Here is a 72,089-nt window from a genome sequence, read left to right as displayed (position 1 = left end):
CAAAGAAGGAAAGTCAAGGTGCTTTTTCAACTGCTCTTGGGGTGGGAGTGGGGTGGGGGGTAGCATGTCCTCCTACTGAAAACAAAACTTCACACCTGAGGGTCTTTTCTCTCACTTACCTCTTAATCCTGTACAAGTTTTGGAATGTTCTGGGTTGAATTCCTGGGTGTCTCTGGGAAGTTCGTCTTAGTTGTTATTGACTTTGCCCCAGTTGAGGAGTTGCCAGAAGTCCTCTCAGTACAGGGAACAACAGTCCGAAGGGGAGCTTAGAACTATTTGTCTGTAGAGAAAAGAGCCATAACACCAGAGCCCTGAAGAGGACGCTGAATGACATTTAAGAAACCTGCTTTACTGCAAAGGACACTGACCCAGGGCTACATACAGGCATGGGCCTCTGTAAATATATTTATATATGACGGGGAAATAGAGCGATGTACATCTATCTAAACGTTAAGTATTAAGGTAGCAGAAGAACACTGGGCCTCTACTCAAGTACTCCTTCAAAGCAAGAACACTTACTTTTTTCTATAACCTGGCATTCTGTGATGCTCACCTTCCCAACACAATTGCTGAAGACAAAGCGGATGCATAAGCAAATATGGTGAAGAAAGCTGATGGTGCCCAGCTAGCAAAAGAGATAGGGTATGGGGCCTTAAAGGCTTGAAGATAAATAAGCGGCCATCTAGCAGGGAAGCAAGAAAGCCCACATGGAAGAAGCACATCAGTCTGTGTGACTTTAAAGTGTTAAATTTTAGTCCAACTGCAGACAGATTTTGAGGCTTGGTGGACATCTTGCCTGCAAAGACACTCCACCTTGGGTGTTCTTAGTGCCGAGCTTGGGCCTGCCTGGGCACAGGGACCCCTCGAGGCCCAGATCCCAGAAAACTTCTCCTGGCTGGGAAAAGTGTCTGTGTTCACAGCAGCAGGAGGAGCTATTACAAATTCTCTATTGCCTCAGGAGATCCCTAAGCACCCCTCTAGGCCCCCCGGACCCCAACTTGCTTAGGTGATTTCCTGTGGTCTTCTCCCCAGGAGCGCTGTGCCGGTGACCAAGACTTAAAACAGGTTCAGGGCTGGAGGTCTTTGGGATCACCCGCTCTCACTTGCAGTCCCGTCCAGTAGCAGTGTGGATTTGTCTGTCCTTGGGCCTGGGAACATCCAAAGGGCATTCTGTAGGGCAATCCTAGTAGTCCCTCTTGCTTGACTGTGAATTCTCCTGCAGCTGTCTGTCTGCCCTGAGAGCCTGTCAGAAGGTGCGTCTGACTGTCACTGATACCAGCCCGGCATCTGGCACATAATACCCTTAATGAATACACATCTAGGGGCTGGGAGGTGGGTGGGGAGGGGGTCTCTGTTGGTGGCCAATAATGGGCAGTCCCTGTGCCCCTCTGAGTTAACACTGCATCCACATCCAGAACTTGTCTCCCGTATACAGGGGTACTACTCTGAGTCAGAATCCTCTTAACGGTAATGTTTGGTTAGGCTTTGGTTTCCACCACCTCCTCGCTTACCAACATCATTAGATTCCAAAGACCAGGTTGTTAGGCGAAAATGGAGGATGACCACATCATGACATGACTGCCAGATTGTATCATTCTATCACTGCCAGACCACTGAGCATCATGGCCTGGTCAGACTGACACATGGCCACCACGGTCAGCAGTACTCTGGCTTGCCCCTTGGCATTAGTTACTGCCAGATAGCAGGACGTTGTTAAGGGGCAAGCTAGTCTGGTAGTAGATTTTGTACTATTGTTATCAGCACAGATTTTTACTATTGTCATGAAATGTCGGATAATGAGCTAATGGATAAGTGAGGGTAGATGTAGGCCCTAAATTGTTTGGCCTTGGGCAACTCCCTTAACCTCTCTTAGCTTTGCTTTTCCGTCTGCCTGTGAACAGCACGTACTGTAAATTTACTTTTTCATCTGCATGGTCCCACCCAAGAACAAGCCATGGCCCCGAGGGGAGGGACGGAGGGACGCCTGAAGCAATGATCCTTACCACAACACTTTGGGTGCTAATGTTGTTGGTGCTGCCCTGTGACTGGTGTAATGTACACCTTCCTGCTGGTCCCCCAGCCCTGCCCTCCACCTGGTAGGACTCCTGATGGGCATCCACAGGGCCTGTCTGGCACACCTCACACATCGAACCTGGGAGCTCCTGAAGGGCAGGGCCCAAGGTGGGTGCCAAACTCTGGGACCAGCTTTGAAGGTGGCGGCTCACGCAGTGGTCCCTTGCGAAGCCCAGTCCTGGGCCCCTTAACTAGGAAGGGTAAGGAGCCAAGCCTCCACGCAAGATGCTGCGGCCCTGGCACCTCCGGGCCAGAGAGCAACGTATGTTTGACCCTCCTTCTGAAAGGCCTCGTGGGGATTCTTTCAGCCCCGCAGGTTTCTGTCAACTGAGTTAGCACAGAGGGAACTGGAAGGCCATGGACAGCTTCAGCGTGGAGCCTCAGTTTTGCCAAGCAGTGAAATGGGGAGGTGGTGGCCGCCCTTCTCCTCCTTCCTGGGGGTCCTTTGATAGTGGACGCTTTTCAAAGCACTTTAGAAGGCTGAGATGAAAGGCGAGGTGGGATGAAAGGGTCTCTGTCAGCATTTCGTTTCTGGAGCCGCCAGGAGCGGTGGAGGAAGTAGTCCGCTGGCAGGTACTTGTGAAGCCGCCCCAGAGCAGCCGGGGAGGAATTAGCATTCCAATCAGCCACACCTAGGGCGCGAGGGGGGCGGAGGGGGGACCCTTATCGGGAGGGAAATTTGTCGTTTCCCCACGGAGGGGGGCTTTCGGTAATGTGCTGACGCCTCCCTTTTCCGTGGTCTTCAGCTTCCTGGTGTGTGCAGAGGAGAGGAAATCGAGGAGTGGTTTGCACACTTAGTTATGTAGCAGAATTTCTGGAGAGAATTTTTAAGATCCGGATACCAGGCTGCGTTCACATGGCTTAATTATGATGTGAGGCTTGGGCTGCAGTAATTTTTTTTTTTTTGCTTAAGCATTTTCTTAATTAAAAGATCATTTTACTGGGGGGCTCTTACAGCTCTTATACCAATCCATACAGCAATTGTATCAAGCACATTTGTACATATGTTGCCATCATCATTTCCAAAGCATTTTCTTTCTTCTTTCATCCTTGGCATCAGCTACTCTTTCTGCCCCTCCCTCCTCCCCTCCCACCATCGTGAACCCTTGATAATTTACAAATTATTTTCATTTTCATATTTTACACCACCCACTGTCTCCCTTCACCCACTTGTCTATTGTTATTCCCCCCTCGGGTGTGGGGTGGCGGGGGCTGCTCGTCAATCATTGCGATTGGATCCCCTTTCTCCTTGAAACCCTTCATATGTGCTATTCAACAATGAGGAAAAGTGAGTTTCCAAGATCTCTTACAAAATAGACAAATCTGAACGACATTATACTGGCCAAAAGAAGTCAATCATAAAGGGAAAAAACCCAAAACATGGCATGTTCTCATTTTAATGAGAAACGGCACAAATAGGTAAATATATAGAAACTAATCTTCATTCGCGATGACAGGGGAGAGGGAAAGGTAATCCCTTTTATAGAAATGGGGAACAGCACTGACTGGGTGGGGTCTGTGTAGCATGACGTAGCGCTGACTCTGGGTGGAGTATGTCTAACGTGCCTGATGGAACCGATGTCAATAAGCTAGGGGAAAGGGATGAATGAGCAAGTGCTAGGTTGAGTGTTTTAGCAAAAATAACAAGCCACAGACGTTAGTACTAAGTAGACACAGCCAGTCACTTCTTGGGATGAGCTCTCTTGGTTTCAAGCCTTAGGGCGGTGATCTCATGCGACGGACCAGTCAATTGGCATATATGGGTCTTAGCGTTTATGGTGTACTGCTCATTATGGCAACTAGTGTCTGGGGCTTAGATGCTTAAAACGCCCATCTGAGATCAACTGTGAGTTTTTATTTGGAACTAAAGACAAAGAAGGAAACCCAGGAATCAGAGTAGAAACTGGTCCACAAGATTAAATGTTTTGTGTAATTACATAAACCCTTGTCTCCTCCACTTGAGACCAGAAAAGCCAGCTACCACCACTGAACACTCTGATGAAGAACGCAGTCGATGAATCCAGATAAAAAGGGAGAAAAACGTGGACTAGACCGAAATTCTTAAAGAATCCACTGACTGTACCTAATGAAGCTGGACGAGTCCCGGAGATTATCAACTACGCTCTCTTCAGACATTGAATTGAAATCATCCCTTGAAGTTGCCCATAAACCAAGTAATAGTTTAGCCCTGCAAGGTAAGATCATCACCTTTGAGTATTTATTGCCTTGTTTCATATCTATCTAACTAGCTAGCCAGCTATCATTTACCCCTCCAAGGTTTCACCATTATGCTAAAGCGTTGATATTAGAAGGTTTGGAGGCAAGAGAATGAAAACTTGGAAGTGAAACCCCTAAGACAGAAATAAAGAGCATGTTATCAAAACGTGAAGAATGAAGGGGGTGAAGGGAGATGCCAGATAGGGAAAGATATGACAAAATAATAATTTATAAATTATCAAGGGCTCATGAGGGAGAGGGGAGGGGGAGGGAGAGGAAAAAAGAGGACTTGATGCAAAGGACTTAAGTGGAGAGCAAATGCTTTGAAAATGATTAGGGCAAAGAATGTACAGATGTGCTTTATACAACTGATGTATGTATATGTATGGATTGTGATAAAAGTTGTATGAGTCCCTAATAAAATATTAAACAAAAAAACCCCAAAAGAAAAACGTGAAGAATGTCACCGATCATTTATGTCTAAAATCTGTAGAATAAATGTAGGCTTTACTTTGTATATTTTCACCCAAAATAAAACAACACTAATAAACATAATCTGTAGTCCTAAACCATAGATTCCCAAACTTATTTGGTCTACCGTTCCCTTGACAGGGAGAAAAAGTTACTCAGAGCTCCTGGCAAGTACACCTTTGGCACTCCACATACCCAGGGATCCAGGGTGAAGCAGGGGATCTGCTTTTGCAGCCCCCCTCGGCCATTTCAACAGTCCCTCCCCCTCACAGGGAGGGGCATCCCCCCCTACTTTGGAAACGCTGTCCTAAACAAACTGTGGTGGAAAGACGTCTCCCAAGATATTGTGAAATGGAAAATGCAGATTGCCAGACAGGCTGTAGATAGTAAGAAGACAGGTAGGGTCTTGTTTGTTTAAAGCAGAGGTGTCAAACTGGTGGCCCTTGATGCTCTGAAATAAAATGAAAATAGAAAAAAATGTTATGAAGAAAATAGTAATTAGGGGAGATCGAGGCAATACCGTACCCACAATTCCCTTGTTAACCCTTTAACCACTGAAGACAAGTATCCACATGACCCAGTGCCTTTCCTGGGGACTGTGGATGTGTAGAAACTCAGTTCCTCCTGCGACGTGTGGAAGCGATGTGTCTGCCACTCTCAGTGTCACGTAATGTAAACGGATCCCAATAGCGAAAAAGTTAAAAAGAGCACACTAGGTTGTGCTGTTATGAATTATCCCTTGCGGCAGCACTAGTTACCATTTTTAGCGGGAAGCCATTATGATTGTGCATCACGTTTGTCAGCTGTCCAACATTTTGTGTTTCTTATTAGTTACTTTGTTGCATTTTCCGGTCACAACATAAGAGGTAAGTGAAAATTAGTAGGAGGAAAGTGCTGGTAAGTTTTGGGTAAAAAAGAGTACTTTTAGTTTTATAAATACATGAAATAAAATAAATGTTTAAATAAAAGCAATTATACAGTGTATTCATTATCCTATTGATATTCCTGAATCCTCACTTCAAAATATAAATTTAACAAAATTTATAACTGTGATATGGCCGCCTGAATCTTGCCCGTTACACCAAATGGTCCGCATTTTAACTGAGTTTGACACCCCTGGTTTACAGCATCTAGACCACATCTAGGAGCCTCTGCGTAGTAATAGGCTACGAGTGGAAAGATGGGCAACAATTCCACCGTACCCAAACGTGCCCCAGAATGAAAGGCTGGTAATTGGCTTTCATGAACACAGACGTGGAAAACTGGATGGGGCAAAGTTCAACTCTAACCCATCTGAGGCGATCACAGGTGAGAAGGGACTCCGTAGCACCCCGTTTGGTTTGTTCCTGGGGGTGCACACACTTCAATGCTCCTCGGCTAGTCAAAAGGTGGATGGAAGAGTTTTGGGAAAAGAATGGTTGCACAATATTGTGGATGTAATTAATATCACTGAATAGTGCACTGACATTTTCTTTTCAATGGAACATTTATATAATATAATATTAATTATATTATATAATATATTGCTGTGATGAAATATATTTTTCTACATTAATGAGAAAAATAAAATTTTTAAATAGTAAGAAGACAAAATTGTCGAGTATCACCATCTGCATTTTGCCTCTCGCCCCACGCCATTTCCTGAGACCATAGCTACCAGCACCCTGCTGCCCACATAGCTTTAAAATGTTTGTTTGTTTGTTTGTTTGTTTGTTTTTTTAAGTAAATCCATGTAGCCTGGCACCCAGCATTGTGCCTTGGGAGAAGGGTTTGGCTTGGGCCTTGGCTTTAATACTCATTGTAAGGTTCTTTATAAAGGTTTTTATTTGATTATCACCTTGTATTCGACTCAGCCAGAATCCTGCTGTCTGGCACCTGGCAGGCCTACCCCAGGCTGGTCTGGGCTGACACACTACATTTGCTCTGGTGCCAGGGCTTCCTGCTGTTTGGAGATATGCAGTGTGAGTCTCCATGGTCCTGCTTTTCCATGGGATGGCCTCTCCAACCTCATGCGGTCCCCTTGGACCAGGGTTTTCAAGAAGTGCAGTCTGATTTGCTCAGGTGGGAAGGACATGCCTGGAGCTTGGAGGGCGCGTCCAGAAAACGGATGTCCTGCCCGCGGGGTAAGTGCCCCACCATGTCCTGTGTGCGTCTCCCCGAAGGGCGAGGAAGACAGAAAGCTGCTTTGCAACGATCTGAGCATGCTGTCTGTGGCTGGCGGCTGGCGTTTCATCGTGATGGTCTCGTGTGCCAGCCAACGTTCAAGGCTGTGGCCTGCCAGAAGCAAATTGCCAGTCCCACCGTTCAAGGCACTGCTGGGTGGGTTTAGAATGCCAACATTTTGGGTAGAAATCAGGCGTTTCAGTTTGTGCCACCTAGAGCTCCTTCTCTGAGCACAGAGGCTTCATTTTTCTTTTTACAAATAAACACTGAAGTTTTGCACAGCGCACCAAATACGCAGTCCCCACTCACCCCTCAGTTGGTAGCGTTTGCACGTAGAGATGATGCTGAGTTGACTTCAACAGGGCATCCAGATAAAGTCAGACTAGGACTGACTTCAGACTAGGCCTGCTGATCTGCCTCCAAAATCAGCCAGCAAACTCAGCCCTGTGGGTCACATGAATAAGGTCGCAGGGCCAGGCGCCTTTTCCTTCTATTGTGCATGGGGTCACGGGAGTCAGGGCCGAGTTGCTGGCAGCTAACAACAAGAACAACATTTCTAGAGAAGTTCCTACTGTATATGCTTTTTTCCCCCTTTCCTTCTACGTTGCCCATGACTTTAGAAATCCTGTCACCAAAAGTCACAATGCACTCAGTCTGCATGACAGCAGATACTTTCTAGGCAGGTCCATTGCAGGACTACTTCCTGGTCATCCCAGCAGTCCTGCTTAAGTAGTCACAATTTTATTATCAATTGTTTCCTCCTTTGTACTGGAATTAAGACATTTAGAAAAACCAAATGTGTAGATCTGTTGTTTCTTCTATGATTTTCTCTATAATGAATACTTTGTACTCAAACATACCTGTTAGATGGGAAGGCCTTGAGTCGGAGACGGCTGAGATTCGTGGCACTTGGACCTCAAGGTGTATTACAGCAGGGAGCATGTCTGTTTTGTACACTCATTATTTGCCATTTCTAGAATATATAGTAGATGCTCAAGTAACATTTATCAAGTAATTAACTTCACAAGGAAAATATTTGGGGGAAATTATTCCCAGCCCCTTGTACTGTACTATGCATACAGTAATAATCAGTCAATATTTCTTAAATTTAATATGAAAAAAGGTTAATTCAGGGTAGGAAGGAGCCTTGTCATTTAACCTATTTTCCAGGGATCTTGGGAGGGCTGAGGGACTGAGGTCCAGTAAAGCAGTGAATTTAATTCGGGAAATATTCTCGGAAGGGAAGTAAAAACAAGAAAGAAATAATTTATTCACTCATTGAACAAATATTTATTCTGAATCTACTATACGCCAGTTACTAGGAGAAGTAGCTACAGTAGCAAAAGCAGTCAAGATCTCAAACATTTGAAAAAAGATTAAAGGTATATATATATATATATACATATATATGTATATATATATATACATATACACACACACATATGATAGAGTTTTCTAAAACTCTATGGCTCATAATTTACTCTTCTAGATTATCCCCAGTAACCTTTTTAAAAGAATCCATCTGCAAAATTGGAACATCCAAACTGTACCAAAATTAATCCACTGCCATCGAGTTGCTTCCCATGCATAGCGATCCATGCCTTAGAGTTTTTGAGACTAGAAGTGGGGAAAATGTCCAGCTTGCCAGCTGTATGAGGCCCCGGAAATCATCAAAACCAGCTCACATCACACTCCTCCCCCAAGAGAAGGCGTGCCAGCCATCATGTTAGGGGTGAGTTAACTAAATGTTAACCAATATGGCCCGTGGAGGGAATGAAGTTATAAATATTCAAATGGCCCTTGGCAGAGAAAAATGTTCCCCAGCCCGCTAGACAGCCTCCTCTTGCTCCTCTGGTTAGGCTGAGGAGCTTGAATGACGGGTCTTTCAGTGAGCTGCCCAGTGCCCAACCCACAGGGCTCCTTTCCTGCGGCACGAGTGAAAGGTGAATGCCTCCTTCGTGCTCATATAAAGAATATGTCTGTTTATATTTTATTCATCTAAATATTTTAATCCCAAGGAACCGTAGCACAAACATGGTCCGACACTTTGCTCTTGTGACATGTTGTGCGATGCCGACCCCGATTCATAGTGACTCTATACAAAAGACTAAAAAAAAATGTATAGGGAGCTCTTATAGAGAGTATAACAATCCATAATTCGATAAGATCAAACATCATTGTACAATTGCTGCCACCATCCGTTTCAAAACATTTCTTTCTTCTTGAACTCTTTGATGTTGGCAAAAAAAACCCTTACATACATATAAAATATATATAAAATATAATAAGGGCTCCTGGGGGGCGGGAGTAGGAAGAGAAAATGGAATGTGGGGCTAATTGACTCATGAACAAATGGCCTCTCTGCCATGAGACCAGAAGAGCCAGATGGCATTTAGCTACCATTACTGAACATTTTCAACCAGGCCATAGCGAAACCTTGCTCAAAAGGGGGGGAAATACAGGACAGAATTTCAAATTCTTACCGAATCCTGCCTTTCTAGAGCCATGGAGGCTGGGTGAGTCCCTGAAACTACAGTTCTCAGTTCATCTTAAACAAAAGATATCCCCAGAAGTCTTAGAACCACACCATAGTATAGTTTTACTAGTAAGCAATGTCTGCCTTGGGCATTATCCCCTTTTAAGAATTATCTACAAGGGATAAAATTGGCGACAGCATATTGAAAGACCAGACAGGAAGATCACGGGCCAGTTTATGCTAATAAGGGGGGCAATTTAGAAAAGCAGACTGAGAGTGGGTGCACAACTGGAGCCCGTGTCCCTGAATTGTCCACGTAGAAACTCTTTTTGTCTGTATTTTGCTATACATATTCTCAATAGCAACAGCAAGATAAATAAAATGTAGGAACACAATAGATGCTATTAGTAACAGGCTTACTAGGTGGCAATATTCTGAATGCACTCCCTTTCTTGATACTGTTCTTTGTTGACAAAATTTTCGACAACACACATACTTTAACAGTCAGGGAAGAAAACAACAGCAGCTAGATTTTATTTCAAATCACTTATGGAGCACTCTGGAGGGAGGGAGGCCCGGCCCTTCCCTGCAGGGACTTCCCCTGTAACATAGCAGCTATAAGCTCAGAGACAGTCCCACCCTGGGTTTGGGGCTTTGATGATCCTACCAGTAAGATCTTTCTTACCTACAGTTGTTGACTCAGGACTCTGCGAGGGTTCTGTTATAATAAATAACACTGTAGCTGACATTTATAGACAATGCACTGTTGCCAGGCACCATTCTAAGTGTGTCTACATGCGTTAAAGCACTTAATCTTTACAATGCTCGGAGTAGTCTTGGCTCTTTAAAAGACACCTGGAGGCAGGCAGAAGCGGACAGAATTCCTCCACCCGGTCCTCAGCGTGTGCACTATCCTACCAAGAGTAGGTCAGCTGCTCTCCTCCTGGGAGTGTCTTCATTGACTTCTGTCACACTGGGCATCCGCCCCAGCATTGGGCAGATAGCAGACACACCCTCTGTCCAAGTATACCCTCCTTCTCCCAATCCATTTAGCTGTTCTTATCACCTGATGTTGGCTACTGATGTTAATTAAGGCCCCAAAACACCCCTCCTCCAAGAAGCCTTCCCAGATTGCACCAAGCCATTTGACTCACCCCTTTCTGGTCATTTGACTCACCCCTTTCCGGTCATCGTGGCAGCATTTGGGAACTCATTTCTATGTACGCTATTTGCTGCACTTGCCAATCTCCACATTTTTCTGAGATGCAATCTAGCACCGGAGGCACAGTGTAGTACGAGGAGGTAGAAGAGTGCGCCCTGAACCACAGTAGGCATCCTGTAGGAGCTTCAGCTTGGCCAAGTGCATGTGCAAGTATCAGAAGGCTGATACTTGTACTGTATGAACATCAGGGAGACTTGGAGCTAAAAAGAGCTTGGACTGGCTCCAGATTACAGGGTCAGCAAGTCACTGGGCCATCCAAAAAGTTGGGTCTCCCAGTTTTAGTTCTGTGTTCTTTCAAGAGCTGCCCTCACAGAGACACGAGAAAGGGCACAACTAGACTTTGTGGGGCCTAAAGTTTATTCAGGTATGGTGGGGGAGCACCGGAGTTTTTAGGTAAAATAGCACAAATTTCGGGATAAAAAGTAATATTTAGAATGAGAAACCATAGCAAATTAAAAATGTCAAAAATCTGACAAACACCACACATTCAAATAATAATTATGCTAATTATTATACATTACATAATATTACTAGAATCATTAATATGCTATCCTTATTAATTGACATCTTGACATGACTCGACAGGACTTTTCTGCCCACATTCTGTGGTTGCCTACTTCTCGGTCTCCTCTTCATATCCCTATAACTCCAAGTGCGGCATTTTCATAACATTTAATTAAAATGTATATATTAATATATATTGATAACTATGAAAGTAAAGAATAAAAACAAAATTTCTTTCCTGAAATTAAAAATTCAGGTGTTATAGGGCTAACAATTTTATAATTTAATTTTCTGTAGAATTAAGAGAAAGATAATTCTGTCTTGCCTTTGACATACCTGATTAAACCTTTGTCATGTGTATTGAACATTTGGGGAATATTTGTGCTCTGCCTTGACACATCTAGGGCACATGTACCCAGAATCCAGAGCTCCTGGGTAGGACACAAGGGACCACACATCTCCTCACATTCCTACTCCTTTCTTCTTACTCCAGAGGCAGTCAGGCACCAGAAGAACACCGGATCCACAGCTTCCCAGGCCAAAGAAGAAGCCAGATGCTGGACGACCTGCAGGGCAGGTGGGAACAGTGAGTGCACCGGTTAGTGCGTAATACCTCCTCTGGCCAGCAGAGGGGAGCAGACGCTCAGAAACTTGAGCGTTAGAGGAAAAACAACAATGTCAAGGCCACGAGGATGATCTTTTGAACAGGCCCTTGAAATCAGGGGCAGTGTTTCCTTGACATCCCCCCTTTTCTTACTTACCACAGTTGGAGATTATTCATTATTAATAACGATCAGAATATTAGTAGTTGCATGACGAATGGAAAAATTGTGCTCCACATTGTTAACATGTGTTATCTTTCGGTAATGTGATTAAGGGAGGCTTCAGTTCTTAAAATTGAAAAATTCTATGGACATTTTATTTTTTACAATCATTGTTACTTTTCAATGGGGAAAATATACATGATTTCAGAGTGGACAGCGGACCCAAAGGGCATCATGGATTTGAAGGCAGCTGGAAGAGTCAAATCATCTCAATGTATGCCGCTTATAGGTTCTAAAACACTTTGGGCTGTTGGTTTGTCACCCCTTGGTGTTGCTGCGAGGCTGGAAGCTATGCCATTGAGATTCCAAACACCAGTAGGTTTACCCATGATGGACAGGTTTCAGACTAAGGACAGACTAAGACGAAGGATGAGTGCATGCACTCCTGAGGGCTGAGGCATGGAAATGTTGTGAATGGCAGCAGAACACTGCCTGACGGCGTGCAGGAGGATGAGCGCTGCAAGTGGAAAGGCTTCCGAAACACGGCTGGTAAGGAGCGGAGGCGGCCAGCCTTACCAGCATGGATGGAGCAGAGCTTCAGGGTCTACCTCTGTGGTTTGGGTGTGACTCAAACTGAGAAGAAACAACAGAAGCACCCATCAAGAACTGGGCTGTGGGATATAAGGTGTAGGAATCTAGGAAGGCTGGAAGTTGTGTGGAATAAACCCACGCGTGTATGAACTGGCCAGTGCGCCTCCTTTCCATCGCGCTCGGTGGAGTCAGTGAACAAGAGGGAGACCCTTGACAAGGTAGATGGGCACGGTGGCTGCAACCCTGGGCAGACACCTTATCAGAAATGTTAAGATGTCGTAGAAGCAGGCAATGTTTGCTATGTTGTCCACGGGGTTGCTGTGAGCCAGAATCGACTCAGCAGCACGTAGCAATGACAACAACCCGTGGACCTACACATAGCTCTCGGTGCCATCTAATCTCTTCTGACCCACAGTGACCTTAGAAGACACAGCTGAACCGCCCTCCGTGTTTCTCAGTCTGTAAAGCTTTTTTTAAATAACAGCTTTATTAGCACTTCCTCCACATGTCATTAATTCAATACTTCAATCATATCAAGAATAGGGGTACAATTATCACATTCAATTCTAGAACATAGTCTTCTTCCGTGTACTCATTGTTATTCATGTAATTATTTTTTTTCTAATTGTGGCAAAAAATATACACAACAAAACATCCTCCAACAATTGTGTCATCCTCATACACGCGTGTCAGGCTTTGCTCCCTACGTTACGGCACCCAGACTCAAGCCTCCTTTCCCTTGATGCATACTCAGTGCTGTCAGTTCCTGGTTGCCAGGAAACCATGCCAAGTGCCAAAGCGAGTGAAGAGCCAGCTTTCACTTGTGGATACCCAGTTTCACAAATATCATGTGAGATCTTGAAGCAGGCTTTGTACCACTTGAATACATCGCAGTGACCGTTTTGAAATCAACAGTGGCTTGGAGCACTTCACTCCGAGGACTGCAAACATTGGACATTCCCCAAAACCTTCCCACCTCGGGGAACTGTGTGTGTCAATGACTGACCCTCCTCCTCTGCTTGTGGTTTTATGCCTTCTCAGCTGAGTGTCTTATGCTGTGCTTGGGACCAACCTAGAGACTTGAATGATAGCTGTCTCAGTTGGTTGGTCATCGCTGGCTTTGAATAAAAGCTTCTCATTTGATTGAAAAAACAAACAACCAAAAAGAAAACATCCTCCAATTCCACAACTTCTGCATGCATAACTGAACTTAGGGCCATGGATCAGATGCTTCATGTTGTACAACCATTATTGATATACTTTTTCAAATTTGTAAATCTTGATGGGATAGAAAGCCACATCTTTCTCTCTTGGAGCCGCTGGTGATTTTGAACTGCTGACACAGAACCCACCACACTATTGATATATGTATCGATATTGAACTCTGAGTTCAGAAATGCTACCAGTTCTTTGACAAACGACGGAAAGCTTAAGTGAAAGTCACACGGTGAAGTTGATAGGTCAAAAAGTACTCTCTCCTGTGAATGTTTATGAAAAAGGCATAGTCTTGGAGAACATATTTGAAAGCTTTCAGAAAGTAATTATTGTTGATAATTCTGTGTGACTCCTCACAGACAAGAAGGCTTCAAAAAGTTATTGGAAAATTCCACGATCTTTTTAAAAAATTCCATGACCTTTTCATTCTGTTTGTCCACAGACTGTCTGCAGTCCTGTCCCATACACAACAAGCATGTGCCGGTCATTTTCGTGAACTGTTGATGTCAGCAAGGTTCTACGGGGACAGCAAGATCTTTTGAAACGTTTTGAAGAGGGACTACGGAATGGACGATGGGTATGTTTGTTACCTCAAATGCAGTCATAGTTTTCGATGCATATGTATCAAAACTCATTGTAAACTTTAATTTGCAATTTATTATTCATCGATTATATCTTAGAAAAGGTGGCTCAGTGGTTGAATCCTTACCTTCCAGGTGTGCGATGAGGGTCCAAATGCACCTCGTGCACAGCCCCCACCACCTGATGTGAAGCGGGTTTCAGCAAAGTGTCCGGATTAAAGCAGTTGAGGAAGGCCTGGTTGATAATCCGCTTCTCAAAATTAGCTGGTGAAAGCCTAATGCATAATTCGGCAACTGATCAGGGGGATGGTGCAGAGCTGGGTAGCATTTTGTGCTCTTGGGCAAGGAGTCACCATGTGGTACAGGAGCCAGCGTGATGGCTGCGGTACTTACATGATCTCATGCCAACTTGAGGGTATTATGAATGAAAGGGTGGAGACTAGCCTGTCAATCAGGTCACAGACAATGGTGCCTCTGTGTGTACATGGCCTTCTCATGAGGATTCTGGGAACTTCCTTTTTTTCTTTTGGGAGGCAGACCACACACTCTGTGCTATACCTTCCTGATGATAAGCCACATGGAGCCATGCTGATGGCAGCCAGAGTCCTTGAGATGCTTCCACCACCACTGGATCCACAAGATTTTCCACCTACAAGCCTTTGATTTTCCTAAATTCAGCATTATTGCATGTGTTTCATGAGTCTGAAGAGGACTTTACAGACTAGTATCAGACAGATGAGCTAATATTGAACTTATGGATTGATCCGGACTGGGCTGGAATGTTTTCTTAATATACAATTATTCTTTGACGTAAAACACACGAGTGTCTGGATTTGTTTTTCTAGTCTACCTGGACAACACAATGGCAATTAAAAACAACAACAAACTATGAAAATGTTTCTAGACTCAGGCCACTCAAAATGTGGTCTACAGACAGAGCATTAGCATCACTAGAAAGCTTATCAGAATTGCAGACTCTTAGGGATCCCTTCCAGACGTACTGCCCCAGAATCTGCAGTTTACTAAGTTCCTCAGGTAAATCCTCTACAAGTTCAAAGCCGAACTCTACTATAGTGAGGGTCTGCAGCTCATTTATCACCATTGGTGTTTACAAGGAGTTATTTTCTTTAGTCTTTCTCAGGTCATGAAAAGTAACTACTATAGTCTGTACTTGTCTTGCTTCTCTACAGAAGCATAACCAATCTCTCTCTCTCTCTCTCTGTCTCTCTCTTTATCTCAAAGAAATGTTGTAGAGGCTGGCAAATCCTAAACCCGTGAGTTAGGCTTGAGGTCCAATTAGTAGATCAGAATACAGGCTGTTGGTTTTTGGGACTACAGATTTTTTGGAAAATCTCCCAAGCAGCATGTCCGATGGCAAACTACTGGCTTGCAGGTCTGCACAAGTTGACAAAGGCCAGAATTGGCAGGTAAGGCAACAGACTGCTAGTTCAAGCTCCAAGAACTGGAGGTCAGACAATTACGAACTTAATACATGATCGAAGCATGGGAGACCCCTGATATAGGTATCTAATGGGTATAGGTCACATCCTCAAGGGGACTTCTCTTAGATCAGAGGAAGCGTGTGACTTGAGTAGGGTTGGGACTTATACTCAAAGCTAGGACTCAAGATCTACCCTACACTAATGACTCATTAACATATAGAAATTACTATAGGATAATAAGATCACTAAATGGAGAATAATTATATCAGATCATTACATAGAAAACAACCACACATACAGTGAAAAAATTAAAAATCAAACAACCACACAATATTGAAAAGCATGGCCTAGCCAAGTTGATAAATAACATTAACTCTAACAGTGCCTAGCCCGGGATTGATGAACCTATAGAGACATAGTGGAGTGGGGGTTTCTTGGGGGTACAGTGGTGGCGGAGCAGGGTGGTTGTGTGGGGCGATGTAAAAGGGAGCTGAAGTCGAGGAGTTCAAGAAAGAAGAGGATATTTAGAAACAGATTGTGGTAGCAATTGTACAATAGTGTTTGGTATGATTGAACTATGGAACAATATTAGCTCCCAATAAAATGGTTTTGGGGAAAAAAAACAACCAGAAACAGTCCCTGATGATTCTATTAGAGTGTTTGATATTTGATCTAAATATTCAGGTTCATCAAGAATATTCCATATGCTAAGTTCTAAAACAATCAAATAATATCTATAATGATTAATTTATTATGTTTCAACTATCCATCTTCCGAGTTATATTTTATAGGTTTTAACATTTACCATTTAAAAAAATAATCCCCCCCATTTCAAGTGAAATGCTTATTGTAGATATTTGGAAAACAAAAGTAGTGTGATATTTACCACTTCACTTATTCACAGGAAATCCAGGAACCAGAATAGAAGTTGCATACCAGGAGGGTAAGGGTAAGGTGGAGAGAGGAAAGGAGGCAGGGGGAACCAATCAGATCACAATGATGGACACATAACCACACCTCCACACACACACCCAGGGGGATGAACAGCAGAAATCATGGGGGAAGGGAGACAGCAGTTGGGGCTAGATATGAGAATAATAATAATTTATCAAGGGGTCATGAGGAAGGGAAGTGGGGGAGGGAGGGGGAAAAAGAGGAGCTGATACCAAGGGCTCAAATAGAAAGTAAATTCGTAGAAAACAATCAGGGCAACATATATACAAATATGCTCGATACAATTGATTGTTATAAGAGCTGTAAGAGCCCCAGATAAAATGATCTTTTAATTAAAAATTAAAATTAAAATGAGCCCCAATAAAATGATTTAAAAACAAAAAAATTAAATTAAAAAAACAAGTATTGATAAAGGAATGGCATTGAGCTAGACACAGCAATGTAAAACATTTATGTCTTCTTAGAGAGGAGGCCTTGAAATGTGCCTATTTTAAAATTCATTATCACTAGCTCTGAAGATCCAAGCTAAGTGGAAGTCACTGGACTTAGGTTAGGAGTAGATAAAGTATGAGTCTTCTACAACTAGAAGTGGGCTTACCGAGGTCCTCAGAGGAGCCCTAGTAGCAGTATGTTCACATGGTCCAATGTTTGTTTTCTAATTTTCAAAAGTAAGATATTTAAGGCCGCTGTCTCTTTACATTCTGACTTTGTTTCTATCACCCTTAGGTGGTATTGGAACGGCCATGAACACTTTTAGAATCTTATCTACAGAGACAATGATTAAAGAAAGAACACACCTAATTTTAGTTGATTGGCATTCATTTATGTGTTTCATATTCACTTCCAGGCACTTTTAAATTTGTTGCTCACTGTGGGTAAAGAATGGCTTTCTGGAATACACCTACTGCCCATTATATTCTAAGTCAGTCAGTATTATATGTGAGAAGCGAGTCCATAGAAAATTACAAATGGAGAGATAATTTTTCTCAATGTTTAATTAAAACAGAAGTTCTAACTCACCACAGATTCTAAGTAATACCATATACACAATTATAAATGCACTATATTTTTTGGTTTTGATATAAATCACGCATGCTGGTTTATATTAAAATTCCTGTTTACAAGTTACAAACTTATAGTTGTACTCCAATGAGTCTGTAAAAGAAGTCAAATGTTTTATTGATCCGAATAAGTCAGATGATGTCTTAATGTAGCATGCAAATTTCTCCTGGGTTTCCATAAAAACCACATGCCAAATTGTCATGGACACTACTACCAAACCAACAAACCCAATTCACTACCATGGAGTTGATTCTGACTCCTAGCCAACCTTACACAACAAGGGAGAATTGCCCTGTGGGTTTGCTAGGCTGTAAATTTTATATGAGAAGTTTCCTAAATTTGACAAAAACCCTAACCATGATAATATCAGTAACGGTTTGTGAAACAGGAAGTGCACCATAAAAAATAAGTTTATTAATTAATAATATAAACTAAGTTTGATCAACCAGCTTAGATAAAAGACCAATTTGTTTCCATTATGAAAAATATTACAAAATAATTGTATTGGGCTAGGTGATGCAAACATGCAGCCAAAACTGTTATTATAAAGTAAGTCCATAAATTCTGGAAACATGGATCAATACAAATGTCACCGGGACATCTTCAATATTTAAAACATATGCAATACAAAAATTATGCTTTCAGACATTATAAACACCTTGTATCAGGAAGTTAATAAAATTTTATAGTTTTGTGGATATGCTGTTTATGGATTTTAACTTTCAAACATTAGCGAGGTGGTTAGACTTTTTATCTTGAAGATGTTTTAAAATGTCACTGGTGGGAACTGGAAACACAGGGAATCCAGGAGAGAGAATCCCTTCAGGACCAGGGGTGAGAGTAGTGATACCTGGAGCATAGACAGAGGGTGGGGTAGAAAGGGGGGGACCGATTACAAAGATCTACATATAACCTCCTCCTTGGGGGATGGACAACAGAAAAGTGGGTGAAGGGAGACGTCGGCCAGTGTAAGTCATGGCAAAATAATAATTTATAAATTATCAAGGGTTCATGAGGGAGGAGGGAGCGGAGCGGCAGGGGGAAAATGAAGAACTGATGCCAAGGGCTCAAGTAGAAAGCAAATGTTTTGAGAATGATGATGGCAACAAATCTTCAAATGTGCTGGACACGATAGATGGATGGATTGCGATGAGTTGTACAGTCACGGGCGACTTTCTGTTCATTCTGAACAGCCACTCAGTTTCCTGTCTAACTTTCAGCTCTTACCAGCCCCACAGATGTAAGAGCTCCAGTTATTGCAACACTAGGATCCGCTCCTGCGTACAACCATCTCCGAGGAGCCAACGACTTCCTCGGAAACCTGCTTCCTCTTGAAAAACATAGTTACACTGCATTTCTTCAGAGCTGCAGAGAAGAACAATCCCACCCGAACCGCAGAGCGCTTGCCTAGAGCACAGTTGTCCTCGCCGCCAGACCCTGCCAGTCATGGCCAATTGCAGGCCGAAAGCAGTGGCCGGGGCCGCCCGGCTCGGGGAGGGAGGCGCAGCAGCGGCCAATCAGGAGAAAGCAAGGTCGCGGGTGGGCGGGGACTTCCGAAGAGGGCGGGCAGGGGAGGGCGGCCGAGGCGAAAACATCACTGACGGCCCCGGCGTGGGCGGGGCCCCAGCGCCTTTCCCGGAGCCCGCCAGCGTCCTCAGCAGCGGAAGTTCCGGTGTCGGTGAGCGGAGGTCAGAGGTCAGCAGGAAGTCGATACGTGGCCGCCGCCTGTCCCCGCTGAGGAGGCGCAGTAGGCGGAGATGGCGGCGGTGTTGAACACGGAGCGTCTCGAGGTCTCCGTCGACGGCCTCACGCTAAGCCCAGACCCTGAAGAGCGGCCTCGGGCGGAAGGTGCTCCGCTGCTGCCCCCGCCACGGCCGCCGCCTTCCCCTCCGGGAGCCGGTCGGGGCCCGGGCGCTGCAGGGGAGCCGCGGGAGCCCGGGGAGGCGGCGGCTGGGGGCGCGGCGGCGGAGGCGCGGCGGCTGGAGCTGCACTGGGGCTTCGAGCTGGAGGAGCTCTACGGCCTGGCGTTGCGTTTCTTTAAAGGTGAGCCGGCCGGGTCGCTCCCGGACCTCTTCCTGACCCTGGAAACGCAGCCCGGGCTGTGCCTTCTCGGGTGACTGGGCCAGTCTCACCCGCACCCACCGCGGCGACCGGAGCAGGGCTCCGCCCTTGGGGGCACCCGAAGCTGTCACTGCCCGCTCAGCCCCCAGGTCGCCCTTGAGGGGCCTGGTGCGGTCTCTCGGTTTCGCACTGCCGAGCCCCTCCTCCGCGAGGTTACCAGGGCATTTTACCCGATTCAGTATCTCGAGTTCCACGATAAGGGTGTACGTGTGCGTCATCTCCCAGAGATACCAATTTCAGGCTTGCCTTCTTAAAGTCGTTCTCCTTTTCCTGTTTCTCCTGGCATGAGCAGCAGGCGTTTCTGAGCTTTCCCTATTTCCCATAGTGGAAGAAGTCTTTCCATCAGATCCATTGCCTTCTCTGCCCTGCCATCGAGGGAGCTACAAACTCTAATAGGACTTACCGTAATCACCTGGCACGAGTGATGAGGGAAGAAGAAGGAAGTCATTACTAAGCCCCCTCCGACTTGTCATCTGTGTTCTAGCAGCTTCTACATGGTTCACTTTTTTATTATGGAAAAGTGAATTCTCAAGAGTCAGGCCTATGAGTACCCTTGGCTTCCAGAAGAATTAGTAAGAAAATCTCAGAGCAAGATAGTAGTGTGTGGTGGTTTTTTATTGGATGATTCACTTAGTCAAATGGTGGTGATGGTCACATGATTTTTTTTTTCTCCCAGTGACAAAGACTGGTAAGTTATTCCCTTAATTCTTAGAGATCTTTCGATCTCGTGGGGTAGATGGGTAGGAAGTGATATCTGCAAATGAGACTTTAAAAGTGGTTGCTAAGCTCTGTATACATTCCAGAACAGCATATTTGTGACACTTCCCTGGAGGTACTACTCTTTTGGAGTGCATATAAGGGTACTTCAGAATGGAATTAAACGAAAATAAAATGTTTCTGCGAAACCTTTTTTTGAAGTCTCTCTCATTTACTACCTGAAGTTGAGTATTTAGTTCTGTTTAATAAGATGCCCTAAAGCTATGTGTTTCTTTCCACTATAACTTAAATTGTGTGAACTACTGAAAATGCCTTTTTAAAACATTTTTCCAAACAAATGGTCATCCCGCCTTCATTTTTTAAACTTACCTTTGAAAAATTTATTGTCATTGCACAAGTGAGGTCAGCCCTCTGAGCATCAGGTAGCTTGGGGAATTGATAATAGCTAATGAGTTTTGGATGCTTGAACTGTGGAACAATATTAGCGTTTGAATTTAGAGTTTGCGGCAGTGGTGATATATGATGGGGGCTTAAAAAAGTCTGGGAAAGTTGAGTGAAAAGTTAGTGGGATTTTTTTCATGAACTTCTAAAGATTTTTGTTAAAATTTTCATTAAAATCTAGTGACTTATGTGCAATTCATATAATTCTACATTAAAATTTTAGTTGTGGGACTTAGTTTTGTAGTAGTCAGTAATATTAAAGTATATGCAGCAGAGGTAATGAATGATTTCCTTTTCAGAACCTATCTTCACATTTGAAAATGCTAATGTTTGCTTCCAAAGATTTAAACACTGTACAGTGTGCAGTACACTTGGTTTTACTTTGGGAGGCAGGAACATCTAGAGCATTGACGCATTCTAGTTATCATGTAAACTTCTAGGCAATTAACATTTTCCTTCCAACTTCAATTTCTTTTTTTTCTTTTTTTTAAAGAAAGGGAGTAGATTAGAAGCCTCAGATTTCAGATTCAGCCGTCTATACCTAGCAGATTATTTCAACATGTTTAGTATGCGGTAAGAATTCCAGTGACCTTTTCATTTTGGGGCCTAATTTTTTAAGTCACCGTAGAGGAAAAAAGCTGTGTTGATGTGTATGGCTCGCTCAATTCTTAGATTAAGCTCTGAAAGCAATGTCCAAGTGCATACAAGGAAAAACAGCATGAGGGCAGCAAATGCACAAATGTGCTGGACACATAGGAGGGGTGTATGGATTGTGAGCAGAGTTGTATGAGCCCCCAATGGAATGATTTTTTTAAAAAAGGAGAAATAGCACCGGAGCAATTAAAAACTACCTTTTTGCATGGATCATTACATCAGTTAGCAATGAAGAGGCTGTTAGTGTAAGTGATGTCTAATTGAGGAGGGAAAAGCACAGGTGCAAAAGCACTCAAGAACTGTGGAAAGTAGGGTAAGGCAAGTGTTGCCGTTGCGTTAGTGAATAGTTTTCTAGCAGAACACTTGTGTTTTAATCAGCCTTGCATTGATGTCTATTTAATAGATCATTGTTTTTGTGATTCTGTACCAGTAGTTTGTAAGAATTACCAATAACATGTATTTTCTTAGGCTGTAGAGTAAGTAAACATGGATAATTTTTCTATCAAAGATGGGTTGGGAATCAGGAACCCAGTTTCTCATCCCAGCTACGTTAAGATTACAGGCCAGTGGTTGAATCCATTGTATCTATTCCTTACCTGACATTTTTGGAGATAAAAGTAAAATAACAGATGAAAATATAAGGTAGTGTGAGTGTCTTAATTACCTAGTAATACTATAACAAAAACAAAAAATCTCACAGTTTGGGAGGCTGAATGTGTAAATCAGGGTCTTGGTCTTGTCAATTCTTTCTGTGGGCATCTCTGGTGTCTGCTGCCACTCTGTGTTGCTGAGCTTCCAGATCCCAGTCATCTTATCCTCCTCTATCATTTGTTTTCATGACACAACCCGGAAATGATTAGGGTTAGGAACCACTCCACTCACTTGATTGACATAGCAGAAGCACTCCCAGTTGCCAAACAGAGTCATATTGATAGGAACAAGACTTAAGACTTACACATATCTTTTGGGGAATGCAACTCAATCCATAACAGTATTTTGTCATCTACATTTTCTTTAATAGACATTTGTTGAGTCCTTATTTTAGAGCTAGGATTACAGTAATCTGTATCGACCCTATAATGGGTTCCTGAGGCGGTAAATCTTTATGGGAACAGAGAGCTCAGCTGTATCTTGAGGAGCAGCTACTGTGTGTGAACCCCTGGTCTTGCTGTTAGCAGCCCAACATTTCCTCTACAGTACCACCCAAAAGTAGAAAACAAGCCCCCAAACAAAACAAACTCACTGCCTTGAAATCAGTGCTGACTCCTAGTGATCCCATTTCTGTTTCTGAGACTGTTTCTGGGATTAGGAAGCCCAGTATTTTTTTCCCATGGAGCTGCTGGTGGTTTTGAACTGCTGACCATGAGGACCTCAGCCAAATGCATAACCACTACACCACCAGGGCTCCTAGAAGGTAAAATAGAAAGCCTAAAACATTATTAGGTCAGTTAACTGGCCTAAAGAATCTCCCATGAAACCATAACTCTAAACCTCCAAATTAAGGAACCATATTCCATGAGGTGGTTGGTTATATATAACATGACTTGGTGAATTCTTTTCAAGTCCTTTGAACTTTTTTATAATTGGGTTATATAGCTCTTGATTTTAAGTTAGATTTTTATTTGTATATTTAGCTATTAGGTTATTATCAAATATATATGTTTTTTTAATATATTTTTCCATTTGGTGGCTTGACATTTCCTGTTTTGTATCATTATTTTTTAAAAAGCAGTTTGTTTAAAGATTCAGGTAAGTTCTACACCTGCAAGTAGTTTTTCTCTTCTATTTGCCCTTGCAGTTGGGTAGTTTGATAGATTTTGTTCACCACTTACCTGTCTTTTATGTATTCCACTAATTTCATTTACTGCCATTGAGTATCTGGATCTAAGATAGATTTGATCAGAGTTAGATTTTTTGTTTGTGTGTATATGTTGGGGGGACAAGACTGCTTCATGCGACAGCATGTGCTATTTCAACCATGAGGCCGATAAATTCGAGTTTAGTGTGTGTTTTTTTAAAATTTTTTTTGAGTTTAGTGTTTTTAGTGATGTTAGGAGCCATTCAACGATTAATGTCTGAATCTGTTCGTTCATTAGGAGTTTTACAATTGTAATACTTTGTCTTCCCTTCACTAGAACAGTTTCCTCATCTATTTGGTTTCCCTGGAGTACAACTCAAGTAGGAAAGAAAAGATAAATGCTGTTAACTTCCATATAGTAGTTTTCAAAATAATGAGTTGCTTCTTTAACCGTCTCAAAAAGTGATAAAGGTTTCAGGATTTCGTATGATTTTTTACCTTAAAGCAGGAGTCATTTCTTTTTAGTAGGAAATGGCATTTGAAGATTTCATGCTCAGAGTACTTGGGGGAAAGGGAGCATTTCTCCTGGATTGGTCATTGTTTGGGTGCATTTTCAGTAGCCTGATCTTGGGAGTATGAGCGTGAGGATGTGGCACTGGGCACATCCCTGACCACCTCTGGCTACTCTAGAGGGAAAGTGAAGCCAACTCCACATCTGTGCAAGGATGATTCCTTTGAAGCAGAGATCATATATGCCTCCACCACTTCAGATAGGGAGCTCGTGTGCTCTGCTTATGGTTCTTCTTTTGTGACGGTCACAGGACTCTTCCTACTTTTGAGGTGGCTCAATTTTATGTGCAGTGGAATAGCAAAACTTAATCAATCCCTGAGTTACAATTTTTGACACCTAATTTGCATGCTCACCCAGTCATTTGGTGGGAATTACAATGAACCACTGTTTGGCAGTGAGACAAAATTGTGTATAGAAGAGCCGTGCTAAGTAATTTCACTTAGCATAGGCCACTCTTTTGTTTTCTTTTTAATTTTTATTCTTCTAATCACCCTTTATGTACATGCTGTGTTAGAATCATATACACCTGAATCATACATGCCTAATATCCTCCTCGCCCTCCTTTCCCAAGACCCATTGGACTATTCAATGGGAATCTTCCCATTTCCCACTTCATTTTGAGACATACACTCATGAAAGCTTGTAAACTTACCGCTCCCCAATTTAGATAGCCCATTTTTAAATTGCTCATTTCCATCAACTCCATAATCTAAGGATACAAGCATGTTCCTTGATGTGCTGAATCTTCATTCCAGTTGGAACGTTGAGCATCTGTATCCATAAGCCAAGTACAGCTCAGTGCAAGCCTTCAGAATTCTAACAATGTACAGCAGCTCAGTGTCAAATATCTTTCTCTCCATTCAATGAGGGTCCGGTCAATTTAGCCCTAGCCATCCGAGCTAGATCAAATGGGTACCAGCAGGTGTGAACACACACCTCCCTGTACTACCCTCCCTGTACTACTGAGCAGCTGACCTCTTCATACATTCTTAAAGCCCCAACCCCCTGGAGTAGGTTGTGCCAATAGGCTCAGTATATGCACAACTCTTTAAACGGCAGACCAGGAAGTGATGTGTGGTAATCTGTGAAAGGTGAAAAGAAGCTGTAGGTGGATTTGGAAAGACTTTATTCTCAGGGTTTGTTTGTTTTTTTAAATAAAAAAAATTTTTTAAATCTGTTTGATGAAAAAGCTAACAGCAACATTGCTGTTGATTACACTTAGTTATATTACTAACAGCAAAAAAGGCAATCATGGAAATCCCAAGATGATTCCTTTTCACTAAGTGATCTTACTTAAACATAGGTTTATGCAAGAACTTTATAAATTGCATAATTAGTACTTAAAATACTATACAACTGGGGAGGGAGGGAAAAATGAGCAGCTGATACCAAGGGCTCAAATAGAAAGGTGTTTTGAGAATGATGATGGCAACATGTACGAATGTGCTGGACACAAATGATGTATTATGGATTGTGAAAAGAGTTGTATGAGCCCCTAATAAAATGATTTTAAAAAATACAAAAAAAATACTATACAACTATAAATTCATCGATAATATGAGGGGACTTAAAAGTTTGTGAAGAGTGGAGTAAAAAAAAATTGACTTTTTCCATGAACTTTTAAAATTCCGCTTGTGTTTATAATTAGCATACACAGCTTAGACTTGGAGAGTCTAGCCTCGGGTAATTTCAAGTGTAATTATTATTACCTACTATTTAGGCAGCAATGGTGGTTCAGAGTGAGTCCTTCCAGACTCAGGTTTGAGTTCTAGCCAGTGAATCTCAAGCACAGCAGCCACCACCCGTTTGCTTCGGAAATCAGCTAGTTAAAACCCTGTGGCTCACGATAGCCAAAAATGAACCCTGATCATGGGGATGATGCAGGATTAGGCAGCATTTGATTTTATTGTGCATGGGACTGTTACGATTTGGGGCCAACTTGATGGCAGCTAACAAAATACATTAAAAAAACAGACCTGCCATTTCAACCATCCATATCTACTTTTAATTGTGAACATGTTTTATGTGCTGTATTTTTTCCTCCTGCTGGGGCCATGTTACTATCACAGGAAGTAACATGAGTCTAAGTGGGCTCCTTGACACCCAGCAACATTTCCTTGTAGCCTTTTGAAAAGAGGATACATGGGAAATGAGAATTTTGAGATGTTGCTTTTCAAGATATACTTTGGTTTTAAATAACTTCCACCTAGACTTTTGGAGGTATTCCATTGTTTTCTAGCTTTCAGTATTCCTTTTATAAAGTCTAGTTATTCCAGTTATTTCTGAACTTTTTAGATTTTTAGCTCTAGGTACTCAAATTTATCAATTATTGCATTTTTACTTGTTTCAGTCTAGACTCTGTCCTTCATTTCTGGGCAATTTTCTTATTCTTTGGTAAATCCCCCCTTTTTTTCTCTATGATGCTGTTACTATTCATATATTTGAGCTTCTGGCTTGAATTCTAATTCTCTTAGTTTTTCCTCCCTTGTTTTCCTCTGTGTGTGTGTGTGTGTGTGTGTGTGTGTGTGTGTGTTTAGGAAATAGCCCTAGTTCCTCCAATTTGTCTATTAAAAGTCAGCTTTTGTTCTTTCTGGAGTTTCTTGGACTTTAGTGACATGTTGGATTATGTGTTAGATTGTTAGCCTCAAGGCCCGCAGTTCAAACTCACCTGCTGCTCCATGAAAGAAATAGGGCTTTCTACTTACATAAAAATGTGTAGTCTGAGAAACCCACAGATAACAGTTCTACCCTGCGCAGTATGGTCTCTATGAGTCAGAATTGACTTGATGGCAGTGAGGGTAACAGTAGGGGCAAGGTAGTCAGCCACCTGTCTGTTCCAGAAACTCAGACTTGCTGCTATGAAGTCGATTCCGATTCCTAGTGACCCTATAGGAAAGGGCAGAACTCCCCCTGTGGATTTCTGAGACTATAGCTCTTTATGGAAGTAGGAAGCATATCTTTCTTCGTGGTTTCAAACTGCTGACCTTGCAGCTCAATGCATAACCACTATGCCACCAGGGCGCCTTTTACATTTAGCAGTTTAGATGCCTTTTGAAACTGACTTTTTGAGTGTACTTTTTCCTCTACTCTAGGGATCTGCAAACGTTTTCTAAAGAGCCAGATAATAAATGTTTTAAACATATTGTTTAACTCTTGCTTTCTTTTGTTTTTATTTCATTTTGTTTTATAACACTTTAAAATTGTAAATCCACTCTCAGCCCACAGACTAACAAAACAACCATGGGTGGAGTTTTTGGGCCCCTCCCTTAATCTGCCTCCTGTAAGGAGACTTGATTTAGCGTCACTATTACTATCATTAGTCCTTACTTTTGCAGAAACTGAACTTAAAAGTTTTGCTGAACGAATGCTAACCCGTGTTCTCTTTTAAAATTGAGAACTGAGATGGCTTAATGTTGCAGTTATGCTTTTCTAGGTACGACAGACAAGTGGTTGTTTGCTTTTTATGGACAGTCAGAAGGACCTGTTTCATATTTAACATCTGAAACATAGCTCTGTGATTTCTCTCCAAATGTATGTTTGTTGGTTGCTATAGAACGTGGAATACCAGAATTGATTAGATAACTTTGTAATAACTTCGTAAGTATGGGATCCTAAGTACTTTCTGCCAAGACTAAAATAATACTTTCCTCTAAGAATATGGCCTGGATGAAGATGTTTCAGTTTCAGTATGGCCTTTTCTGTTTATGCCAAACCAGAAACCACTCATTACCGTTGAGTCGATTCCAACTTACAATGATCCTGTAAGACTGAGTAGAATTTCCAAGACTGTAAATCTTTATGAGAGCAGTCAGCCTCATCTTTCTCTCACAGAGCTGCTGGTGGGTTTGAACCACTAGTCTTGTGGTTACCAGCTCTGCTAAGGCTCCTTTCTATTGATGCAGTTAATTGTAATTTGTATGCAGCTAAGCACAGTAGTTTTTTTCCCTTGCTGTTTGTGATGATGAAACCGGAAATAATTTAGAAGATAGTTGCTTTTATTTAACGTAAACAACAACAACCTTGTGCTCTGTTAACCAGAGCTACCCAAAGAATAAGACAGAGATGTACGTATGGTTTGTAATTTGCTAATTACGTAAACTATGAAGGGTTTTCATTGTTTTCTTGTAAAGCCTAGCCAACATGATGTTGATAGTTGTATTTAAAATCACTGGGCATTTCGTCTTGGAGTTAGTCTTTTTTCATGAGAGGATAGTCTTTTCATCCCCCAAACTATAAGTAAGTCAACCCGACTTCTTAAAAATGTGTGTTAAAAAATAAAATGTGTGTATATTTACCATGAAAAAATATATGTACAATGCATATACTCGAGTATAAGTCGACCTGAATATCAGCTGAGGCACCTAATTTTACCAGAAAAACTGCATTTAAAATGTGCTGAAAACCTCGGCTTATACACGAGTATATATGGTATTTATGAAGGGGCCCTGATGACAGTGGTTCGTTCAGCTCTCAGCTGCTAACCAAAAGGTCAGAGGTTTGGATCCCACCAGCTGCTTCTAGAGAAGATGTGACAGCTTGTTTCCATAAAGATTTGCAGCCTGGAAAACCCTGGGGAGACACTTTGATCTGTATTATTGGGCCACTATGATTTGGAATTCACCCTGTGGGAGAGGGGTTGGGTTATGCTGTTTTTTTGTTAATGGGGGAAATGGCAAAATAAATAATAAGGAAGAAAATAAGATCAATCAGCAGTAATAATTATTGCTAACATTTCAGTATGTTTCCTCTTAGCTTGATTTTTTTAAAAGCAAATTTGGTTTACAATTATTAAGGATGATGGTTAATTTGAAGATTCAATAAAGGAAAGGTGACTTAGGCAATTCTTTCAGCTCTTATAATATATAAAAGTTTCTATGAAGATGTCAGTATAGTTAATGAAAATGTATATGCTGTCTGCTCATTCTCATTGAAATTGACCCATAAAGTAAATTTTTTTTTCCATTAGATTTCTGTGCATGGAATCTATTCTTTGGAATTGAGACCTGTGAACTGTCTTTGGAGTTTATGTTAGGGAACATATATATAACTGCTTGACCAGAACTAACATTTAAACATGCAGTTTTTCTTTAAAAAATCTCATATATATAATAATTCTGTCAGTTGTAAAATGGACAGATATTAGCATCCAACCCCCTAATACTCACCCTATCGATGAGTCACATTTTAATGATCAGGGTTAAACTAACACTGCTAAATGACAGGTACAGTTAGTTTCCTTATGATTGTTTACTCACCATCTTCCATCCCCTAGTTCACACTACCAAATGTTTGAAATAAGTGTATTTATCAACTGGTAGGACATTGACCTTCCCCATTAGCAAAAAGTAATGGCAGCATTTTACAAATGATTTTGGAGCCATCATGGGTAAAACCTTCATGTTCTCTAGCCTGGTTCTCAGTAGATAATGGAATCTTCAGCAAAACCCAAGGAAAGAAAAATCCTTGTGTTTGAGCATTGCTACATCATGTCACTAATCAGAAAAATGCGTGCTCTTTCAGTGACTAATGTTTTCATATATTTTTTTCTTTTTTTATATATATAGTTTTACCGTTACTGATACTTAGGTCAAGCCCAAAGCGAGCAAAACCTCTGGAATGTTAATTGAACAAGCTTAAAGAAAGTTTCCTCTCCGTACTTTGTCCCAACTATTTCTCAGGTTTACCACTCCTTTTTTTTGAGTCATTACCAGCAACATATTTTCCTTTTATAAGGCTCCAGGTAAGGTGACACAGTCAGGCTGTTGCCTTTGTCTTTTTTGGTTTTAAAGAATAAAACCTCTTTCAACTACAAGATTAAAATCTGAAGTTGGAGCAATTTTTCATAATACAATCACCAGGACTTTTTCTGAGGAGATGAAAGTGAGAAGCAACTTGTACTGGACTATATTACTCTGATGACCTTGATGTAATTACCATAAGAAAACTCTTAATGATTAATATGTACAGTATTAAGTAAATGCCAAAGGTTATAAGAACCTTTAAAACTGGAGAAAGCCTTTTTGGCACGTAGTGTAAGTACAAGTAAACTTATTTCAACAGACTTTTAACATCTTAGAAAGTAGGATTCTAGCTAGCTAATTTTGTAAGAAAAATCTTACCTACTAAATTTTTTTTGAAAGAAAGAGTTGCAGGTTTAATTCTTAGCCGAGGTTCTTAATTTTTAACGCTCTTTTGGGGTCTTGAGGAGCCCTGATGGTGTAGTGGTTATGCATTGGGCTGCAGTCTGCGTGTTTGACAGTTCAAAACTACCAACAGCTCCTTGGGAGAAAGACTGGGCTTTCTACTCTTCCTCCTACACCTATGGTAACCATTGGTCAAGTTTTCTTAATATACCATTCATATGTCATATACTTCCATCGTTAAGTCATTTTTTTAAGTTGTATCTACATCACAGTTAGTTCTAATGCTCCCTCCCCCTCCCGCGTTCATTGTTTGTTCCCCAAATCTCCTCACCCTCCGTGCTTCCCACCCCACCCTCACATCTCTAATAAACCGATCCACCAGTTATTGTCTCCATGCATACACTCCTGTTCTTCTCAAACTGGGGAACACACAGAAACAAACAAACAAACAATAAAACAGCAAGAAGAATATAATAATATAATGATAAAAATGAAGACAGTAAGAATGAAAAGACCACCAGCAAGTTTTAAAGACCCAGAGAAGAAATTTCTTTTGTGGAACAAGTGAGAACTATTTGAGCCAGAGCAAATTCAGATGGACCAAGAGGGAGGTCAGCTGACCAACTATCATATTATGCCATGATTCCATCCACAGTAACCAAGTTTACAGTAGTCTCTGTCTGATAGTAAAGCCATTTGAGTTCCTTGTCTGTGCCTAGAGGGGATCTGCCAGAGGCTTAATCTGATTAGATACTCCTGCAGATGGATTTTGGTTTCCCGATGTCCTCCATAGCCTCCTACAAAGGAGGCTTGATCATTTAAGCTCTGATACTTTCTCTTTCATCATATTTGGGTTTTGTATAATCATCTTTGGATCACAAAGGCTGGTGTACTTCCATGTAGACTTAGTCGACTTTCTCACTTAAATGGCTGCTTGAATACAAGTTTTTAAGACCCCAGACACTATTCCAGTTGATAGTCGGACACCATCTGCTTTCTTCACCACACTTTGTTGTGTCATCCTAATCTTAAGTGAGGATTTCTAATGAAGGGCAGTATCAAGCAGGACCAGGTTATCAGAGCAAATTGTTCTTGGATTGGGGCTAGAATTAAGTAGGAGCCCAGAATCCATCTGCTTATCCATGGGTTATGAACAATTCTGGTTCACTTTGGTGGTTAAGAACAAAAACATGGACAACAACAAAAACAACAAAAAAAGCAAAGAAAGAAAATTATCCCCCTAGGGTAAAAAGTGATTGCATTGATAATATCAGTAATTTATCCAATGACAGAATTTAAGATACTATTGATATGAGGAGTTTATGTGAGTATAGTCCAATTTCAGCCTGCAATCTATGAGTTGTTGCTTTGTACAGATTGGTTTCTGATTTTTTTTATTATGTATTACTTTTTATTTTTTTAAAAATCATTTTAATGGGGGCTCGTACAACTCTCATCATAAACCATATATCCATCCATTGTATCAAGCACATTTGTACATTTGTTGCCATCATCATTTTCATTCTACTTGAGCCCTTGGTATCAGCTTCTCATTTTTTCCCTTCCCTTACCCCCTCCCTCCCGCATGAACCCTTGATAATTTATAATTTTTTTTTTCATGTCTTAAACTGACCAGTGTCTCCCTTCGCTGACTTTTTTGTTGTCCATCCCCCTGGGAGGGGGCTATAGGCAGACCATTGTGATAGGTTTCCCCTATCTCCCCTCACCTTCTCCTTACCCTCCTGGTATGGCTACTCATTATTGGTCCTAGGGATTTATCTGTCCTGGATTCCCTGTGTTTCCAGCTCTTATCTGTACCCATGTACATGCTCTCTAGCCAGATTTGTAAGGTAGAATTGGGGTCATGATAGGGTCCCTGCAACCCTTCTGTAAGGGGATGTCCAGTTGCCTACAGATGGACTTTGGGTCTCTACTCTGTGCTCCCCCTCATTCACATTGATAAGATTTTTTGTTCTGGGTCTTTGATGCCTGCTAACTGAGCCTATTGACACCTCCTGATTACACAGGCTGGTGTGCTTCTTCCATGTGGACTTTGTTGCTTCTCAGCTAGATGGCCGCTTGTTTACCTTCAAGCCTTCCAGACCCCAGATGCCATCTCTTTTGAGAACCGGGCACCATCAGCTTTCTTCACCACATTTATTTATGTACCTGCTTTGTCTTCAGTGATTGTGTCGGCAAGGTGAGTCAGGTTAATAGAACAAAGTGTTCTTGGGTTGAGGGAGTACTTGAGTAGAGGCCCAAGTGTTCTTGGGTTGAGGGAGTACTTGAGTAGAGGCCCAAAGTCCAACTGCTACCTTAATACTAAACCTATAAATATATGCACATAGATCTATTTCTCCATCATATATAAATATATTTACATATGTACATGCCTATATTTAGACCTCTATAAATCCCCTTTGCCTCCTAGTTCTTTCCTCTTATGTCCTTTGACTTTCCTCTTGTCCCACTATAATTCAGCCTTCATTTGGGTCTCAATAATTCCTCTCGGTTACATTGCCCTTGATCAAGCCCTACCAGGCCTCCTACATCCTCCTCATAGTCAATTTTAGGTCACTTGTTGTTCCCTTGTCCTTGGGTTTGTTAATACCCACTTCCTTCCCCCGGCTTCCACCCCCCCCCCCCCCCCGCCATTTCCCCCCAGAACCATGAGTCCTGTTGTTTTCTCCTTCAGATTGTTTATCCGGCCTGTCTTATCTAGATTGACCTGTAGAGATAATAATATGCACAAAAGACAAGACAGAGCAAAACAAAGCAACAAAAGACAACAAAATAATAACAACAGAAAACAAAAGCTTATAAATAGTTCACGGTCTGTTTGTTGACCTTTAGGAGTGTTTTCGGTGGAATCTGATGGGGCGCCACACCCTGGTCCCAAAGTCTATTTTTGGTATTCTTTGGGGACTTGGTTGCTCCGCTCCCCTTGTTGTTCTGTTGCATGCCCTTAGTGTTTCACCTTGGTGTGCTGGGGTCAGATCGGGCATAATTCCCGCATTGTGTCTCCATGTTGTCCCCTGTAGCGTTAAGGGGCAGTGAGGGGCATCGTGCCTTGTAGTATGGCCGTCCTTATGGTCCTCTCTCTGCATTGGCTGCTCTGAGTGGGACTGTCCTCGACTTGATGGACCAGGATGTGCTTCACTCTCTCTTCCTCCTTCATTTGCTCCTGTGTGCTCTGATCAGATATGTCCCTCTCCCTGAACTATAGCTTCAGTGCTGTCCTCTGAAGTGAATTCTTCTGGCGGGAGAGGGGGCTGTCCACGAAGCTGGGATTGGGGCCGGCTCCTCAGACCTCTCTTGGTCCCCTGCTTCATGCCTGTATGTTGTATTCACATCTGGTGCACCGGGTTGAAACATTGTCTCTCTCTCCCTCTCCTGTGGATATATAAACAATACCCTTCCATTGGGTGGGTTAGTGCCCTGTTCCCCCACTACCCATGTCTTTTTTTTCTCCCCTCCTTTTTAGTTGTCTACCGTATGTATTCCTGGATTTGGTCTGGCCTCTGCCATACTACCTGGACCTCACCGCAGGAATGTATGTATACCGTAGCTTTTTCCCTATGCCCGTTTTGCATTTTTAAGCTTACCTCAGGGGACTCATGTTGTACTTGTCCTTTTGTGCTTGGCTTACTTCACTTAGCATGATTTCCTCCAGTTCTTCCCATGCAGCAATGTGCTTCATGCGCTTGGCACTGCTTCTTAGGGATGTGTAATACTCCATTGTATGTATGTGCCACAGTTTTTTAATCCATTCGTCTGTTGATGGAAATTTGGGTTGTTTCCAACTACTTGAGATTGTGAACTGCTACGGTGAACATTGGGGCACAGATGTCTGGCCGTGGTTTGTTTCTTGCCTCTTCTGGGTATATGCCCAGGAGGGCAGACTGGTTTCTTAATTGATCAAGCTCTGTTTACACTGAGCATGGGGTTGGTGTTAGGGGAAATTTTCCTGTAACATTTCTTACAAGTGCAGATCTTTTGATACTTTTCCCTTCATCATATTTGGATTTTTACACATCTCCTGTGAGTTTAAAACCTGTTATATTAATGTAAGGGGAGCATTAAGGTGCTAAATATATGGTGGTTCTGGGTCCCCTTTTATTGGACATCCACTAAACCAAGGGTCCCACCAAGGTCCAATGAGTGCCATTTCCACAGTCTGGGGTGGCCATCCTTTGCTTCCTCTCCCATCAGAGTACTTCATTCCTAAGTCCAAGGGCACAGGTAGTTTTGAGGTAGGACCCATTTTATTCAATCGGGCTTTCACATTGAGTCCTTTTGGCCTGACCCTTGGGGGATGCTATATTGCCTGTAAGGCCAGGGTCTAAGAAACATATTCATAGTGCCTACTCAGGAACATATAATTGGGTTTCTTCTTCCCTTAGGTTCCCTACAATCATTGTTTAGCACCCTTTCCCATGTGAGGTTGCCCCTCCCTATTTGCCTTCCATGCCCATCAACAGAATTATCAGTGCTTCCTCTGAAATGTAGATGATCCCTTCCCCTGGTCCTAATTTGATAGTGCAGTAAGATTCTCTCATTCCTGTGGGGGACCTGTTGATTTATCACAGCCTGTTTCAGTGTTGAATGGCAATGAGTGGATGGACTTTTCCTTTCCCGCCTTCTTGAAGGAGTGATCCCAGCCAATATGAGGTTTCTTCTTTTGAGATGATGCTTACGAAGTGCACGTTAGGGGATTCATGGCCAGTAGGCAGATTTCTACCATTTTGTTTGTGAATTAGTCTCTAAAATGTGTTTAATTGGTGTTTCTTCTGATAGTAGTGGACGCATACAATATTTGTCCATTTCAAAATACACTTATTTACTTAAAATGATTTTAATAGGGCAATGAATCCCTAATGTCTAGCACAGTGATTTACACACAAGAACTCAGTATTTATTAAATTGAATGAATGATTAAAACAAGACTTAGTGTAATGTTCAGTAGTGATGGAAATAGCATCCTAGGATTTAGACTTTTAAATTGGGAATTGCCTTTAATTTAGTAAATACAGACAGTCCCCAAATTAAGGATAGGTTCTCTTCGTACATCTGTCTGATTTGTAAATCAAAACAAGTTTGTACTTAACATCAGTTTGTTAAAAGTGTGTCATGGTATACAGTACACCTTTCTTTTTATTTATAATTTTATTGGGGAACTCTTACAAATCTTAGGACAATCCACCATTCCAGTTGTATTAAACGCACTTATACATATGCTTCCATCAACATTTCCAAAACAGTTTGTTTCTACGTGAGTCCTTGGTATCAGCTCCTCTTCTTTCCCCTTCTTTCGCCACCCTCCCACCCTGGTGAACCCTTGATCAGTTATATATTATTGTTGTTACTTCGTGTCTTACACTGTCTGTTTTCCCTCCTTTCACCCACATTTCTGTTGTTCGTCCTCCTGCAGGGTGGGCTGTATCGCAAACCTTGTGATGGGTTCCCCCACAGTGCACCTCTCTGCATAAAAAATTAAAGAAACACTTCTAGATGCGCTGTCTTTAACATAATACAGTGAGTGATACGATGTTTTGGTGTATATCACAAGTAGTGCCCATTTGTTATTACAAATCATTTAATGGACCTAAAATTTTAATGTAATAGATTTTGTAACTTCAGGTTGTACATCAATTGGGTGTTGCTTATTCAGGAACTGTCTATATAAAGCATATTAATCTTGCTTCAGAAAATTTTAATGGAAGTTCTGCAGTCTGTATAATTTAGTGGTATTGTTGCTCAGTAGCAGTGGATAAGAAGCACTGGTGGTGATGGCATGCCAGTGTTGGACTGCAAGCCAAGTGCTGTGAACCTACCAGCTGCTCCTTGAGAGAAAGATGAGGTGATGTACTCCTGTAGCGATTTACAGCCTCAGAAATCCACAGTAGTAATTCTCTGTTCTATAGGGGCGCTATAAATTGGAATTGACTCGATAGCTATAGTTTTGTTTGCTTGCTTGTTTGCATTCTTTGGTTGGGCGGGTTAGAGTCAACTGCTGGCAATGAGTAGGTTTTCTTTTTACCTAACAAATGGCAAATTCAGAGATTACAGATTTATCGGTTGCCATTTTTATTATATAAAAGTGCCACAATGTCTTTTTAAAATACTTCATGAGATTTTTTGGTACTATACAGAGAATAAAACTGCCAATCATAACCATCAAATACTGTAGATTATAAAACCTAAATTGTTATTCCCTAAAAGATTCCAAATCCACTGCCTTCAGGTGAGTTCTTACTCAGAGACCCAATAGGACAAAGTAAAAGTGCTGCCTAAGGTTTCCAGGATGGTAAATCTTTCCAGGAGCAGACAAACCTTGTCATTCTTTGCAGCGTGATTGGTCATTTTGACCCGTAAACCTCGTGGTTAGCAGCACAGTACTTAACCCACTCTACTACTAGGGGTACTACTTAAACGGGTATTGGTGTGGGAGGGGGATGCATCTTAAAATTGATGAAATACATTATTTATGTAGTATTTTGTGACTTTCTACTAAATATTTCCTTTAATTGCCTCATTTATACCAAAGGATGAGTAAACCACATGACTTCGTTATTTCCTTTTTGATGAACTTCTAAGTTGTTTTCATTAGCGAGAAAGCAGTATTGTATCTGCCTCTTTGTACCAAAGAGACTTCAAAAAGTTTTTCCACTAACTTTGGAGCCCCTTTGTTTATGTTTGTGAGTGTACTCATCAAGGGTAGATAATGAATCTTGGAATTCCTGGGTCTTAGGACATTGGTGTTATTTGCTCTGAAGTTGACTATGAGTGTGGTGATCTTTTAAAAACATTTTATTGGGGGCTCATACAGTTATCACAATCCATACATCCATCCATTGTGCCAAGCGCATATGTACATTTGTTGCCATCATCATTCTGAAAACATTTGCCTTCTGCTTGAGCCCCTCATCGGCTACTCGTTTCCCCCTCCTTTCCCCTCCCCCTCCCTCAAGAACCCTTCATAATTCATAAATTATTATTTTGTCATATGTTACACTGTCCGACGTCTCCCCCCTGCCCTCTTTGCTGTCCACCCCCCAGGGAGGAGGCAATATGTAGATTCTTGTAGTCGGTTCCCCCTTTTTACCCCACATTCCCTCCACCCTCCAGGCATCGCCACTCTCACCACTGGTCCTGAAGGAGTCATCTGTCCTGGATTCCCTATGTTTCCGGTTGCTATCTGTACCAATGTACATCCTCTGGTCTAGCCAGATTTGTAAGGTAGAATTGGGATCATGATAGCGGGGTGGGGGGCGAGGAAGCATTTAAGAACTAGAGGAACGTTATATGTTTTATCGTTGCTACCCTGCACCCCGACTAGCTAATCTCCTCCCCACAACCCTTCAGTAAGGGGGTGTCCAGTTGCCTACCGATGGGCTTTGAGTCTCCACTCTGCACTCACCCACATTTACAATGATAAGAATTTTTTGTTCTTTGCTGCTTGATACCTGATCCCTTCTACAGCTCATGGTAACACAGGCTGGTGTGCTTCTTCCATGTGGGCTTTGTTGCAGCTGAGCTAGATGGCTGCTTGTTTATCTTCAAGCCTTTAAGACCCCAGACACTATATCTTTTGATAGCCGGGCACCATCAGCTTTCTTCACATTTGCTTATGCACACGTTTGTCTCTATTGATCATATCAGGAAGGTGGGCACCCATTGTTTTGATTTTTAGTTCTTTGGTGTCTGATAACTGGTCCCTTCTATACCTCGTGGTCAGACAGGCTGGTGTGCCTTCCATGTGGGCTTTGATGCTTCTCAGCTAGATGGCCGCTGTTTATCTTCAAGCTTGTTATCTTTTGATAGCCGGACACCATCAGCTTTCTTCACCACATTTGCTTATGCGAGTGTGATGATCTTATGTTTAACACAGCAAAACACTGCCTCTTCCATCCTCTTCTATCCACACACTCTTAGGTAAATGTGAGCCTGTGGATTATAGCCAATGTGTCAGCCTGTCTCATGGAGGGTTTCTCTCATTGTCACTAGCCCTCTGTACCAAACAGGTTGGACTTTTCCTGTTGATGTGTCCAAGTAAACAAGCCCTGCCACCCTTACATCCAAAATAAAATTTAATTCTTCTCACAGTCATAGTATGTTCAGTATTTTTCCAGCCCACAACACAATTCAGTTGCACCACTTCTTTGGTATTCATTTTTTGTCTGACTTTCAAATGCATAAGAAGTCACTGCAAAGACTGGCTTTTTAAAAATGCTTTATAAAAAAGGTCTTTTGCAGCAATTGTTTCCAGTCCAAAAGTCATCTGATCTCATGACTGCGCCTTCTCTGGTCATTGCTTGTTTTTGAGTCAAGTAGAATGAAAAGCCCTGACTGTAGGGGACCAGCCTCCACAGTCAATAGGGTCCTAAGTAGAGGTTGTAAAATTTAAAGATAAAATTAAAGAGACAACAGACAAGTAATGCAAGGGCTCACCTTTTCCATGGACTCTGGAACCAGAGCGTGTGCACAAATATAGTCTCTAACAGGCTTACATAATCTCAGGGCATGCAAGCCATGGCATATACATACACAACAGGAAGGGGTTATGCTAAAGTCATACAAAAAGGCACATACTCAACGAGGTGGGCAAGTTCTAGAGTTAAGATGTCTGCTTAGCCTTGGCTGTCCCTCAGTGTCCCTGAGCTCTTCTCTAGGGGAACAATCTATGATCCTTATCAGAAGGGAGTGGGCTGTACTTAGGATGGGGTGGACAATAGGGTCTGACTTAGTTAGGAGAATGTGATTAATTCATCTTCAACTCATGACCATGAAGGCCTTCCTCCACCAGGCTTCCTCGCAGATTTTTAATTATGAGCATAGAGAATTTGTCCGCATACACTTTCTTCCTGGTTCTCAGTTTCCCACACTTGACAACTTCAATTTTTTCACCATTCATCTTGAGGATGAATTTTAAGGATTTTCATTTTCTCTATGGTCAGATATTGAAAGCTGTAGTCTAACCTTTATCAGTAAATGCTTCAAGTTATCTTCACGTTCAGCATGCAGTCGTGTCGTCTGCATATTGTACAGGTAGGTTTTTAAATCTTCCTCCAGTTCTGATAGCACATTCTTCTTCATGTAGTCCAGCTTGATTATTTTTGCTCAACATCTAGAGATTGAATAAGCATGGTGAAAGGATACAACTTTGTTGCATATGCTTATCAATTTTGAACCATTCTGATCCCCTTGTTCTGTTTGAACAACTTTTTGATCCACGTACAGGTTACACATGAGCCACAATGACGTATTTTGGATTGCCCAGTCTTAGTAATGTTGTCCATAATTTGTTAGGATCCATGGTAAAATACCATACATTTAGAATATATTACTGTATTTTTGGTGAAACGACATTATGGTGTAGTGGATTGTATGTAGGGCTGCTAACTGCAGGGTCAGCAGTTTGAAACCATCGGCCATTCATTCCACAGGAGAAAGATGAGGCCATTTATTTTTGCAAAAAGTGACAGTCTTGAAGACCCACCAGGTAGTTCTGTTTTGCACTGGAGAGTGCCTGTGAGTGAAATCCACTTGATGGCGTCAGTTTAATGATTTTGCTGTAGATTATTCCATGCCATTGGCTACAACATTTATATTGGATCAATATCCTCATTTCCATTCTGTTTGTTCTGTTTTCATTGGTACAGGTTCCCGTTCCCTCCCATTCTTATCTTTGCTTTTGGGTAAATAGTGACTATTTGATTCTCATGGTTAATTGTTTAAGGAAGCTACTGTTTCTTTTATGAGTCATTACCTACAGAAATATCTTCCATTCCCCATTCAAAAGTTACCTTAGGACAATATAGTCTTAGAGATTCTAGTTTCTATCAATTCAGTAGATCTGGCTTAACTTAAGAATTTGAGTTTTCTTCTACATTTTTCTTTTCTTTTATGCTATCTGTTATGTCCCTGATCAGAATGGTTGGTAGCCAGACACCATCTAATTCTTCTGGCTTAAAGTTAGAGGAGGTTGTGGTCTGATTGTTACTTTGTTTTTTGTTTGAAATTTGATATTGTTGAAATCAACCAATAATATGTGCTATCATTAAACATAATTATCCTCTATAAAGATTTCTCCTTTATTAAAATCACATTTCATTTTGAATATTGGTGGTAATCAAGTCTTTATAGATTAATTTGGCTTCACTTATAATTGCCTTTATGGAAACCTATCAGGCCAACTTTAATATGTAGAAATGAAAAGGATTAAGTAGTTATTATTAATATTAGGTCTGTGAGATAGCAGAATTCTTAAGTAGAATTCTTAATTCTTTAAAAAAAATCATTTTATTGGGGACTTGTACAACTCTTATCACAATCCATATGTCCATCCATTTTGTCAAGCACATTTGTACATTTGTTGCCATCATCATTCTCAAAACATTTGCTTTTTAATTGAACCCTGAATTCTTAATTTTTAACAAATATAAGAATACTTCCTTATGAATGGACATGAATGGAATGTGTGCGTTAGCTAAGAAATATCTGACTTGTAATTTAAACAGAGGTCAGTCTGGGTCCAAAGTTCCTACCATTGGATCTTGTAGCTTCAGTGGGATGGAGAAGTTTTGCATACATATGATGATGTTAAAAATCATGTAAATTTATTGTTTAAAACCACATGGCTCTTTCCACATTAAACCCCCCCCCCCACAATTTGTGTGTGATTCAAGTGGAAATTAATAGAATAAATTGGTTTTCTATTAAACATACATATGTGTTTTATTTTCACATTCTTAATGTGTGTAAAATGTTCTAAGTGACACAACTGTGTATGTGTGAGAGGATGTCAAAGATAAGTAGGTAGACAAACTCATATCTTTCAAAACCTTTTTTTCAAGCCCCCTTGTATGTTTGACGGCAACTTAATAAATTTCTCTGTAGTGATTTTAACATAAATATTGGTGCCTAGGTAAACAGTAAGTGACTTGTATAATGGATTTCTGCCTTAGATTCTGATTTTAAAAGTTTAGGAATTGAAATTAAGACTTGCTATAAAAATCATTATAATAAGAGTTTATATCCACCACAGGCACATTGTGACATGCCTTATGGCATGAATTCAGAATATAATTCTGAAAATTATGTTAAATTTTTAGTGCTGATTTTTTTTCACCGTCTTTCTTTTTCTTCTAGAAAAAGATGGAAAAGCGTTTCATTCAACTTATGAAGAGAAACTAAAACTTGTGGCACTGCATAAGCAGGTTCTTATGGGCCCATACAACCCAGACACTTGTCCTGAGGTTGGATTCTTTGATGTGCTGGGAAATGATAGGAGGTAACCGTGTTTTATTGTGTAATGAGTTTAATGAGAATAATGTTGAGGGATAAGAAATACGTTGCCTAGGGTTTAAATAACTGGTTCATTAGCTTAGGATAAGAACTGAAACATTTTTGCTTGCAGTGTATGAAGTCTTCAAAAGTTTCTGACTAAATATTCTGGAAGGTATGCACTCATCTGATTATGAGCGTGAAACAGTACAGCTGAATTTGATTCTTCTTAACAATGTTAAGAGCAACCTTTTAAAATAAGTTGTAAATAACTTGTTTGGGACACACACATGAGGGGGTATGCCCTGGACAACGGAATTACACACATGGCTATGTATTTAATTTTTTTTACAAAACAACCGTATTACTTTCAAAGTACTCTCCGTTACATTAAATACATTTGTCAAATATGCGATTCCATTCTTGGAAACATTTTTCAAATTCATCTGTTTGATGGCTGACAGCACCACCTCCCTCATTTTTTTCTTCACCTCTTCACTGTTACACAATCTTTTCAGACCCTATAAATCAGTGGTTCTGAATCTCTGTGTTACGACCTCCTTTGGGTTGCCAGATTTATAACAGTAGCAAAATTATAGTTATGAAGTAGCAATTTTATGGTTGGGGTCACCACCACATAAGGAACTGTATTAAAGTGTTGTGGCATTATGAAGGTTGAGAACCACTGCTCTAAATAGAAGGCTTGATTAACAGTCCAACCAAATGCACTTTCTATAAGTTGACATTTTTGTTTGGGAAGTTGACAGATGTCCTCAATGAGCTTTGTCATCAATTGACATTTCACCTTTTTTGAAACGAGAAAAACACTCGTCCACTTGAGTTTTTCCCATAACACTGTCCTTGTAAGCTGTGTTCAACATCACAGCAGTTTCTGCAGCACTTTTCCTGAGCAGGAAACAAAATTTCACAGCCCTATGCTGTACTCTGAAATCGGCCATCACACAAAAAAAGAAGTTCGTGCGAAACTGCCTTTACAAAAATTCACTGTAACCAGAGAGAAGCTTCCCAGGCGATGCCACTGGTTGCACTAACTCAGAGCGAGTTGCTCCACGCTTGCTTAGCAGGAAAAATGCATATTATGAAAGCTCTGCGCCACCCAGCACAATTCTCTGTTGTTGTTGTTTTTTTTTTGGTATCCTCTCGTAAAAAAGTAGTTGTTATTGGGACAAAGAGAGTTGTAACAAGAACACATTATTTTATTCTGTCCAGACGAAATATCTATGAGGAAAATAAAACTTCGATACCCTTTTGCTAGCATAGGAATTATAATGGAAATGAAGTTATAAGTAGCTTTTTGTGGTTCACACCAATAAACTTGGATTGTATATGGTGTACCTAATTTAATAAGCTTGCATGTTTTTTGAAAGTCCCATTTTGAGCCTATGTTTTTAGTAGAATCTGATACATTTTGGTTATAATTGAGAATTGTTCATAATTAAGTTTAAATCAAATTCTTATTTAGATAAGACAATTAGATCACTTTCTTGGTGTTCCTTACAGGAGAGAATGGGCAGCCTTGGGAAACATGTCCAAAGAAGATGCCATGGTAGAGTTTGTCAAGCTTCTAAATAGATGTTGCCATCTATTTTCAACGTATGTTACCTCCCATAAAATAGAGAAGGAAGAGCAAGAAAAAAAAAGGTGAGGTCTGAGGGTACAGAATACTTCATTCCTGTTTACCCCAATACAGTGGTCATTTTGCCCTACAAAGCGTCTGTACTTAGATCATAATATCTACTTCCCTTGGATCCTTACTTATGCAAACCATTCAGACTTCTTGACGTGTTCCTTCTGGCCGTACATGTGAAAGAACCCACCATACATCGTGGCAGCATTTGTTTTGCCTTTCTACACGTGCATTTTCGAGCGAACACCATGATGAACTCAACTTCAGCTTCCTGCCTACCCTTGTGAACTGACGCATGTAAATAACCCTTGCTGGTGTCTCCTTTGGGTTTCTAGAGGATTCATGCACCATTTCATGGTTACCAACTTTATATAATCATTCCTGTTTGACTCTGGCTCTCATAAAGCTCATTAATCTTTTTAAGGATTTGAGGGAATACTGCTGAATGAGCTATTTATTTCATGGAATTCTCTGTTGTGATTATGAATTCAACAGAATTACAGCTGACATGTGTGATGAACTGAAATTCCTTAGGGTTCTTCTACTCATCTTTGTAACTTTCACCAAGTGATTGGTGGGACCAAATAAATAGTGTGTGAAACAACGAATAGAGGGGATTGACCAGTTTTGCCATTCTACTGGGTTTATAAGAGCATCGCAGAAGCAGGAAGAGAGAATCCCATTACCAGTAAGAAAGAAGACCCACCATCAGAGCTTCTGTAAGATCCCTGTCTGAAGTGGCAGAGGCACCAGACGAGCAGCATTGATATCATGAAGCAGAGCTTGTTCCATGGACCTTTCCTGACCTGTAGAACATGACAGACCTGGGGACCATGTGGCTGAGAGGCTGCCAACATGGTTAAAAAGAGATGTAGCAGACAAAAGAAATGTCTACTTAACATTTTGTAACCTGTTAACATTCCTAATAAAACTCACAATTGTATTATCTGTGAGTTCTGTGTGACCATTGCAATGAATTAAGGAGCCCAGCGGAGAAGTAGATTCTGTGGGAGAGAGGTTGGTGTCACACTAGGGAGGGTTAAAGAAGTGGGTGGAAGCATCTTTGACCTCTGCCTCTTAGGAATCATCCTTGGGCAGATGTGGAGACAGATTCTTTTTTTTCTTTGCGTAATTAGAGGAGGACACATATGGCCCCTGTGCTGTTTCCTCAATACTATATTTATCTAGAGCATGGGTCCTCAAACTTTTTAAACAGGGGACAGGTCCTCGGCGGGCCGCATCTGGCCCACGGGCCATAGTTTGAGGACGCCTGATCTAGAGGTTGTATTTTCAACAACTCTGAGGATCTAAAACTGCTAGGTGACTAGAAAGGTGCTTTTGAAAAATCGGTTTTACCTCACATTATACTTTAGAGAAACAATTACTTCTCTGGTATCCTACCATAAACTGGATTAGAAATATCAGATTAGAAGGAAAAATAGCTTGATAATGAGGAGAACACGGACTATGGAAAATAAACAAGAATTTTAAAGAACAGGAGGGGCTGTATGAAGGTGAACTTTTCCATTACTTTACCTGACATGGTATAATTTTTATGTTTGTACTTATAACCCCTGAGTCACCAAGAGACAGCACTAAAAACAATATATTTTTGCTTAAGAAGTCAGGAAACAGCTTAATATATTTTCAGATTTTTATCCTTTTTTCAGAAGAAAAAGCTGTTTAAGAAAATAGTGAAGTGCTTTTAATTGGGAAATTTATATCACTAATTGGTTTGTATAAATTATATTAATGCTACATACATTTTTCTACCAACTTTTTGAACCCTCATAAAACTGCATTCTGAATGAATTTTTTAATTAGTATTCTCTATGAAAGAATTCGTTAAATGGTTCTTTTAGGACATTAAACACACACTTTACCTGGGGTCTTCCTGGAGAAAGGGGAGGCTCTTACAGATTCCCAAGGAAATAGGAGACTGACACCATGCTGGCCAGTCTTCGTCTTTTGTTTTGGGTTTGCTGAATGAATAGCATTTTCTTTATTGAACCATCTGATCTCAGGATCTTTACCCTAAGAACACTGAGATTTCAATTTAAAGACATGCTGAAATCTTAAAAGTAGTAGCAACCCCTCCAACCTTCTAATACCTAGCTCATTTATATAGGCAGAATGATTCATATCTCAATTTTAGATAGTTAGATGTTTGTAGAAGATATTATCATTGCTTACCTCATTTACTAGGAAGAATTAAATAGGCCTGCAGGGACACTTAAGAGAATTATAATACTAGCTCTAAGTCAAGTCTTACACAGTTAACATTTGCCTGTTGAAAGCAATGTCATCAAATCAAATGAAAGAGGTTTTCCTTTTGCCTCACAAGAACATTAAAATTACAGAGAACTTAAGACGGGAGAATTTTTGTAAAGAAACGGTTTTTAAACTGCATTTTTTTCCTCTATGAAATTACGCATTCGACCTGAGAATTCTTTTAAAGAATTTAAGACTAGATTTTCTCTTTCTTGGAATTTGGCTCTGCCTTGTGGGGCATCCTGCCCAATACCAGCTGCAATGTGTTAAAAGTAGGTTAATCAAGGCATATATGCAAAACCAATACACAACATTATTCTCAAAGGAGAAAGATTGAAAACAATTCCCCCTAGAGAATGAGAGAAAAATTCCTGCTACCAACACTCTTAATCATTATCTTACTGAAAATTTTAGCTAGAGCAAAAAGGCAAGAAAGGAAATAAGGGAAATTTAAATAAGAAAGGAAAAAGTTTGAAAAAAAAAAGGAAAAAGTAAAACCGTTTCTATTTTCAAATGACATAACTGTCTGCATAGAAATTTCCAGAGACAACGCAAAAGTTGCTAAAGCTAATAGAAGAATGTGGCAGCAAAGTGACAGGGTGTAAGGTCTTCACAAAAATCCACACCAATATTTCCCAAAGTGAGCAATACCACCCCATAGGGTTGCTGCACAATTCAAGGGAGTTACAAAAGCAGATACCTACACTTTAATCCAGATATGGGCTGTATGAGGAGGTACCCCCAAAATCGGAATTGCACTGGTTGGAGCAGAGCTTTTGTAGTATGCATTTTTCCTGCTAGGCGAGCATCGATTGACTCACTGACTTAGTGCACCCAGAGGCGTTGCCTGGGAATGTTTTCTGGTCACAGCAAATTTTTTCGTAAAAGCAGTTTTGCTTGAACCTCATTTTTTGTGAAGGCCAATTTAAGAGAACAATGTGAGTCTGTGAAACTTTGTTTCCTGATTGAGAAAAGTGCTGCAGAAACTGTTGTGATATTAAACACAGCTTCCAAGGACAGTGCTATGGGAAAAATTGAAGTGGACAAGTGGTTTTCTCGTTTCAAAAAAGATAAAATGTTGATTGATGACAAACTTTGTCCTGGATGTCCATCAACTTCCCGAGTAGATGAAAATGTCATCTCGTAGTGCATTTGGAGTTTGTTCTACCAGGTCAGACTGTTAATCAAACTTTCTATTTAGAGATTCTGAAAAGATTGCGTAAAAATGTGCAACAAAAAAGCCTGATTTGTGGCAGACGGGGAACTGGTTTGGCCACCATGACAACGTACCTGCTTATGCAAACATCTCAGTGCGACAGTTTTGGGCAAAAAACAAAACCAAAACCCTCAGCATGCCTTCTCTTGTCCCACACACCTGACTCACCTGACTTCGCTCACAGAGGGAAAAGGACAGCAATTTGATTATGTAGAAGTGAAGAAAAATTGGGGATGCTGTCAGCCATCCAAACAGATGAGTTTGAAAAATGTTTCCAAGAATGGAATCACATATTTGACCAATGTATTAAGTGTAATGGAGAGTACTTTGAAAGTGATAAAGTTGTTTTGTAAAAAAAATTTAAATACATAGCTTTGGGGGGGGGGAAATTCCTGGCTTTTGGGGGTACCCCTCACAGTACAAAAGTTCTTAAGTGCCAGAGGGATGCTAAGTAATTTTTTTTCAGATAAGGAGTCAATAGGCCAAATACGTTAGGGAACCTGTGCTCTACACTAATAAGGAGCACTGAGAAAGAAATCAGGAAGTCAGTGCCATTTGTAATCGTCCGCACAAGGGGAAAAATGCCTAGAAATGAACCTCATCAGGACATCATAGACTTAACAAAGAAAACTGTAAATTACTACTGCAAGGAAGTGCATAAATGGGAAACTCCCTTGTTTATAGATTGGAAGACGACATTGTAAAAATGTCAGTCCTGCCCCTAAAGCAATCTATACTCTCTGCCCTGTGGGTGGATGACTAGCACCTGCGGTCTTATAAACTTGTGAGCAGTCATATAAGGTACTACTTTTGGTTTCTACTCATCTGGAGTAAAAGACAATGAAGAAGAACAAAGATTGAAGGAAGAAACGAGTCCATAAGATTAGCAACCTTCTCTATTCTGACGCCCAAAAAACCTAAATGGTGCCAAACAGCCACTAGTGACCAGTCTAACCCGGCACATAGTGAAAAGACCCAGCTTGAATGGAAGAAGAATGTGGAACAAAACTCATATTCATGGAAAAGATCAGGCATATTGGACTCAAGAGAGACCAGAGGAACCCTCAAGACTAACCCTTAAGTTAACATTCTAACCTAGAATTGAAACCATTTCTCAGAGTTCAACTTTGAGCTGAACAAGAGAGATTGAATTAAAGAAGAATCGTCCCCTGAAGAGCATTGTGCCCTTTGAACAATTAACTACATTCGAACAGATTGTCAGTATTTATCCAGAAACAAAGACGAGAAGGGAAACTAGATCAATGGAAACAGAGCAGAGTGAAAAGAGCATCTTTTGCTTATAACATGCCTGTGCAAACACTGTAAGTACAGTAAGCACTTGTGGTTTAGGGGGAAATGCTTCTAATGCACACATGAAAATGCAGTCCTGAGAACTAAGTACTGTGGAATAATTTGTATAAGAATTGTCAGCAGAAAATACACTTCCTTGAAAAATGAAATATTCAAAAAGCAGGTCTCACTACTGTTCTATCTTGAGCCTTAATTGTGTCTTAGGTGTGTTTTTAATCACTTATAGGAGTTTGGGAGAGAGAAGAAATTCTCACTTTCATCCTTTCTTCAACTTCCTTGTATATCATACCACTGGTAGACATAGAAACTTTCTCCTTTTTGGAAGGAGCATGGCAGGGTGAGTCAGAGTTGGATAAAAGTAGCACTTAGCTGTCTCTAAAACTGATTTTATCTTTTTTAAAACTCAGTTTCAAGTTTTAAAGAAAGTTTCAAAAGCAATACACAAATATATGCAATATAAGTGATTTTTCTCTGTATATACTGGTTTTGTTTTTCCCATTAAATTTATTCTGAGTCTGTACACCAACGCAGGGTAGGTTTTTCATGTGTTGTGCAGGTTAGTTAGTGCCAGTTCTCCACACTCTCTTAGCCCTGGTGAAGATGTAACCGTGTACCCCTGGTGGAGTAATGTATTGTGCAGGGAGACCGGTACAGTCAGCATACATTAGAGAAGACTCTTCAGGTATGGCTGCATCCGTGATTTAAGTGCTGTAATCTTGCCGTAATGTTGTATGTTCAACAAGATTAGATCCAAGGTGTAAACATCTAGTGGTACACTCTGGGCATTTCAAATTTGATAAGAAATTACCACATGATTCTCTAACAAGGCTGTGCCCATCTTCACTAGAAAATGGCATCTTAAAATATTTCTAAACAGGATTCATTGTATGAGGTTCATTCCCTGTGTCCTGTACACTGTAGGAAGGAGGAGGAGGAACGACGGAGGCGCGAGGAAGAAGAGAGAGAGCGTCTGCAAAAGGAGGAAGAGAGGCGTCGGAGAGAAGAACAGGAAAGGCTGAGACGGGAGGAGGAGGAAAGGAGGCGAATAGAAGAAGAGCGACTTCGGTTGGAACAGCAAAAGTAAACTTGTGTGCCTTAGGATAATTTGTGTGTTATAAAACTAGAAGTAGATGAGTATTCACCACTTGCCATTTGTATCTGCAATGTTAGCAACGACAAGCACTGTGTCTGATGCATCATTGAGTTGCAGTGCTAGGGGGAATATGACAGGGAGATTGAGGATGAGCTCACTGAACCCGGACACTAGAAGCAAGAGCTGAGGTTGCTTGATTGCTCTGGGTCCACAAGATCTCTTGCCTTTGCTTTTTCCAGCTTGCTCCTCTGCTGTGTTCTTCCTGCTTTCTGGAAATTATCAGTTTCTATTTCAACATTTGCAAGGCTATCCCAGTCAATTTATGTGGTCTCTGTTGCATGCATCTAAAGGACTGGCTAGAGTCTGAAGCCCAGTTACAGATTTATGGAAGAAACAAATTTGGTTGGTCTACACTCTCCAGATTTCATTGAAACAAAACCATTTCCTACTCAGTAAGAACTACAAGAGCAGTTGTCTCGGAAGGGACTGACTTTTCAAGGGACTGGCTCTTCAGGAGGGAGTTATGGGTACAGGAAGAAAGAAGTAAGCCACATAAAGACTTGGAGTCCCAAGGATTGGGTGATATATAGATTAAAGCAGAGAACATGAAATTCCATGGGTTTCTTCTCATTGCTCATAGAAACCTTTATTAAACAAAAATGTCAAAATGTGAAGCTATTGTTTTTAGTCGTATCCCACATCTGTCTTGATATTTCTGAAGGCAGTATTTCTTTCTATCTCTCCAAGGAATTTTGTGCTCTTTTATTTACACCCCCAGGGACTCAGACTGGACTTCTTTAAACTATTCTTGGAGTTTTGAGAGCAAAGGAAGCTGAGGGGCAACATTAGGGCTCTGGGGTCCATAGAGCAGAATTTCCCAACCAAAGTCTCAGAGGACAGCCTTTGTCATCCTCGAAGAAGGAGCAGCTGCTTTGTGTGATTGGGGGGGGGGAAATTCTCTGCACCAATTTCCTAGTCTTTTTGGTAGTGCAGTTTTCAGTTTTCTTAAAATTCTTCATAATAAGCCCCCTTGACCATCCTGTATCCTTCAAGGAAATCTCTCAAGATGACGACCTTTTTGGAGTGCACAAAAATGTCACCATAACCTTCTCAGTTTGTCTCCCTGTCACGAATTAATAGCCCAGCAGATCCCCTCAGAAGCTACTGTTTTGATTAGACCTGTTTTTTAAAGGCACCCCAATAAAATTAAGATGAGTGTATTACTGAGAACATTTATGTACTGTCATCCACTGGTCACAGTCACAGAAACATAATTAAGCACTTTTTATTTGGAATGAATGCATGTGTGTGTGAACTGAAATTCTAGTAGCAATACTATTTGACATACCCTGTGTGCCAAGAATCGATCACTTCACAATCTTTTTGTTAGATAAAGGTTTCTCTCGGTTTATAGCAATGCTTTTTGTGTGTGGGGTGTGTGTGGTGTGTGTGTGTGTGTGTGTGTGTGTGTGTGTTAGCCCTTCCTTGAGGAGTGATGATCGATTTCCATTCAGAGCAGCCACTGAGGACTATCCTACCTGAGTTCTCCCTATCCCACCTAACACCCACACGCCCACCCATCACCCGCCACCCCCGCAATCGCAATGCTTTTTTAAAAGTCATTTTATTAGGGGCTCATACAACTCATCACAATCCATACATACATCAATTTTATAAAGCACCTTTGTACATTCATTGAATTTGAATCCTGGCTCTAGCTACTGCCATATTTTTTAACGCAAATAACATGCAAACCATGCACCTCCTTACACATTAGTTTCTTGTGTGGGCATTTTATATGCAAGAAATATGGTACTGGTAGTTCAGTCTCAGGCAAGTTACTTCTCTGTGAAATTCTACCTCTTAAGGTAGGACTAAATGAATTAGTGCATGTAAGGTCTCTGAACTGTGTTGCACATAGTAGGACACAACAAAGTCAGCCATTGCTGCTGCTGATTGTGGTGGTGATGGTGATATACTTGCTATTCTCTCCCTCCACCTCAGGTTTTCCTTGAACCCTAAGAAAAAGAGGTCATATTTATTTTCTTACATCTTTTGAGCCTGGCACACATCCTGATTGGTATACTTTACTAGCTTAGTCATTTTGCTTAGTTATACAATTATAAAAATAAATCTCAGGAAGGTTTTGTTTTGTCATGAACAATCTGCTGTAGTTAGACTAGTATATATATTTTTAATGTTTTCAGGCAGCAGATAATGGCAGCTTTAAACTCGCAGACGGCCGTGCAGTTCCAACAGTATGCAGCCCAACAGTATCCAGGGAACTACGAACAGCAGCAAATTCTCATCCGCCAGTTGCAGGAGCAGCACTATCAGCAGTATATGCAGCAGTTGTATCAAGTCCAGCTTGCACAGCAACAGGTACGATGGATAACCACAGGAGTCAATCAGAGAGAGGGTTTTTTATTTTACTGGAACCTGTGCTTTTTTTTTAAGTTGCTATTAAATTTTATATTAGTTCATCTCTTTAAAGTGTAAAGTAGCTTTTAAGGACATTAAGGGACTAACATTAATTGCACTGGCAGTTATGTAAGAAAACATGGTATTGAACTAAGAAATGATGTGGCCACTATCAGTTGTTATTGGGCATTTGAGAGTTGTAGGGGCTAAATGTCCTTCAACGAGTCTGTCTGATAGTAGGTCTGGAACCAGTCCTGTCTCAAGTATGTCCTTTACTGTCATAGACCCAGACAACTTCCGGTGGGAGGACTCCTCTCGCCTGTGATATAGGCTGGTCGTTCTCTTAGCGTTATCTTGCCCTTTGTGCTAGATGAGTCTGGTGAAATTGTGGAAATAGGGGTATCCCAGGATTAGTAGTCCTAACTTGGTTTTGGCCGTAAGTACGTAGTACTCACCTACAACACCTTAATATATTCTTCCAACTCCCAGCTGGAAATACTTCGCTTTCCCATGAGAAGGTGGCTTAGGGGAAAGAACTTGGGATCCAAGTCAGATACACTTGGATCCTGTCTTGGCTTTGCCATTTATCTTGTTTACTTATACATCATTTACTTCTCTGAACTTTCTCTCTTTTCTCCTAGTCTGTAAGAATAGTATTTAAAAATTATGATACTTAAATCTTAATAGCTGCACAGTGCTCACTGCTAAGGGAAAGATTGGCCGTTCAGACCTCAGGAAAAAGATCTAGTCATCTGCTTCCAAGAGAGTCAGCCTTGAAAACCACTTGTCCAAAATCTGAGTGAAGATCACAGTTGTTCAGCATTTCCTCTTAAATGAACTAAACTTACAATACCGTTTTTACAAAACTGCAGATTCCTGAAAATTGTGTTGTCTTATTGGAATGCTTTTTTCCCTTTGGCATTAGTGAGGAGCTGTAAAGGACTGGAGGCTTGAGTTTTGGTTAATCCATAAGAAGGAAAAGGATCCTCAACCAGGATTTGTTTGAGATAAAAAAATGGCATTAAAAAATTAAATCATTTTATTGGGGGCTCTTACAGCTCTTATCACAATCCATACATCAATTCATTGTGTCAAGCACATTTATGTATATGTTGCCACCAGCATTTTCAAAACATTTTCTTTCTACTTGAACTCTTGATAGCAGCTCCTCATTTTTCTCCTCTACCCCCTTCCCTCGATTCCTTCCTCATGAACCCTTTGATAATTTATTCCCCCCCCCATGTCTGACACTGACCAATATCTCCCTTCACCCACTTTTCTGTTGTCCATCCCCCTAGGAAGGGGTTATATGTAGATCATTGTGATCAGTTCCCATGTTCTCCCCCTGCCTTCTTCTTCCCCTCCTGGTATCTCTATTCTCATTGTTGGTCCTGAGGGCTTTATCTGTCCTGGATTCCCTGTTTTGTGAGCTCTCGTCTGTAGCAGTGTATGTGCTCTGGTCTGGTCAAGTCATAAGGTAAAATTAGGGTCATGGTAGTGGGGAGAGGAAGGATTAAAGGACTAGAGGAAAGGTGTACATTTCATGGGTGCTGTACTGCACCCTGACTGGTTTGTCTCTTCCTTGTGGTACTTCTATAAGGGGATGTTCAATTTTCTATAGATGGGCTCATTCACATTGTTAAGATTTTTTTTTTGTTCTGGGTCTTTGATGCCTGATAACCTGATCCCATCGACACCTCCTGATCACACAGGCTGATGTGTGTGATTCTTCCCATGTGAACTTTGTTGCTTCTCAGCTAGATGAACGCTTGTTTATCTTCAATCCTTTAAGAACCCAGACTCTATATCTTGATAGCCGGGCACCATGAGCTTTCTTCACCACATTTGCTTCTTCACCCACTTGGTCTTCAGTGATCGTGTTAGGAAGGTGAGCGTCACAGAATGCCTGATTATTGGAACAAAGTGTTCTTGTATTGAGGGAGTAACTTGAGTCAAGGCCCACTGTCCTTCTGCTACCTTAATACTTAAGTGTGTTGTTATTATTCTGTTGTAGCAGCACAGAAGTATTGATGTTCATTTCAAATAATTTATAAAACATATACAAATGAACATGTACACAAATGCACTTAGGAAAAAAGTGGAGTGTAATGCCAAAATAAGTCATTATCCTTGGATCATAGTATTATTAAGGCATTCTTCCCCTATATTTCCTTTTTGTTTTTTACCACAAATGCATACTTTTTTTTTCATACTTACTACTTTTGATTTAGTATTTTAGTTTTAAAAGTTACTTTAGTGCCCAAATGCCCATCAAAAGTAGAATAGATGATTAATATTTTCTTATTGGAGTGTCCTATAACAGTGAAAAATCAATAAACTAAATCATGACCCTCTACTTGAATCTACTAAAAATAATGTTAAATGAAAGAAGCCGTACATAAAAAAAGAAAATAATATTCTATGATTCTATTTAGTTAGGAAATAGGCAAACCAACCTATAGTATAGAAGTCAGGTGAATTATTACTCTTGGGTTACTTGTCTGAAAGAACACACAAGGAAGACTAATAGCACACAGATAATTTATTGATTATATTTGTCCATACTTGATTCATTGATTATTTGGGCGTGGGTATCCCTACAGATTTTACTAATTAAAACATGGCTGTTAATTTTGTTCTGTGACCATTTCCACCAAGTTTAATTTCTGTTGCAAACTTTATTACCTAAATCATCAATTTTTCTTCCATTTGAAAACATAAACGTTCCTGTAGTCAACTTGTGCTTTTAATGGTTTTACTTTATTTTATAAGGTATTTTTCCGTAAGAGGTGCTGGGGCACAGTAGTTAAGTACACAGATACTGACAAAGTTCAGTCACTCTGAGGGAACAGATGGGGCATCTACTTCCATAAAGACTTATCGCTGTACAGGCTCCATAGGGCAGTTCTACTCCATCCTCTAGGGTCATAGTGAGTGGGAATCAACTCAGTGGCAACAGGTTTGGTTTTTTATTTTAATTTCTGCTTTGTATAATTTTTTCCCCACTTCTTTTTTCTTCAGTGCTCCTCTGATCACAGAATTTGTGGTCTTCAGTCACTGTTTTTTGTCTATTATTGCTGTTGTTTTAATATTGGATTCAAAATTTGTACCACTAATAGATATTGCAGAGAGGATGAAATTTGATAAAACTTGCCAGTAATTCATTGGAGCAGAGCACTTTGTGGGCAAAAGCAAGTGGTTAGAACGCACTGCTCTTTGAGAATGAGGATGGCAATAAATGTGCAAATGTGCTTGACACAATGGATGGGTGTATGGATTGTGATAAGAGCTGTATGAGCCCCCAATAAAATGTTTTTTAAAGTGCACTCTTTGGCAAATGTGCCACTCATTAGTCATCTTGGTCGCTTAACTTTCCTTTTTCTTGACTTTTAGGCAGCATTGCAGAAACAACAGGAAGTAGCAGTAGCTGGGGCTTCTTTGCCTACACCATCAAAAGTGAATACAACTGTGTCATGTGATGTAATGTCAGTTAATGGACAGGCCAAAACCCACAATGACAACAGCTCTAAGAAAGAATTAGAACCTGAACCTGCTGAGGCAGCTTTGGAGAATGGACCAAAAGGTACTGTTTATCACATGCATGTTCATTCATCTAGATACATGATCATTCATATAGTTTGGTCTTCCTGAAAAACCATAAGACAACATTTGGTTACCGTATATACTCGAGTATAAGCCAAGTTTTTCAGCATATTTTTAAGGTAGGTTTTGTGGTAAAACTAGGTGCCTTGGCTGATATTATTCAGGTCAACTTATACTTGTGTATAAACAGTAATTAGCTTTTGAGAGCAGTTTTGTATTTGTGTGAGTTGAACAATGTTTCATTCTACTTAGACTGAATCTTGATGATTTTGGTGGCCCTTAGAGTGCAGACGGACAAGTCAGATGTCTTTGGACAGGTTGAGTTGTCAAAGCCGTTTTCAGTGGCGACACCTAAAACCATCCAGATCCTTCTTCCCTAGGTCTAGTTGGGGATGAGTGTTAGGGGAAATTACTTTGAAGATTCTATGTTGAAATTGCTACTTGACGTGGTTGTGTGACCTCTGTATGCATGTGATATTGTTAAATTTATTTATTTGAGGGAAAGACTGCCATGGGGAGGTTGTACTCACTCCTCCCAGTACTTGATCTAAACTAGTTGTAGTCTGAGGCCAGATGTATTGCAATTGCAATTGGTGCCTAACTACTTGTGGCCACTGGGCCTAAGCAAGCGTGGCTGTCCGCCTGTGAAGGCTAGTCTGCTCTACTGTGGTAATTCCTGTTGCTTTTAGACTCTCTTCCAGCAATCGCATCTCCATCTATGTGGACGCGACCCCAAATCAAAGACTTTAAAGAGAAGATTCGGCAGGATGTAGATTCTGTTATCACCGTGGGCCGAGGAGAAGTGGTCACTGTCCGAGTACCCACTCATGAAGAAGGATCCTATCTCTTTTGGGAGTTTGCTACAGACAATTATGACATTGGGTTTGGGGTGTATTTTGAATGGACAGACTCTCCAAACACTGCTGTCAGCGTGCATGTCAGTGAGTCCAGCGATGACGACGAGGAAGAAGAAGGTAAAGTTAATAGTTCATCTTCAGTAGCTGCTGGGCTGTGAGTGGGCAGAAATGGTACTTGCAGTTCAGGTGACAGCCACTTTTAATGTTCCCTAATGTATTCTTCCCACAGAGGGCGAAGCTTCTTCATTTGTGGATTCTTAAGCTGAAAGGTTATGAGAGAGGCCAGTCTACTGCTGGAGAACGGGACCTAACCTGAACATGAAATTTTCTGAATGCCAACAAAATGTTTGGCAATTTGTCATTTTACTGCCTTTTGAATATGGGTTTTCTTTGACTTTGTGCGCTGAAAAACTGAAAACCCCAACTAATCTTGTTCCAGGAAATAGGTTACAAAATGTATTACATATTAATTAAGCCATTGGAAAAGTCAGAACTAGAAGCTTCTTTGCACACCAAATGGTCATTTAAATGATACGTTGCCTTGAATGAGATTATATCCATATGGAAGGAGTGCCCTGAACAAGCCCCAGGAGAGTTCTTTGGAACTGATCTTTCTGGTGGCTTATAAATAGACTGCTTAGTCTGGAAGATGGTGGGCAATATTATAGTTCTATTGGAATTGTATTGAGTTAAGTGAAAAGAGGTAATGTTTGGGGGAGGGGGAATGGTAATGTTTAGAACAAGTGAAGAGAGTTTAAATCAACTTTTGAGATACCCTTGTCCAAGTGGTTTTACCATCCCATCCCACACTCTGGGACTTTGTTTATATGTAGTAACACAGCAGGTGTGCCTGAAGTTAAGTTTAATATTAAAAGTTTATTTAATTTAGCAATCAGTTTTTCAACTCCAAAAATATCATTTCACCTTCTATTGTCTGCGTTTGAACCATAGCTACTTCAGAGTGTCCCAGAAAATGCCTTATACCTTGCAGAGATTGCCTCTCACCCCAGAAGTCCAGGATTAGGCTGCAGATCCATGTTTGAGCTGACAAATGTAGGCTAGAGTCATTTAGGAGTTGCTTTGTCTTACATGACATTTGATTTTCAGCAGTCTCTATTCCCATGACCACTAACAAGACGGAACATTGGCCGTAAAGACTGCCAGTGACTGAATTAGAAGGGAAAGAAAACAAATACAAGAGTGAAATGAGGGCTAAGTGGTGAGAATGAGACCTGAGCCACGTCAGAACCAGGAGCTGCTGAGTCCTACTTGGAACTTTGGGATGAATCACATGCTCATTAAAATCAGTCTGATTGCACACATCTGGGAAACAATTTTTTGTGTGTAGGTCAGTTATTGAGCTTTGTGCATAAAGGGCAGGATTCTCAGGGTTGGGAATTGTCAGGTTAGAAGAGGGTTGAGGTAATACATTTCTCTTGAGTTGCCTAGTGGGCGCTTCTAAAAGCAAGTACGTCCTAATCTGAGCTGTGAGCTGGCTAAGTGTGGGGGTCATTGATGTTGGCATGAGCATTGGTAAAAATGACTGGGATCCAGTGCCTGACTAGACGTGACAACCTTGATGTCTTTTATCCCTAAAGTGGAAGATAACATCACTTACTGTGTAATCCATGCTTTATCACAAAATGATTTGATTCGTGACTAAAACGAATCCATTAGAATGTCTATATTAGCAACAGTGAGAGCTTATTGCTCCCAAGAACTGTTTGCTAAGAGTGCTTAGAACTTCCTCCTGAGGATTTTTAGCTCACAAGCTAGGTTTGTCTAAATGCCTACAAAGGTGCCTATTCCACTTACCTTGTCCACATTGTATGCTTACGGGGAGTCCTTTCAGCTTGACTGAAGAGTTTGAGGGTGTTGGATTGTTTCAGCCGAGGAGTCTCAAAGGTGCCCAGAGGAGTTTTTCTCTAAAGTATGAATACTGTCCTTCCTTTATTGTTTCTAAATCTCAAGTCTTGGTTTAAATGTTACTTGTGGGTTTTTGTTTTGTTTTGTTTTAATTCTGCAGTAAGTTTTAAAAAATATCCTCAGAGTTAGATTTAGAGAAAAGTTGCAAAGATAATACAAAGGGTTTCTGTATGCCCAACACAACATCTTAAGGTGTACAGTAAAACCTGCAAAAGCTGACACCTTTATAAGGCGAAAACCTGTCTGTCAAGAAAGGGACATTCAAACATTGTCTACAACTTGAGGGTAGTAAAGAGCCCTGGTACAATGTTAAGCACTCAGCTGCTTAAATGAAGATGGGCAATTTGAACCCACCAGCTGGTCCCATGGGAGAAGGATGGGATGTGGCAATCTGCTTCCTTAAAGTATAGCCTACCACCTGGTAGGTCTTCTGGGTTCCTTTGAGTTGGAATTGACTTGATGGCAGTGGATAATAGAGTGATAGGAAAGTGGTGAGACGGCAGCCTGTTAAAGGCAGAGCACTTGGGAGACCTGGAAATACAAGGCTGCCCGACAAGTCCCGACTGTCGCAGGTGGCACTGGACCTTGATACATTTGTTTTATCTAAGGAATTCTGATGATTAACCAAAGTCCGCATTTGATCAGGTTTCCCAAGTTTTATTGAATGTTCATTTTCTATCTTAAGATCCTTTCTAGATTACTACATTATAGTCTCTTTAGACCTCTTATAGAGAGTGCCTTTCTCAGACTTGCTTTGTTTCCTGATAGGCATTTCCCAGTTAACTTATGCCACCAGAATTCACTCGGCCATGTTATAGACCAGAAATTCTGGTTACCTCCTCCAGTACTAAGTGTTCTTTGACCTATTTTCTGAAGGCTGTTTATATGTAATATATTACACGGAAATTTTTAAGCTGGTTTGTTATTTTCTCATATTTATTCCTGCAGATTTCTAGAGTTATAATAATCTCATTATTATAGTTCAAAAAACCAGGACAAACCTAAAATCACTTCATGCTTTACCACTTGGATCATCTCTGGTTGCACAAAACCAAAACCAAACTCACTGCTATTAAGTTCGTGCTTACTCATAGTGGGTTTCCGAGATTGTAACTGTTTATGGGAGTAGAAAGCCCAGTCTTTGTCTTGAGGAGCTGCTGGTGTTTTTGAACTGCTAACCATGCAGACTACAGCCCAACATTTAACCACTACATCACCAAGGCTCCCGGGCCTGGTGAAAATGACTGGTGTCTCTGAATACCTACTTTGACTGTGGTTTCTTCACTTTACTCCTCAGGTGCCAGCAAACACTGTTTATGCAAATAAGTTTCCTGTGCACGTTAACATGAAAAATCCTATTCAAAGTAATGGTCTTCAAAAACTTCCTTCCCCTCCCTACTACCTACACCGGAAAGCTTTTGTATTGTTGAAAAGAGAGTAGCAGAGCAGCATTTTCCTGGGCTTAGTCTTATTGGGAAAGAATAAGAAGAGAATGAATGCAGAAGAAGAAAAATTGGGCTCATAAATAGGAGTGGTGGTCAGGACACAGAGAGGACTAGGATGCTGATGCCCATCATAGTCAGCTGTTCCCGCTGGATCCCAGCGTGGTGCCTAGAAAAGTGAATGGATGCCTACATGAACAGATGGATACTTGCATTCACACAAGTTGCAGAGTGGCTCAAAAGAAGTCCTAAGAGAGCACGTTCTCAAAGGAGAATGAAGTGTCATCGCTTGCTGCAGATAGGGCTTTCCTAGATCTGTTCATTGACTTCGCTCTTCTTCTTTCAGAACATATCACCAATGACGAGAAAGCCAAAAAGGATGCCAACAAGCCCGTGCTGGATGAGATTGTGCCTGTGTACCGACGGGACTGTCATGAAGAAGTGTATGCTGGCAGCCACCAATATCCAGGGAGAGGAGTCTATCTCCTCAAATTCGACAACTCCTATTCTTTGTGGAGGTCAAAATCAGTCTACTACAGAGTCTATTATACTAGATAAAGATATTGTTACAGAATCTGCAGTCTAGAGTAGGGCAGAAGATGGCGTTTAATTTGGAAATTTCCTTTGACTTTTTTGAAGCATTGGAGTCAGTGTTTATTGATTTTGGTCTGGTGGTTTGTGAACTCTTTTTGGGAATCAACATTTCCCCGAGATCCTTTACCATTCATACTTTGGGGATAGAGGGATCCTTCAGTCTCCCCGAGTTCTTGGGCCCTGACCAGCAGAGTGTCTGGAGGATGCTGAAGTTAACATGAACTATGTTTTAAATCCTAACATCTTCAAAATAAAACATCCCAACACTGGCCCCACTTGGCTAGTGGTTAGTCTGTTGCTGCCTGTTCCACGTGTTTTACGAGAGCTTGCACTGTACTGCCCTCTGGTTTGAGATCCTTATGTTAAATAGGCTACATGGGATGCAGCTGGCTTTGACTGAATGAAAGTCAGCATTCTTAAAACTTTAAAACTCAAAAGACCTCACTGGTTATAACAGAAAAAAGAGAGTATCTCAATTTGATCTTGTTCTGAATGATCCAGATTGTATGTGCTTCTGGTGCAACTATTTAGTTCAGAGTTATATATTACAGAGAGTTATTTTCTGAGATAGACTTAACCTAGAATGTTCAATCCCAAGTGATAATTGAAATTTCAAGATACATAGAACACTTGTAACATCTTTCTCAGAGAGCCTCCACAAATTTTCCTCTTCCATCTGTTTTCCAAATTACTAATATAATAGCAAGGCAAAATTAATTAATTTTTGCCTTGATTGGCTTTATAGATCATCTCAGATTGGAACTTGTTTTCTGCACATGGGATTTTGTCAAATGGCACCTACTGACTTTAAATATTTAAAGTTGTTTTCATATAACTCAGTCGTGGGAATAACATTGCACTACTAGGAAATTGTTGCCAGAGACTGTCCCTTTTCTTTTTGTTACTCCTTAGGCACAAGTCCTACATGAGTCCAGTTTATAAGTAATAGAGAGAATTGGAAATACGTGTGCTCATGCTTAAATTTTATAGCTTTAATCTGTATTATGTCTTTATTGATGGGAAGAGGTATGTTTTTGTTTTCTCCACTGAAAACAAATAGGAATTAACTGCCTCAAAATTGTATAAGTGATTGATTAGTCTAGAGATTCTTGTTTTCAGAAGGAGTGTGCTATAGATAGAAAATCACAAAGATGGCAATATACACTTCACGTTTTTACATGTTATTGGAATACCTAGAGATTTTTATTTCAAAACTTAAGTCACTTCTCGTAGAAGGGTTTCCATTGATTAGCTGCAGTGTGCTCAATTCACTACATAATGAGCTGCTGTTGGCATTTCTTGTGGACTGTATTTCTCCCTTTTTTTTAAGTACCAGGTTTTATACATACTTAACTCTCTTCTCTTTCAGTTCAGAAATTGGATTACTTTCTTCTAAGCAGTGCTTGATTTGGGTGTGTGTTTAATTTTGTTTTAAAAGTAGTCCCAGCTCACAGGTGTCTGTACTGTTATATCCAGAACGCTGTGTCAGATTGTCTGTCAGCTCTCATTGCATATGGTGTAGGAACCATGAGGCAAGGCACTTGTTGGCTATTTTTTTTAATGAGAAAAATACTGTATTTAAAATGTAAAATAAACTCTGAAAAAAACAGGCACTAATATATATTTCTTCCAGGTTTTGACAGAATTTGTCCTTACATCTGGTAAGATGAATTATCTTCTAAAAATAACTTTGTTCTTGGGAGCAGTATGTTACTTTACAAAACAGTGGTTCCTGTCATGTGTCATGTCAGAACATTTTTGGTTTTAAAACTTTTTTATTGCCTTTGGCTGTTGATTAGTACAGTACAAGTGCAATTTCAAAAAAAATCTTGGAATAATATATTTAATCAATTAAAATGTTTATCTGTAACTGCTTGGTGTTTCATTAATGCAGTTAGTTAATTTCTGAAGTATTAATACTTTGTTTCATCATTTTAGTAAGACAAGAACTGTTTTAAATGACTTTTTTTGGCTTTTTACGAAGTGAAAATCTTAATTTTTTTCCCGATTAGATGAAAACACTGAATTTTCTTACTTAAAGTATCTTGCTGCTGGACTGTTCCCCAACCATGTGTATAGCTTGTACCTTAAAATATGCATGGAAATCCAAAATAGTTACAGAGGGGTGGCACCTACTCAGAGCAGTCACGAGAGAAGGTGGGGAGTGTGCTATGGAGCACCAGAGACTGTTCTCCTTAGAATTGACCCCAGTAACGTAGAGGGTGATGTGGAGGCTTCTCTCTTACTCCCTTTGGAAGATGGGTGGACAGAAGATGATGTCCTAGTGTCTGCTGGGTAGGCACACCTGAGAGCAGTTGAGGAGAGTTAGAGTGTGCCAACGAGTAGCTCCTGGGAGTTGGGCTGCTGAGGCATGCCCATCTGTTTTGTGGAAGAGGAGAAACAACCAACTGGGAATAACAAATGCTTGCTAACTCATGGGGTTTAGTGTGCAAAAGTCTCAGGCAAAGCCATCTTGGTACCTGGCCCAGCTTTGTCCTCACTCACTCATGTCAGCAACCTGAAAATGTGGGTGGGGATGCTTCTCAGAGTAGAGCAAATACTTTATTGCCATTCGCTAAATTCTCAAATTGTGTGTGATTAGCATTGGTCTTTTAAATCACATCTGTGAACCTAGGATTATTTAACTATCTTACTGGAACTTTTTCAAGACCAAGCTGATCATTGGCCTTCAAAGCCCCAATTATGAATATTTTATGTTGTCATTATTCCAACAAATGCTTACTATTTCTATCTATTTTTCTGATGCAAGGCAAACACACTCATAGTTGGCGTGTCACTTGCGAATTGTGATTTGAGTCAGGTACTAAACTCAGTGCTAAATGGCTGGCTTTTCCAAATTGATAATGCTGTTTGAACTCAGTCAAATACAGGCTAAAAGTATTTGACTGTTCATTCACTTCGGGAAACTGTATTGAAAACCAATGTTTGGTTGCTTAGTTCAGCCTGTAAACTTGTTGACTCAGTCTATTTCTGAAAAAAGCAAATACAAATGGAATTACAAGTGCTTATGTTTTAGGATTTTTTTTACCTTTCTTTAAATGACATCTACAGTTTTTACCCCTTTGCAACGTCATCATTTTAAATATTTGCAGTTGAAACTGGCTTTGGCATAGCAAATATAAATGTAAACATTTTTCACCAGGTTTAAGTTTTACAACTTTTAAAATTCCAGATTGTCTTGGAAAATTTCCTCTGTTGGTAAATAGAGTTCTTTTAATCTACTGTGTAGATGCTGAGAAATGAAATTGTCGGGTCATGGGGTTTTTTTTGTGCCTTTTGGTTTTAATATCAAGACTTATAATTGTCCTCTGGAGTAACTGACCTAATGTCCACTCCGACCAGTAGTACAGGAGAAATACGGCTTTTTTACCTGTCAACATTAGATATTATCAGACTTAAGATTTTGGTCAACTAGATGGGCAAAAAAATTAAACTACATTCTGACGTGTTTCTTGGTACGTCATAAAGTGAAATATCTCTGCTGATTGGTCATTTGTGGTTCCTCTTCTCAAAAAACTGTTTGTGTCCTTTACTCATTTTTCAGCTGGATACTTTTTATATTAATTAACTAGCATTTTTAAAAATACAGTTCAAAAAAATACAGTTGGTATGCCAATCGTCAATTAGATGTATGTCTTTCCTTCCAGTTTATTGCTAATCTTAAAATTTTATTTATGATAGTTTGTCACTTGTTAGTTTATTTGTTTTTTTTTTTTGGTCATAGATATTTTAAATTGTCAACTTAATCCATTTTTTCCCTTATGACATTTGCTTATTACCACATTATGTACCTCTTTTAGAAATCTGTTCCATTTATTCACCCAGTAATATACTAATTAAGCTTTCAGTTACCGTATTTTTATAATGTATTTTGATAGAAGGTAAGTCTCCATGCTCTTATAAATTTTCATGGTTATTGTTGCACCTGTACTCACCAATCTGTCATGTTTCAGGAACATTTCTTAATAGGATTTACATGGGAATTTTGTCTTGGATTCATATATCAATTTATGGACATTTAGCTATTGATAATCTCTGAGTTTAGATTGCCTTTTAAGAAGATTGAGAGTTCTTCTTTCCGCCTGAATTACATCTTAAGTAGAAGAGAGAAGGTACCGCTCATCTGTGGTCTTTTCGGTCTTTATTCATTAGGTTATTAGCTACTGTGGGGCAATAGACGATTCAAAAATGAAGCCCCTCAAATAAAACCTCTGCTCCCTGTACAAGTTAAAGAAGGCAGGTGGCTCCAGTACATTAAATGGTTGAAAGCTCCCAGTTTCTTCTGTTTCTCTTATGGTATGGTTGTTTTTGTATAGATGAGAAGCTGGGTTACCAGCAGCACGTTCTGTTTCAGTGTGAAAGGAAGTCGAAGGGAGCGTACATCCCACTAAGAAGTACTTAGTCACATGATCTCCTCTATCCATAAGAGCTGTTGGGAACTGCCTCTAGTTGGGTAGCCAGTCATAGTCCCTGTCAAATCTCAGAGAGAGGCACATATCTTACACTAAGGAAAGTGAATTCAAACGGACAGCAGAGTGCACACTGCCTTAATTATTGATCAGGTAAGTTTTAACATTTACTTTGATTTTTTTTATCCCCACATAATAAGAACCACAAGGACTATACCTTTCAATATGAATTATACGTCTACCTAAAACTTCACAACTAGACCAATAATAGCACAAGACTGAAATTGTCGAGGATTTCATTTGACTTGGTTTCACAGTCGGTGCTTAAGGAGGCACGAGTCGGAATCAAAGGACAGTGCGTTGGGCAGATCTGTAAAAGGCCTCTAAAGGTTAAAGGCCAAATATGTCACTCACTTTGAGGGTTAAAAAATGCCTGATCCAGGCCATGGTATTTTCAGTAGCCTCATAAGTATGCAAAAGCTGGACAATGGATAAGAAGAGTGAAGAATAATTGATGACTTTGGATTATGGTGTTGGGGAAGAATATTAAATATACCATGAACTGTCAAAACAGCAAACAAGTGTATGTTGGAAGAAGTACACCCAGAATGCTTTCAGAAACAAGGATAGTGAGACTTGGTCTCATGTACTGTAGAGAAGTCATCAGGAGGGACCTGCCCTTGGAGAATGCATCAGTGGAAAAGAAGACCCCCGACGTGGAGTGACATGGTGGCTTCAACTCTGAGCTTCAGAGGATGACGTAGGACCAGGCAGTGTTTAGATCTGTACATACGGTCACTGAACTGGCTTGATGGCACCTGCCAACAACAACAGTTTTTGTAGAAAATGTATATGGTATACACAAGCAAAAAATAAAACGAAAGACCTACCACTGAGTTAATGGTTATCATTTTGAAAAGCTTCATTTGGGTCTCCCTCCCCCCCCCCCCAATTATAGTACAATTCTAGCATACAGGAATAAAGAGTTCTCATATGCGTCCTATTCCCATTGGTCACATTTTTCCCTGTTTGCTCCCTTTCTTGACTACTAAAATATTAATGAGAGAGTTTGAGCCCTCTGCTTTCCCTTGTCATTCCCCATCCAAACCATTAATCATTATCTTGGTTTTTATGTCTACCGTTCTTTATGGTCTTTATGGTGATTGACTGTTACCACAAAAAAAATTTTTTTCAAACTGCTTTTGGGTTTCTTGTAAAATACTTTGTAGTTTCTTCTAGTCCTCATTTTTTGGTGATTCAGTGTTGATTTTTATAGTGCTATTATATAGCAATCCCTTATAATTTATGACATGGATAGTATATGCAGCCCCTGGTAGCAGAGTGGCTGCGCATTGGGCTGGTAACTACAATGTCAGCAGTTCAAAACCACATCAGGAGAAAGGCTGGGCTTTTTATTATTACTGTATAAGAGTTAGAGAAACTCACAGGGTCACTGAATCAGCATCAACTCGATGGCATTGAGTTTGAGCTATGGATATATATGTATGTCATGTAGTCATTCTGATGCTGTTGAACATTGAGGTTTCTGCTCTTGTGATGATCCTTGTACATAGCTGCTCTGGCCTTGTGCAAGAGTTTCTCTGGTGTACATACCAAACAGTTGATTTGTTGCGTCATAACCTATGTGGATCTAGAGCTGCTCTTAAACTGCCAGTGGTCTGAGTTCCTGTAGTCCACATTCTGTCCAATGGTAGTTAGGTTTTGTTATTTTACCAGCTTGGGTGCAAGATACCATTTTTCTGCGGTTTAATTTTCTGCCGTTTTATTTTTACATTGCAAGTGAAGATTTACAGAGCAGATCATCAGTTTTACATTCAGCAATTCATACACACTTTGTTTCACCTCATCCACTGCAGTCCCTTCAATGTACCATCACTTAGCTCACTGCCTCTGTTTTGTTTCTTTTCTTCCTTTGTACTTTGTTGTTGAGTAAATGCTGCTCCTTTTATCTTAAATGGTTCATTATTCTAACACAGGTGACTTCTGACTGTGGTTTACATTTTCCTCATCTATGTAAAAGAGTCCATGAAAAAGAAGAGACCTTCAACAAGATGGCTTGACACAGTAGCTGTAACAGTGGGCTCAAACAACTTTGAGGATGGTGCAGCACCGGGCAGTTTATCTGTTGTTAGAGGTAGTTGTGAGTTGGAACCTACTCAATGGCACTGAGTAGCAACACCACAAACTCAGTGAGGACCATAAGCTCGCTCTCTCGTGTTCCCTGGCTGGTGAAATGCATGCGCACAGCCTGTATCTGTTCTGTTGCGCTTTTTTTGTTGTTGTTGTTTGTTTGTAAAGAGTTCTTTACTCTGGATATTAAAACTTTTAAATCAGATTCACCATAAGTAATTTGTATCAAACATTGTTTTAATATGTTTTAGTAGTTTTTATTTTAAATTTGTGACTTAAGTGCCTTTATTTTTTTAATCTTTTAAGTAGTTTTATTGGCATATAATCCATGCGTGCAATTCAATAATTCAGTCACAAGAATTGTGCAAGTTTTTTATGTCTTAAATTTTTTATTTTTTAATCATTTTATTGGGGGCTCTCATACCTCTTATATAAAACAGTCCATATATCAGTTGTAGCAAGCACATTTGTACATATGTTGCCATCATTTTCAGAATATTTTCTTTCTACTTGAGCCTTTGGTATCAACTCCTCACTCTTAATTTTTTTTTTTTAAGTTTTGCATGCTAAGTCTCAGGCACACCTGGAACTTATTTTTGGTGTGTGGTCGGAATCTGATACTTGTCTTTTCATAGAGCTAACCAGTTGTTCTAGTACCACTCATCAGCTAATCATCAATTCTAATATGTATTGAACTTCCTTATCTGTATGTGTCAGTCTCTGGGCTCTCTATTCTGTTTACTAATAAGTTTTATTTATTTTTGTCATAATTAGTTTTAAAATAAGTCTTGGATATGGTCCAGGATAGGTTTCCTCTTTTCCCCACTGTTATTTTTTAAAATAGTATTTTTAGCAAGTTTGGGCTTTAGTTTTTTTGTATGAATTTCATCTCGATTGTTTTTATCTTTTAAAATGTTAAATAGTAACATTTATTTGCATATATATTTCAAAAAGTACAAAGGCTTAATATAAGTTTTAAAACTCTCCACCTTATCCCTAATTACTCAAGGACTCAAGTATTCCAATAATTGAGTATTCCAATTTCATTTGTATGCATATATAAGTAAATAATTACAGATTTATGAATTTTTCACTTATAGATCCTCTTGCATAACTTCATTTAGAAATTTAATTTTTTATAGTAATATCTAAGAACTTGCTCATTACTTTTAAGAATTGTAGTAGTTTATTGTATTTACCAGAGTTTTGCTATCATTCCTAAAAGACATTTAGGTAGTTTCTAATCTTTTGTCATTAAGGGCTTGCAGTGAATGATCATGTACCTCTGTCATTTTGCCTATGTATCAATGTGTACCTGTATCATTTTATATATGAATCTCTAATTTCATGAATAAGGTTTAGCCACATTGCTGTTACAGATTCCGTGTTTAAATCTTACAGTGTTGAGTTTATTGAAGTATAGTCTGCATACAATAAAATGCACTCCATTTAAGCATCCAGTTGGGTGTGATTGCATGAAACAGCCTGGTCTTGTTCCTTTGGAAGGTCCATCTCTTCCCCTAGCTTCTGGGCAACCACTAAACTGATACCTCCTAGATTTTCCTTGCGGTCCCCTGGTGGCAGAGTGGGTTTATTTTTATTTTATTTTTTTCCATTTGAAAGCAGTCACTGTTTTATTAAGGACCAGATTACAAAAATAATCATAGCAGGCAGATACCTTAGTTCATCCTTCTAATAAGCCTGTTGATCTGGTCTTCCCTGTTGCCTGCGTCTCCACCTTCTATGAAATGGGTGGTCTTTTTCTTCATCCTACCTCATGGAGAAGATAGTTTGAAGGGCCACAGGAAGTTATTTGCTTCTTTGAAACGTTTCCCAACAGTATAGATCTCAAGAATCAGATCCTCCATGCAGATGATGCCATATTTACCAAGACACCGCGCGATCAGTGTTCTCTGTTAGGGCAATACGCTTCTTAATGATTTTGCCATAACCACGCTTGTAGATGAGTTCATTCGCTGACTTCAGGTTTGCAATGTATGGTTCCACAATCCTCAGCATGTTAATTGAAGCCTTGTTATGCTTAACAAAGGTGCCATTGAAAATCTGGCGAAGGCGAAGAAGCTGCAACACTTTTCGAACCTTTGGGCTCACACCATTGATACCTCTGATCCTGATAACAAATGCCAGCTTGGGCTCTCCAGGCACATAGAAGTTGCCAGCTTTCCTTGCCATGTGAGCCATTCAGATTTCAGTTCTGTACATCTGCCTGTATTCCTTGTGATCGTACTTCGCTTTCTCGTAGATAAGCTTCCTCCTTGCCTTTTGAAGCATCTTTTGGGCAAACTTCTTTCTTAGGCGTTTGATCTTTAGTTGTGCGAAATTCCTTCGCTTTTTCTTAAGGGTCTCTGGAACAGCAGGGACCACCTTCTCCGTGACAGCCTCCATGATTCCAGCCGGTTAAAAAAAAAAAGGACGGCAGAGTGGGTTTAGTGTGGCACTGCTAGCTGAAAGGTTCATGGTTCAAACTCCCCAGCTGCTCTGTGGGAAAAAGACGAGGCAGTCTGCTTCCATGAAGATGTACAGCCTCAAAAACTATGGAACAATTCTCCTGCATGGTCACTATGAGGTCAAATTGACTTGATGGCTGTGGGTTGGTTTTTTTAATGTTTAGGTTTGCCTTTGCCAGAATGTCATATAAATGTCACACAGCTCACACCCTTTTGTGTCTGGCAGCTTTGACTATCCACCATGCTGTGAGACATTCATAATCTTGCTGTATCAGTAATGCATTTCATTGCTGAGAAGCTGATCTGCCACATTTAACCATTCACTTGTTGGTATTTGAGTTTTTCTAGTCATTGGTGATTCTGTAAAGCTGCTGTAAACATGTCTTTATATAGACAGCAAAACCAAGAACCATGTAACTACCATTGAGTCAACTTATACCAGGGGGCCTCAAAAACTTACTGAAAAGGAGGGGGGAGCGGGGAGGGAGGGGGAAAAAAGAGGACCTGATGCAAAGGGCTTAAGTGGAGAGCAAATGCTTTGAAAATGATTAGGGCAAAGAATGTACAGATGTGCTTTATACAATTGATGTATGTATATGTATGGATTGTGGTAAGAGTTGTATGAGCCCCTAATAAAATGTTAAAAAAAAACAAAACAATGGAAATGCAGGATTGATGAACCTACAGGGATAGCAAGTAGAATAAGGGTTTCTGGGGGCCATGAGGGTGGAGTGGGGGGGTAAAAGGGAGCTGATGCCAAGTTCAAGAAAGAAAATAATGTTTTGAAACTGTAGCAATTGTACAATACTGCTTGATGTGATTGAACAATGGAAAGATGTGATGGTTTTGGAAAAGAATTCATGGAAAAGTAGCACATTCTCATCTCTTTTGAGTATGACTTAGGAGTGTGTTTGCGAGATCGTAGGGTGATTGTAGGAGGTATAGTGGTTAAGTGCTTGCCTTCTCACGGCGTCAGGTTTGACCCACCAACTGCTCCATGAAAGGACGACGTGGCACTTTCCACAGGTCGCCCAGCCTTGGTGATCTCCTGGGGCAGTTCTATGTCCCACAGGGTCAGTGGAGAGCAGTGAGTCTTGGCTATAGTAATTGTGTTTTAACTTTAACAAACTGCTCAGTTTTCCCAAAGTCACTACCATTTGTACTCCTACCAAAGGTACCTGAAACTTATGTACTGTACAAAGGGGTGCAGTGGAAAATGGAATTAAAAGATAATCTAAAGTAATTTACACACTTTTGGAGACCCCTTGTATGTCAGTTAAAATTTTAGTCATTTATTAGAGGATATCGTGGTTTTTAAATTTTGTTTAAAGATCATTTTATTGGGGGAATTTTGCAGCTCTTGTAACAATCCATACATCAATTATGTCAGGCGTATTTGTATATATGTTGCCATCATTTTATAAACATTTACTTTATATTTGAGCCTTTGGTTTCATTGTGGTTTTAATTTGTATTTAATTTTGACTAAGATATTAGTGTCTGCGTTATTTGCCATCCCCTCTTTTCTCCCTCTCCCTGTGGCCCAGGTTGACCCCCATATGGTGCCGGTTGCACGAAGGAAGGGAGAGACACGAGAGGAGATTGGAGTGGCCTGGCCCTCTAGACACGGAACCCCGGCGACTGGCACTAAGGTTCTCTCCACACCTCCACTGCAGAGGTCGACCAGTAGTCCCGCGCAGGCAGCCAGTTCTGCATTCATGAACGTGTGCACAGAGCTCCTGGAAGCTTCCAGGGGTGCTCTTCAGAGTTTTTCTTCCCGGGCGGCGAAGGGGAGGGGCCTGGCCAGAACGACCTCCTTGGCCGATGGAGCCCTGGCGAGCCCTGTCTTCTGACCGCCCTAGCCCCGGGAAGGCCTTCCGGGGTTGGGGGTGGAGGGTGGGTTGTCATGGTGGGTCCGATTGAGGCCCAGTGGAGCCGGGCGGAAGGGGGGTGACGGCGTGGTCGTGGAGGGCGGCCGTCTTTTCGCGGCCACTTTTAGGGTGTTGCCCCGGAGTTCTGCACCACGAAGGGAAGGGGCCGGTGGGTCGCGGCGGGCGGCAGCGGGCTGTTCCTGGCCGGGTGGAGCTGGACCCGCAGCTCTGGGTGGACGGTTCGCGGGCAGGCGAGCACGGCGGTGCCACACAGGGCGGAGTGGGGAAGGGACTGCGCGGCGGCGCGGACGTGGACTCCTCCAGTCCATGTGTCCTTTGCCCGTGGAGGCTACCGACGCCGCACCAAGTTTGGTCTGGATCGTCCGGGCGCCGCTTGGAGTTTTCCAAGTTCACCTTTGGAGCTCGGAGTTGTGGGAAACCGCGGTACACGGCACTTTCTCCCAGGAGAGGCGAGAAAGTGAGCAAGCCCATCTTATGCTGGTCCGCCCACCTTGACCCCACAGTTGCAGGCGAGGGCCGCGAGTGTGCCCCGCCCTCCCTGACGCCCTGGCCTGGGTCCCCGGGACCCCCAGCCGCTCCAGTCTGCGCTCTGCCTCCACCCTGGTGCGCTGTTGAACTGCGCCTCCCTGAGAGAGGAGGGTGCCTGCACACGAGCCTCACCCAGCCGCCCCCAAACCTCCCCAGCTTCCTGAGCGTGGGGCGCGCGTCCCCACCGGGAGGACGGGCAGCCGCGGCGTTGGCACAGGCGCACCCGAGGTTCCTCTTCTCCCTTGGCCCCTGAACCGGCGTCCTCTGACTTTGGAAGACCAAGTCGCCGTCGAAGAGCTGTGCGCGGCCCCTTCTCAGAGAAGCCCCGACACTGAGCCACATTTCGAGCTGGCGAGCGCTCAGGTGTGCTGGCAGCCTGGGGAGAAGTGGTGAGAGGCGCCAGCCCGGAGGGGGCGGGGCAGGGAGGACCGTGGGTGATCTTGGAGAACCTGTCAACTCAGCCTGGCTTCCTTGCCTTTTAGAAGAGGAGATGGGCCAAGGTTGGCAAAGTCTTCCTGCTCTGACATTCCTTTTCTAGAAGCCTTGGTTCAAGGTTGCTCTGGGCAGCTTCCTGAGGGGTGAGGGTCAGAACCTTCACCACCAAGGGCTGCTGCCGGCTCCTCCCACTTTTCACTTTATTCTTCCCTGGGGCTGAGGTTCCCTTTGGGAAGCAGTTACCAAGGAAGCTAGACCCTTCTGGGCTTGGCCTCCTGACCTCAGCAAGAGAACCTTGACCCCCCCCTGCATTTTCTGCCTGCACGGCTGCAGTCAG

At 41.0% G+C, this 72,089-nt stretch overlaps 1 protein-coding gene and 1 pseudogene across 1 annotated transcript; one reads left to right on the top strand and one right to left on the bottom strand.

Annotated features, from left to right (window-relative positions):
- Positions 1-19,445: 19,445 nt before the first annotated feature.
- Positions 19,446-61,718, top strand: ACBD3 (acyl-CoA binding domain containing 3). The gene is made up of 8 exons (XM_075531004.1): positions 19,446-19,778; positions 41,332-41,473; positions 42,988-43,128; positions 48,834-48,992; positions 51,213-51,387; positions 54,820-55,009; positions 55,719-56,003; positions 59,601-61,718. Exons 1-8 carry the CDS (start codon positions 19,493-19,495, stop codon positions 59,810-59,812), a joined length of 1,590 nt encoding a protein of 529 aa, XP_075387119.1. The 5' UTR covers positions 19,446-19,492; the 3' UTR covers positions 59,813-61,718.
- A 6,359-nt stretch (positions 61,719-68,077) lies between these two features.
- Positions 68,078-68,835, bottom strand: LOC142425694 (large ribosomal subunit protein uL30 pseudogene; annotated as a pseudogene).
- Positions 68,836-72,089: the final 3,254 nt, after the last annotated feature.

The sequence above is a fragment of the Tenrec ecaudatus genome, chromosome 1 (genome assembly GCF_050624435.1).
Source record: "Tenrec ecaudatus isolate mTenEca1 chromosome 1, mTenEca1.hap1, whole genome shotgun sequence".
Taxonomy (NCBI): domain Eukaryota; kingdom Metazoa; phylum Chordata; class Mammalia; order Afrosoricida; family Tenrecidae; genus Tenrec; species Tenrec ecaudatus.
Note: the sequence above shows the minus strand (reverse complement) of the source record. Positions and strands in the feature narration are given on the sequence as shown.

Excerpts from the sequence above, each read along its gene's own strand:
- ACBD3 (XM_075531004.1), top strand. The coding sequence starts at position 19,493 with ATGGCGGCGGTGTTGAACACGGAGCGTCTCGAGGTCTCCGTCGACGGC. Across the intron at positions 41,474-42,987 it reads GTGCTGGGAAATGATAGGAG|GAGAGAATGGGCAGCCTTGG; the intron begins GTAACCGTGTTT and ends TGTTCCTTACAG. Across the intron at positions 56,004-59,600 it reads TGACGACGAGGAAGAAGAAG|AACATATCACCAATGACGAG; the intron begins GTAAAGTTAATA and ends TTCTTCTTTCAG.